At 48.3% G+C, this 72,089-nt stretch overlaps 1 protein-coding gene and 1 pseudogene across 1 annotated transcript; both read left to right on the forward strand.

The window, feature by feature from the left end:
- Window positions 1-30,359: 30,359 nt before the first annotated feature.
- LOC149344477 (neprilysin-1-like) lies at window positions 30,360-47,193 on the forward strand. The gene is made up of 3 exons (XM_089547235.1): window positions 30,360-30,417; window positions 33,359-33,644; window positions 45,753-47,193. Exons 1-3 carry the CDS (start codon window positions 30,360-30,362, stop codon window positions 47,191-47,193), a joined length of 1,785 nt encoding a protein of 594 aa, XP_089403361.1.
- A 17,296-nt stretch (window positions 47,194-64,489) lies between these two features.
- On the forward strand, window positions 64,490-66,985 carry LOC149344478 (uncharacterized; annotated as a pseudogene).
- Window positions 66,986-72,089: the final 5,104 nt, after the last annotated feature.

Below are 72,089 nucleotides of genomic sequence, written 5' to 3' on the forward strand. Positions count from 1 at the left end.
TGACATAAGCTTTGTGCTGCTTCACTCTTTCCGTCATATTGTCGGTGTCCCCAGCCTAAGCCTCGTTTACATGAACCGGAGTGCGGTAGATCGAATCGGGGGGTCAAGTTGTGTCAGGTCAGCCCTCTCGACGATTGCGTGTTTACATGAACTAGATTTTAGCGAGTCGAGACCGGTTCAACTGCAGCGACACCAAGCGTCGAGCAGCGCAGCGGGTGAGGGCAGTGGCAACCTCCAAGATTGCGGCACGGCACCGCTGTCTCGCAGGCGCGATGGCGCAAGCGTAAAAACAGGATCGTAATTTATGCTCTCCACTCCCGCTAACCCGACTCTTCGTCTCTATCCGGTTTACGTGCTATCTTCCGTTGGGATTGAGCGAGTCAACCCCCCCCCCCCCCCCCCCTGCAGCGGAGTTGACTGGACTCACTTCCTCGACTCCCGGAACCGACTGTGCGGTGTTTACATGAAACCAGTAACCGGTTTTCAACTGAATTCCTCAACTAAACCCCTTCAAGTAAAGGCCGCCGCGGTGGCTCAGTGCTATGGTGCTCGGCTGCTGGCCCGAAAGACGTGGGTTCGATCCCGGCCGCGGCGGCTAGAATTTCTTTGGAGGAGAAATTCTAGAGGCCCGTGTACTGTGCGATGTCAGTGCACGTTAAAGAACCCCAGGTGGTCGAAATTTCCGGAGCCCTTCACTACGGCGTCCCTCATAGGCTTAGTCGCTTTGGGACGTCAAACCCCATAAACCAAACCAAACCTTCAAGTAAACGCCGCTCTAGACACCATGCACTCGAGCAGGGTTTTTGCGTACCACGCCTTGCATCTTTTCTGTAGGACGACGGGTCTTCGGGACAGGGGAGAAGGCGCCTGATAATGATGTCCGGCTGGTACCCAGTTTCCACCGCTTCCTTTCCGCGAATGCTGGCCAAGGTTTTGCTGACGGCTTTTACGTACAGATTGCATACGCGTTTTTGCTCCTGGCGTGTACTTAGCCTACGCGTAGAATTGTTTTCGTTGCGTTTTTTCTCATAAGGATGTTTTCTTTTGTTGACAAGTTTTAATGGTGCAAGGGCCGCCTTGCACCAAAGAGCGCCATGGAACAGTGTTTTCTTCTACATAAGGTTAGGTGAAAGACATTTTTCGAGTCAATTCACCTCAGAGAAACCACGAAAAAATTTGTATGCATTGGAAAGCGATAGGTACCCGGGGGGCACTGGGAATCGAACAACCGAACCGCCCGCGAACCGCATGCTCAAAGCACTGCTATCGCTGATTTTAAAATAAATAAGGAAGAATTGGGCATCGCTTTCAACCTAAACTTGCTTGAATTTCACGCTACCCTTCCGACACAACTCTTTGACAATATGTTCCTCTCAGAAAGGCTATGACAACGCGACACAAAATTCGCAGAATTAAATGGATGACGAACACAGGGAGAAAAGGGCGTTATTTTCAAGAGGTACGTAGGTGACCGGTTGCGGGGGTAAGGGGGAGGAGAGAGCAAAGGGCAGTAGGGAGAGGGTGCTGTCTCCTGCTGTACCTTTGTGTGCGCCTTTCTCTTTTTCCCCTTTTACTTTTCCTCGAGCCGTGGACCGCAGGCCGAGCTTTCTTCTAAAGTGCGCTGTTTTTTTTACTTCCGACGCTGAAGAACGACAAAGCTGACGCGTCTGCCAAACCGGTCCTGAAAGGTCTCATGCATGAACGCACCTTGCGATCCTTGCCGGCTCAAGTAAAAAAAAAAAAACCCTTACAGCTGCTAATGTGCCACTCCTGACTGAAGCGGTCAAACATTTCCCAAAAATCCCATCAGAGTTTTTGGAGAGAATCAATTGCATTCTCTGACGTCCTGGTTACGCAGGACAGCCACCAGCTTTGTGAAGAGAGCAGTGCAAGGCACAAAGAGTGGCACAAAAATAAATTTTGGTCGATTTGTCGTGGCTACGGCAAATGCGAATTAGGTGTTTTAGCACTGCGGTTTCGATATTCGAATCCACTGATCACGGCTGCAAGTTGATGCACAAGATACCCAAAGCACAGCGCGAGAGACGGGTAGTTTAGGACACGGGATGTTCGGCTGCGGTGATGTAAGAGCGAGTGCTGTGCTGCTGAGGTGTGTCGTATTACGTGTCATGTCGATCTGCTACTCTTTTCCATATAGTTTGAACATGGTTCATGTACATAGAACAAAAGGCAGTGATGTAGTGGTCTGATGCAGTGGCCAGCAAAACTAATCTAATCGCGCCGTCCGGATTCGCAACCCACTCAGTCCGTAAGGTATTTTCTTTTAGTTAATTTTATTTAAGGTCAAGAAAACTCCAGACATACAGACGGACCTAGGCGAACACTAAGAAGCTTCACCACCGGGTAAAAAAAAAAACTTTGATCGCATCAGGTCGCTGTTGTTCCACTGCCATGTGGAGCAAGACCTTTCTGCGGCCACGTAATTGGTGGAAGCTTCGGAAACCACGTGTCCTCAGCCTGTGTGTCAAGAAATCAGCCGTATTGCGTTTATTTTTTCTTTTCTCACCCAGCGTGTTCAAGGCGGGCTGGCTGTGCGGCTGCCCTCCGTGCTCCCTTTGTTGGCGTGCAAGAAAAGGAAAAGTCGGGTCGCGGCTAACAGGGCTCTGTGCCTTCTTCGTGCGACTTCGAGCGATGATTTGTAAAAAATTACTGCAAGTATACACGTCACATAAGACATGACTAAACGTCCCATAAGCGGCACAGAACTTTTTCGAGACAACGGGACAAGATTTTGCTGCGATAATCAGAGAGCGGAGCCCTAAAAGCCTGACAGTTGCTATCATTAACAACATGGTCGGGAAGGTATCTAAACTGTGAAGGATGAGGTAAATGGGCATAGATAGGACGAGATAAGCTCACGAGCCTGGACAGTGGTTAGATGGAGAGTGAACTGAACAAATAATGGAACTTAAGAAGTTTGACTGCCACGAAAAAATACATTTGCGTTGAGGAGCCAGAAATTGAGGTAGCCTCGTTATTGCGTTTAGTAAACGTCCTACATAACGCTAATTGTTTTTTGTGTTTACGAAAGTAATTTTTAGCTCAAATTTTTTTGTCTGAAACTAATTTCTGCACGCCAGAAACGGTTTCAGAATCAGCCGGGGCATTGTCATATCGGCTAACAAGAAACATGTGTCATAAGCTTCAATCTAAGTTACAGCACGAACACCTTAAGACACAAGCCTAGTGTACATGAGCATAAAGCGTGGAATAGGAGACTTTAGCGCTGCACCCAGCTTCTCCCCCTGGGACGGTCCTCCTTGCCATGGTAAAGGGGCTTTTGCTCTGAAGAAAAGCTGACGCACAGAGTTTTGCTTAGGGCCTATAGCCATCATGCAGTATACTTACGAGCTTACTTCATTTTTTGGTTTGCCTGCGCGATGTCTCATAAAAGCCCTATCGCAATTGGCAGATCACGCCGTGCGCTTTCAATGCTGGAAGAATGTGCTGATCGCACTTTCAAGATTATGCTAAGAGCGGCGTCGACTGCTCACTTCCAGAAGGTGAGCGCACACGCTTCATTCAGAACGCGCTTGGCAGCGCTACAATGCAGTAGCGCAAGAGCGCAATGAAGTGTTTTTTCTTTTTCATATTTAGCGAGCATTCCATGAAAACTCGAAAAAAGGGCCACGTACGTTGCTACAAAAAACTGGATCGGTTCTTTCGTAACGCCCCTGTACAACTTAAGAAAATGCACGTTCCCTTACAGTAAACGTTAAAATTATGTATAATTGATCTTAAATAAGTAACTAATTAAGCGAAAATAAGAAATATTCTGAGGAGCGCCACACAGTGAGCAACAACATGTCGTTGGTTTCACCTAGCTACGCAGCAACCCTTTTTTTTAATCTTTGGTTCAAGTTCCGTGAAACACCCTGAATAGATTTGGCCTGCAATTGCGTCTATCTGGAATGAGGCAGGGGCCCTTGTGCTTGCCTCGTCCTCTGGAATAATGACGCACGCACCATATGGCGCCTCTTGGAAAGCGCTTGGGTGCTTTATTTCGTTGCTAAGGCGTTTCGCTAATAAACCTAGGATTCCGTGTTTTCAGTATTTCTTCTTTTTTTTCCATTTGGGGGTCATATGGTGTTTATTTTTTCTCTTTGGTTCGATGATTTTCGCTTTCTACTTTCAATGCCGGAGAGAAACCGGCGTTTATCGGGATAGGTGTTGTAAAGCGGTTGTATAATTACTGGAGAAAATATAACGCACCTGAATTTTTTTATTAAACACATATACCAAACACCCTACCCAATGAATTAATGCCCAAACGAGTAAAAATAAAAGAGAAATGCTATGACAGCAACGGAACGCTGTACGACGTAAGGTTATTCAAAATTTTGGCGCGAATGTAGTTGGGAATATTGCCACCGCATTGAGCCTTTGCCAGTGATGGCATCGCTTGGATTGTCTGTAGTGTATGTAGTACATACACACGCAAATACTTGGAACGACGAACGCACGGCGCCGGATTTTCTCGTAATGGAACTATAAGGCTTTAAAGAGTATAAAATGTTATATTTACACGTAGTGAAAACAAAATGGACACGTACATTGAGAGATTTGTCAGCCATCGGAGGAATGCGGTCAGAAAGCACACGTTTTACATTTGCGCTTGATGGGGGGATGGCAAGAAAATCAAGAGATGGTTTTAACACGACCGGCCATTCTTTACAGCGCGCTCTCCATAAGCTGTGAAAGCAAACGTCAGCAGATGTAATTTTGAACAGCGATTATTCTGAGATCCTTCTTTCAAAAACGGGTGGTCTGCAGAGCTCACAACAGGCTAAAATAATCCATTAAAGACTTCTTTGTCATCAATTCCTGCTCTATGGACGGGTCCACAACTTGCACTTGATGCCAGAAGTCATCGCTATCAAGTGAGTTTTCGCGGAAGCTGCGCATATATTTCTCGCGGACTTCATAGCTTATCGAGTAGCGAATATATCGGTCTTCGCACCAAACGCTGACCATTCAGGAAGGTATTGACCAGTGAAGGTGCAGGCTAGATGAACCAGGATTGAGTACACGCGGCAGACAAGTGCCTCCTCTGATTCCAATGATTTTATTGCTGTGTTTATTGCTTCGATGTTCTATACCACGTGATTACACTTCACAAAAACTATATATACAGTCATGTCTTCGGGGATAGCGAGTACTGCTAGCAGGCTCTCGAGTTTTTCACCTTTTGTTTGATTGCTCTCCAGAAACCAAGAACGTGAATGAACGCTAAAAAAAAAAAAAGTACCAGCTCTCAGAGGAACCACAGTGGCAAGTTGCCAAACTGGCAATGAGAGATACGTGCAGGCAATGTGAAAATCCCGCCGTATTCCCCTGGAGCCTGTAAGCACTGCTGAGCGGAAAGAGCAGAAGATTTTGTCGGGTGGGGAGCTTGTCCTGGGTACTCTCGTGTCCTGTTGCGTTCCTCGTTACAGGAAACTTATGCCTGACCTACACACTTCAAAACCGTCACGCTGGTAAAGAGAAGACAAAGGAACGCGACAACAGAATTTGGTTTCGATTGAAAGGAATGATACCAAGGACAGTTATAATTTTATGCTTTCTGCTTTTTAAATCCTTTCAGCATTCTATCATTGATTTTTTTTTTGGCCGTATGTATTTCTGTTATAGCATAGAATGTTATAGAATGTTCACTAATACTTTTTTTTCGTTTATCCATTATTGTATCTTTGCGTTCTCTTTATTGTGCATAGTGAAATTTCTGTAGGGGGTACAGACCCCGTCAAGACAAATCCATTTGGCTTTTTGTCAGCACTCCCGTCATCTGTACATGTATAGATGCAAATAAACTTGAATTGAAAAAAATTGAAAAGTTCAGTGCGGCTGTGTTCCGGGTGAACTAGAGAAGAAAAAGTAGAGTACATTTCTTCACTTGAAACTGGCATTCTTTTCTTCAAGGACGGCAGAAAATCAGTGTTTATTGGTTTTCCAGCATTCATATCAAAATGCCGCGGGGGTCATTTTTCGGAGTTTAACGGAGTTTAACGGATACCGAAAACACGGCATCTCTACTTGTAACAGGGTTAGTTGGTGCGATTGCAATGTTAGAACTACGCTCACTTCAATAAACCGGCCTGCACGGATTCGTGTACTACCAGTACGTGTGGGTCTTTGTTCTGTACAGTCCAGCCAGCTCAGCTCTAACGCAATATGTTTTCCTCTTTCCGACTTTCTCACGGGAGCCAGATCGTTTTCAGCTTAACTTCCACACTTTCACGCAGCTGCTGCGCGGCTTCTAGAACGGATATGATAAAACGTTCCGCTGACAAACCACTTGCCCGAGTGCCTGGCATACCGAAGTTTACCAAACATGAACCGATGCTGCAAGCAGTACAGCGACGGCGTACGCCGAACAGGCGCCGAAAAAGGGCATGCACTTCCATGTTCTTGGTGCTGGCTGGCTACCCCTCTGAAGCCGACGGAAGTAATTTCGAGCCGTGAAGAAAAGAGGTTGGGTGTTCTGAAGGGCAACTCGAACCGCGAAAAGTTCTGGGAACCTGATAGAGCTTCAAGCCATAAAGAAAAGAGGCGCCGAGAGCCCCGCTGTCCTCCGAATGTCGTAAACCGGACTCCGCTTCCTGTGCGTGCGCGAGCGCCCGTGCGTTCCGGTGGTGGTCCGGTGACGTCTCCAATAGTGCGCATGCTTATACCGGTTCTGTGGTATTCCAAGAGCGCCCACCTTGAGCGCGTACGCCAAAGAAGGGCCCTTGGAGCACACTTTCAGCATATCGAGTGCCCTCAACAATTTTTCAACCGAACATTCTCGTTCGAAAAATGAGGGGGGAGATGTCCCTTTGTCAATATAAGACAGAAGTTGTGGAAAGGATGTCAGGAGCGGGTCGGGACAGGTACTTGTCATGAGAACGCATCATGGTAGCCTTTCGGCAACTTCTTTTTACACTATCTCGATGGCTGGAGGCGTGCGTCGAGGCTTCAGGTTCCGGCATATTAGGGAGCAGCCCTCTCACCTTCTTCCAAGAACGATACAATGGAGGGCTACTGACTCATCCCCCTTCGCGCTAACCCCTTGAGCCAGCCGAGCAGGAAGTGGAAACGCGGTCTGTGAACGAGGGTTCTTGGTTTGAAGAGACCTTCATGTAAATAAGCTTTCCTGGAATTCTGCAAGTTGTCCATTTACTTCAGACACAATGAATGCCGGCACGTCGAGAGTATGCTAGGGTGCGTCAGCGGACATCAAGGCCGCCAAGCGACCCACAGTGAAAGCGGGTATCTTCCACGGAGCTGCCTTCGTTGTCTGCATTCTCAGTGCACGCTCTGCGACGTATTAACATCGACAGCTGTTGAGGGCATGTTTCTTGGTTGTGCATCGTCGGTGTTGGCGTTGACGTCTGAGAGGTACGAGCACAGTTACATCACGAGTGAAAGAATAGTGAGGCCATGCGTATTGAAAGCAATATGAAAATAAATGCCAATAAGAAATACGACTTTCATCACCTGAAATCTCGCGTTCTACAGTGGTAATCACGTCCTGTGATTTTTGTGTTCTCCTCTGAGCGTTTTCTTTTTGTTTTTGATATAGTAACATTGGAGCCTCGACGCTTTGTCGTCGCCAGATGATCTCTGGAGAAACGGAAAGTTTGCTACATTCGACTGGTTTCTAGCCACACAAGGCGAGAACACGCGGTTTTTGAAGCTTTCACCAATTACGTGGCCGCTGAAAGGTCTCGTCCGTTCACAATGGTTTGTTTTATTTGATACTGCACACAAGCCATAATAACACAGTGCACGCACGTTTAATGAGGAGGAACGAAGTAAAGGCTCTAGGAAAAGCCTTTCAGCATGCCGTATTTTTCAGTAAGTGAGCAGACGAGAACCACGGCCACTCGGTGTTGCGGTTCCATCGAGCGGCCGTTTTTTTATCAACCGCCACCTCCACAAACTGGCAAAACAACAGCCAGCTGACGTGGCCGCATTTTTTGGTGCGGCACTAAGGCTTGAATTCTCGATTTCGACGTGGTCTCTCTGTATGTCTGAAGCCTGCTTCACCTGAAATAAAATAATCGAAAATGTTTTACGGCCGCGAGTGGGTTTCGAACCCGGGCCAGCGCGAACAGATCAATTTTAGACAGCTACATCGCCGCAACCGAGCATCCCGCATCCTAAACTACCAGTCTCTTGCGCTGTGTTTTGGATATCATTTCTTCAACAGCATCCGTGCGCAATGGATCCGAACACCGCAACCGCAGTGAAAACCGGAGCGCGGGCGCACCTGCGCATGTGGAGTAACCGCGCTAAATCGTCCGAAATTTATTTTTGTGCAACTCTTCGTACCACGCCATGACCACGCGCTCTGCTTTTAACAAAGCTGGTGGAAGTCCTTAAGCTGGTGGAAGGCATTAAAGAATGTAACTGATCCTCTGCAAAAGCTCTGATGTCATTTTTGGGAGATTTCTTTCGCGCATGGAGTGACCCTTCGCCAGGACTGACACAATACGGGTTGTAAGTTTTTTTTTTTTTTATGACAGCCTAGAGACAAGAGTGCGTTCATGTATGAGACCTTTCCGGGCCGTTTTCGCAGAGGCGCCGACTCCGTCCTGTTTCACTGTAGGGAGCAGAAAAACAGCGCACTCCAGAAGCAACCACGGTCTGCGCTCTACGACTCGAGGAAAAGTAAAAGGGGGAAAAAAGAAAGGCAGGCAAAGGCACAACAGGAGGCCCCCCCTACTGTCATTTTCTCTCCCGTCCCCTTACCACCCACGACCGATCCCCCGTTGCAAAATAACCGCTCTTAAAAAATAACACCAATTTCTCCCTACCTATGCAACAGCTCATATGAGTCACATCATCCTTCGCCCTTCATGATACAACACCTCCCCCTTCTTCATCAGTTCCCTGCTGGAAAAAGTTGTATGATGCAATAAACTCATACAGTTTGTCATACAAATATCATATACTTATCATACAAATCATAGAAAATTATCATAGAAATGTCATACATTTCTGCAAAATCACACAGTCATCATAGAGATGTCACAGAATATCATACAAATTGTATGATATGTCATAAAAATTGCACGATATTCTATGATGAAGCCTCTATGAGGTTATTGCATCATAGACCTTTTTTTCAGTAGGGTTTGATGTTGCCAACAGTGCGTCTTGTTCTTGTAGCCTTTGTGGGAAGAACACTGCCAAAAAGTCATGTCCGAAGGGTACAGTGAAATGTAAGCAAGTTTTGATTAAGACGAAGTCAGCGAAACCGTGGCCAGTATTCTCAAAAAGGAAGGGATGTAAACTACACACAAGCCGGCCACCATTATCGGACGCCTCCTCCACCGTCCCAAAGACAGTCATCCTAAAGAAAAGGCCTAAGGCGTGGTATGTAAAACCTTGCTTCAAGTGCTTGGTGTCGTAGGCTGTGAAATATGGGGGTAAGGTGAAGCAGCACAATGCTTACGTCAAACAAATGAACGTAGAGCGAAGCGCGGTGGCCTAGCCCTTCGAGGCGTCTGTCAACAGGACTGACTTCAACAGAACCATTGTGCTCGAGTCCGAGCCAGACTTGCGCAGAACGAAAATAGTCGGCCTAGTCGGTGACGCCGCAGTGCGATTTTCGCACAGTGCTTTCACATGCAACGCGTACCCAGCGAATTCGGTCGGAGGGACACGCAAGGTTGGTCGATGTCTGCATAGGCAACCCACGATTAAACTCGACAGAAAGGCTGCACGGAATGTGTTGACGATGTTATGGCCAGCGTGTTTTTAGATGCAAGGCAATACAGTCGATCCCGGATATATAGAACCCGGATATATCGAATTATTGCCTATATCGAACAGATGTAGAATTCCCTTGGGAATCTCATGCAAAAGTATAGCAAATTTGTTTACGTTTATCGAACTCCCGTGCACCCTATATTTGATATATCGAACTCCGTGCCATGCCGCGCCCCTGGAAGTGGGCTTCTCCCACTAGCGCACGCTCCTGCAAATGGGCTTCTCCTAATAAGAGTTCACACGGCACTGGCCTTGGACTGTGCGCTCTATGTCACGTGATGGGAACTTTGTGGGGGGTGTGAAAGGAAATGGGAATGGCCAGAGGGCCATGTTAAGGAGCTGCATGCAAGAGGGAAACCGTGCTGGCCGCAGGCCCGCAGACGCCTAATTTCTGCATGCTGGTTGGCTGACTCCGCTGGCGTCGCCGAAGCAAGCGATGTCAGCTAGCCGGCGCCAACGTTTAAGCCATTTTGGCTGTTACTGCTGACGGTGTTGATTCGCACGTGACTGGTGTGGTTCTGATTGCTGTGCGGTCGTCGTTCTTTTCGCTTTGTTCGCGAAGCCAGTGTGAGTTCGCTTGTGACTTGTGCGGAGTCGTGCGTTTTCTTTTCGCTTTGGTTCGTGTTCGGGAGCCATGAACGCGAAAAAACGCAAGAATTTGGACTTGGCAACAAAGGCGGATATCATTCGACGGGTGGAGGCCGGCGAGAAAAAGTCGTTGGTCGCCGATGCGTTTGGAATTCCTCGCAACACGCTGAGTACAATCCTGAAGAACAAAGCCGGCGTGAAGTTGAAGGCAGCGCAATCCAGTCGTCCTGGAGCGTGTCGTATGCGTGCTCCGAACTACGACAAGGTCGAGAAAGCTTTGTACGCCTGGTTCTTAGAGACACGTGCCAGAAACATCCCTGTCGACGGCCCGATGCTCATGGAAAAAGCGAAATGGTTCGCTGTAGCCCTCGGAGAAGAGAGCTTCACTGGTGGCACGGGTTGGCAGCAGCGTTTTAAGAATCGCTACAGCATCGTCGGAAAGACACTCTCGGGTGAAAGCGAGGCTACCAGCAGCATTGTCACGGAGAAGTGGCTGTCCGAAGAGTGGCCAGAAATTTGCGAGAGCTTTTCGCCGTCGCAAATATTCAACGCAGACGAGACAGCATTGTTTTGGCAAATGCTGCCAAATAAGACTCTCCACCTGAAGGGCAGCGCATGCCATGGCGGGAAGAACAGCAAAGTGCGCGTGTCGATTTTGCTCGCGGCAAATATGGATGGTTCATGCAAACTGCGGCCACTGGTTATCGGCAAAAGCAGGTCACCACGCTGTTTTAAAAACACGAAAGGCCTCCCGGTTCGGTACGCATTTAATAAGAAGGCTTGGATGACACGCGATCTTTTCACCGAGTGGCTTCAAACGTGGGATTCCGAGCTGCAGAAGTCGGGCCGCAAGGTTTGTCTTCTTCTTGACAACTGCTCTGCCCATCATGTCGTCTGCCAGTTGAAGCAGATCACCATCAAATTTCTGCCGCCAAATACAACTGCGAAACTTCAACCTCTCGATCAGGGCATAGTGAAGGCATTTAAGGTTGGGTACAGACGGCGACTGGTGCGAAGGCTCCTAATCAACCTTCGGTTGAATATCGATCTCAAGTTTGACCTCCTAGCAGCCATACAGATGCTGGCTGGCGCTTGGAATGACGTGAAGCAAAACACGATTGTTAACTGCTTCCGCAAAGCCGGGTTTGTGGTGGCTTCAGACGACAGATGTCTAGACACAGAAGACGACGGCGCTGGATGCCTGGATAGCGAATTTCGTGAGCTGTCGGCGTTTGCAGGTGCCGTCCCAGACGGCGTAACAGCACAAGATTTTGTCAGTGTTGACGCCGACGTGCAAGCCGTTGCGGATCTTGCTGATGCTGACATCGTGGCTGACATCATCGATACCGAGGAAGCGGACCCGAGCAGTGACGAAGATTGTGGCGAAGAGGCCCAGCCGCCATGCACTGCGGCTGAACTTGCATCCGCATTTAGCGTAATTCGTCGTTGTTGTGGTGCAATAGAAGGCACTGGACTTTCTCATTTGGATACTCTCGACAAGCTTGAGGACAGCTTAATGAACTGCATGGTGCAGAGGAAGAGGCAAGCAAAGCTCACTGACTTTTTTCTTGCGAAATAAAGCCCGCTGGTCGCGGAGTTGTGCTTTCGTTTTTATGGACTTTAGAGGGGTAAATCGGTAAGTTCCCACTTGCTACATCCGCGGGAAATTGTCCGAGATTTGCGCAATTTTAAAATAAGCGTCTAGTAGGCATATTTTATATTTCGAATTATTGATATATCGAACTTTTTCGCGATCCCCTTCGAGTTCGATATATCCGGGATCGACTGTATTTCGTATGTTGTGATTAGAATAAACAGTTTTGATTACGCCGCGGGAACAGCTCCCACGTGACCCCATGCCGAGACGGCGCGTGACGTGATGTCACGTGGGAGCTGTTGCCGCGGCGGTCTCGACACGCGCGCCTCGAGGCCGGCCGTGGCCGCGGCAACAGCTCCCACGTGACACGCGCCGTCTCGGCGCTGCCCATTGGTCAGTCGCAGAGCGAACACACGGACGCTGCGACTGAATTCCAACCGGACGGAACTTGGTCGCAGGCCGTCTGCGGCTGGACCGACGGCCCTCCCCAGTCACAGCGTCGCAGGCGAGAATCGCATGCATGTGAAACGGCCCTAAGTCATGGCACAATTAATTTTTTTTTTGTGTGTGTGTGATGGAACAGAGTAAAACACCGGGACACCGGTTTTTGCGCTGTTCCATCACAAATGCAAATGAGTAACCAACATGCCCAACCTGCTGCCCTGGCTGATTTAAAAGTCGCGGGGGAATGTTAATCGTTCCCTGGAAATGGCTCCCTCTTCTTAACCCGCGTTTGTGGGCTTAAAAAGAACCTGCAACTCCCCTGCAGTCCCTCCTTGAAGAAGTAGTAGTAGTAGTAGTGGTTTGCCAGAGGCAACAACAACTGACAAAAATACAATAACGAAATTAAAAATGTTGCCGGCCGCGGTGATTGCTATCTAATACTTTTGCCCTGCAGTGGGTGTAGTCAGGCTGATGATGATGATGACGATGGTGACCTCAAACATTGGAGCTGCGCCGGTGGAATTAAAGGCAAAGTGAGAGGATAGCGAGAAGTACGTAGCGAAGCGACAGAGAAAAAAGACAGGGGTAGCTTTGCACAACATATGCAAAATGAAAAAAAAAAATTATATGTTCGCGCCACTCGCGTGCGCGCGCCTAGGTATTGTTGCACGTATTCGCATCCGTGACGGGTAAATTCCCTGCATATTCAGGGCCGCGCGCACGTAGCGTCCTCTCGCTAATGAATCGCGCGAGCGGCCCACTGCACAAGCGGTCGGGGTGGAGCGCCAAGCCGCCGCGCTTGAGAAACCCAGTCAGCTTTTAAACGTCGTGTTATCTAAAAATAACTTCTCTTCATTTCTCAAGAAATTTAAATCATAATCAACAACATTTAACTAAGGTTTGACTCCTGAGTGCTGCTCTGGGTAAAGGCGTAGTTTCTTGCCGAACAGACGGGAAACGCTTCGGAATAGTTCCCAGCATGCCGTTCTATGAAGTCTTCTTTAGCTCTTCATAGTTTGCGTACACCACTGGAATATTTTCCAAAACTAGGATCGCTTGCAGCAGTGGTAAAGCCCTTATCGACGGTGAAGGAATAATCATCGGAGGCACTTTACCAACCTAGAAAAAATGTGAACTACCACACTACTAATTGTTACATTGGATAAATCACGTACCGCGCACAATGAGTCAGTGAAACAAGCATGAAGCGCAGCATCAGGTGTTGCCGCTTATTATATTGCAGCACTTGCTCACTCAACGCATTCGTACTGCATTTTCACCACATCGACAGAAGTTTCGAAGAGCTGACTGCTATCGAGGCCAATAACATGAGTGTTGAAATGCAGTGATTAATACACGATTTTAATATGTTTAATGCACAGAGTAAGAGCCGCATACAAGTATTCGTGAGTGAGCTCTAAGTATGAGCGTCGGGAATTACGCATTTCACTGCTTGAACGAGTGTCCCTGGAAGTTTCATTGCTTTTGTATTGTTAATGCGTACGCAATATCAGTGTCACTTATGCATATGTGGTCACTGTACGCGCTTAATAAAAAATGTACCTATCACGCAAAATAGTCCTTGTAATCTCCTCTATCCACCCCGGGCGCGCTTTCTTGTCGCACTTTATGCAGCAGCCCACTGCGATGGGAGCACTTTTGATTAAAGTACGCATTCATGTGGCACGACTCAACCTCTCAAAGCAAACAACCAAAGCATAGCACGGCCGGTCTCGACGCGCTCGCTCACGAGCGAGCGCGTCGGGACCACATAAAAAACTTGCTTTCGAAAATATTTCGTAGTTAGCAGGGCTAAACCGCCCCCAAATTTTTTGACCAAGTTGGCATGCCTACACCGCACTAGCCACGGTCCGGCTTCTTTTCTTTCACCCCAGCAAAGAAGGGGGCGAGTAGGGGAGCGACACAATCAGCCCGCCTTGAATACGCTGGGTGACAAAAGAATAAAGAGAATCTCTGCCGGGGCCCCGAAAATCTGGGTTCACGTGAGGGGAGCGCACAAAAAGTGGAGAATGGGGGAAGGTGAAGGCATCTCTCCCCCAACCCAGGAAGGAGGAATGTAAGAGGAGAAGGAGGAGCTCAACTTCATGCGGCGCGTGGTGGCGGATTTGTGAACTAGGGGCGCATGAACCAGAATCCTGGCCATGAGAATCTTGATGTCAATGAAATAAATGAAAAGTTCACAACTTGTATTCTCGCTGCCGCACACTTAGCTATACCTCAGTCATCAGGAATAGTACTACAGAAACATAAAGTGTGGTGGACTCAAGATTGCAAAGGCAAAAAAACTGCGAAACAAAGCTTGGGGTACATTTCGCAGATACCGGACGCAAGAAAACCTCATTAACTTTAAAAAACCAAGAGCTAGGGCTCGATATGTACGTCGAAATGCCGAAAAAACATCATGGCAGAATTATGTTTCTTCAATACACAGCCAAATCACATAAAAAAAATGTGGGAGCAGGTGCTTAAATTCACAGGAAATTTTACTCCTTTTATATTTCCAATGCTAACAACACCCGGTACTCAAACAACATTAGAGGAGCAGGCCAACATATTGGGTGATCATTTTTCCACAGTTTCAAGCTCATCCAACTACACACACACATTCCAAAAGCACAAAACAATAGTAGAAAAACAAAAACTTCCCTTCACAACATGCATACATGAAGACTACAATGCAGGAACTAAACACAGTACTAACATCTGGTAAAAAGACAGCACCAGGCCCAGACAATATACATTATGCCATGCTTGCCCACCTCTCTGAGAATGCCATAGAGGCTCTCCTAAAATTTTTCAATAAAATAAGGATAGTGGAGAAATCCCCCAAGCATGGAAAGAAGCAATTATAGTACCCTTCCTAAATCCTGGCAAACCACCGACTAGTCCCACCAGTTACAGGCCAATAGCACTCACTAGCTCTATAGCGAAATCATTCGAAAGCATTCTAAACACCAGATTAACCTTCATTCTTCAGTCCCGGCAACTTTTAGATATACACGAATGCGGGTTTAAAAAGACATGTTCCACAACCGATCACCTTGTTCGCTTTGAAAATACAGTACGGGAAGCGTTCATCCACAACCAACACTGCATCGGGGTCTTCTTCGACCTTGAGAAGGCTTACGATACCACATGGAGGTTCGGTGTCCTCCGTGACCTAGCGGACCTAGGCATCCACGGCAGGATGCTGAGCTGTTTGAGCGACTTCCTAACCAACCGCACGTTCAGAGTTCGCCTAGGCGCAACCTCTCCAACACTTTTATTCAAGAAACTGGCGTACCCTAGGGGTGCATCCTCAGCACGACCTTATTCATCATCAAAATGAACTCCCTAGGAAAAGTAATCCCAAAATCCATAATGTACTCAGCTTACGTAGACGACCTCCAAATTGCATGCACGTCTTCCAGCATACCTACCTGTGAGCGACAGATACAAATAACAATAAACAAACTGGCTACCTGGGCAGATAGAAACGGATTTAGATTTTCCCCTCAGAAAACAGTAGCGGTTCTGTTCTCTTTGAGACGAGGCCTACAGGCCGACCCCACACTATATTTAAACCAAACCCCATTACCTGTCAAACAAGAGCATAAATTTCTAGGGATAACTTTCGATAAAAAACTCACTTTCTTACCACATATAAATAGCTTAAAGAAAAAAGCTTCCCAGGCCCTCAATGTGCTGAAATTACTGTCAAGAAAACGCTGGGGGTCTGATAGGGCATGCCTCTTACATATATATCGTTCTCTGGTTCGCTCTAAGTTAGACTATGGGTACATAGTATATGGCTCAGCAAGACCGTCCTACATAATACCACTGGATCCTGTCCACAATCTTGGTTTAAGGTTGTCTTCCGGTGCTTACAGAACTTCCCCAATAGCAAGTCTGTATGTGGAAACTAATGAACCTGCCTTAGAAGATCGAATAACTGCACTAACTTGTACATACATCCTCAAAATCCTTTCTCAGCCCAAACATCTGTTACCCAATTGTCACGAAATGCCCATCCCGAATACTCTTCAACAACAAGCCTCATGCGATTAAGCCGTTGCTCTTGCGCTTCGAAGAAAAATGCCAAGCTCTGAACATACTAAACGAAATCAAAAATATTGCCCCAAGAACACGAAGCGCTACCACCGTGGTACACTCTCCCCACAGTGTGTGACGTCACACTAATACGCCTCAGGAAAACCTGTACATCACACGACCATATAGTACAAGAATATCTAGCACTACAACAAAAATACAGAAATTATACTGCATTTTATACTGATGGGTCAAAAACTCATGCTCATGTAGGAAGCGCAGTAATACAAGGAAAAAATAAAAATGCAGTACGACTGCCCTCATACGCTACAGTTTTCACCGCTGAGTGTTATGCCATTTCTGTTGCCGTACAGAAAATAGCAAATGAAAACATCAATAACAGCATCATTTATACAGATTCACTGAGCGTCCTTACAGCATTAAACTCCAAAAATGCCACAGAGCCACTGATAGGAACCATCATACACAATATAGTAAAGGTCACAACACAAAAACATGTTATAAAATTCTGCTGGGTTCCCAGTCACGTTGGCATTAGGGACAATGAGAGAGCTGACATGTGTGCTGCACAAACCAGAACCATGGAAATAAAACATGTGAATTTGCCTCCTAGGGATTACATGAAGTTAGTACATAGCAAACTAAGAGCCAAGTGGCAAGCTTCTTGGGAAAATGAAGGAAACAACAAGCTGCATACCATAAAGCCCATTTTAAAAGAATGGAAAGCATGCCGCCATAAAGAGCGTTTTATCGAATTAACTTTATGTCGTTTACGCATAGGCCACACACACATCACCCATAACTTCTTATTAACAAAAAAAGACAAACCTGTGTGTGAAATGTGTGGTGAAGACCTCACAGTAAATCACATTTTAATTTCTTGTTCGCATCTCGAAGAACTTAGGAAAAACTTTTTTACGGTATTTTACAATGAACACATTCCATTTCATCCCGCGTTGCTTTTAGGCGAGCAAACACTTGTAGAGTTTTCACTTGCTTGTGAGTTTCTGAAGAAAGCCAGTGTTTTAAATCTATCATAATGTAACCTCTATACACTTGACATAACATCATCTAACCTTGTGTTTGGCGCATGATAGCCATAGTTGCTTATGCGCCATAAAGCTCTATATAACTAACATAGGGTTCTAATAGGTAATTTACAAGCTCCAATAGATCATTGGGAGGTTGATTAAAACGAGCTTAATCATTGCAGAGGTGACACGGTCAGGACCACGGACAGCAGAAAGTAACCGATTTCTGTGAAAGCTCAGAAACAGATACATCAACAAAGCTATCGAACACCATCAGCCTGCAAAGGTGGTTCATGATTCAGTGGAGAGTTGACAGGTTCAACGGAGTGTCGAGAACTCGCCGAAGTGAGTTCGCTCTAACGTGAGCTCAATGGCACTGCTCCACAGCAAAAGCTGCACCTCAACATAGCAAAAAAGGGCCGCAAGTCGAGCTTCTACCGCACAAGGCGGATTTAAGGTTGCTTGGCAGGGGAACTTATCACTCATCCGTAAAGGCAACTGTTTGGTCGAAGACCCTTTTCCCAAGCATCTAACCCTAGAAGAGCCGAGCACCAGGCCAGGGGAAATCTTGTACCCATTAAAGAAACCGGTGGGTACCCGGCGGCACTGGGGATCGAACCCAGCACCTCCCGAATGCGAGGCGGATGCTCTACCACATCCTCACGGCACAAGCTTTACACTGGAGTTCCGCAAGGATCCGTACTTGGTCCATTATTGTTTTTCTTATACGTTAATGACTTACCTTCATTTATCGGCTGTTCAAAACTTCTGATGTAGGCTGATGGTACATGTCTAATTATAACGGCAGATAAAATGAAAGAGCTAGAGCGAATCAAGAAGTCCATAAAATAGCACAATGGTTCTCAGCTAATAAGCTAATAAACACGAAAAAACTAAATACCTGATATTCCATTCAAGAAGAAAAGTAATCGACCCAACTGATGTCAGAATCCTTGCAAATAATGCACTAATAAAACACACGTTTTCATTTAAATATCTAGGTGTCACATTTGACAGCCACTTACACTGGCAAGACCAAATTGAGGCAGTCTGCGGGAAGTTGGCATCTGGATGTCATGATCTTCATCAGGTTAAGGAATTATTTGACATGTCTAGATTACGAATGCTTTATTTTGCCTTCATCGAAAGCCATCTATCATACTGTGTGGAAGCATGGGGTGGAACTTACCATACGTATTTAAATGCTATTATCCGTCTTCAAAAACGTGCATTAAGAATAATAAACAAGTCTAACCGTTATGAGCACAGCAAACCGTTATTCCGCAAGTCAATGATCCTTCCATTTGATTCATTGTACGATTAAAAATCTCTCTATGTATTCACAACATAGTAAGACACAACCGCCCTTTTCGCGCATCAATACTTCATCTCCCGCTTCGGTCCACTAGAAACCTCTCTTTCGGCAATTTCAACCTCCCTCCCATCCGCAATGTATATGGTGAGCGTTTAGTGCAGTCTGCTGGGGTAAAAATTTGGAACGCGATACCCATTTCTCTTAAAAACTCACAAAATTTTGCTGCTATGTTTAAAAAACACTTAATTGAAATAATTGATTTAACCTGAAATTCTTTTTTCGTCACAGTTTTCTGTTATTATGTACTTTGTATGTAACACGATAGTTTTTACTAACACTTGATGTCCTAAAGTTCTTTTTGCATGGCATGTTTTCAAAGCTATTTTCTTTCTTTTGCCGCGCCGAATGTTATCTACCAGTGTTATTTAGACTGCTTCGCTTTTAATCTTGTACTACGCTTACGCTTTTCTGTATATGTCTGCCGTTTTTGAATTTGCTTTTACGTATTTCGTGTACTTGGACCCGAACTAGCCGCTGGCTATGGGTCCGAAAAGTGTTTATATTTCCTGTAAAAGAAATTCGAAAATAAATTGAAATTGAAATTGATCACCCTCTCTTGGATGACGGGGAAGAGCAGACGGAAAGCGATGTTCTCGGCCTATACCAATTTACTCTCAAGGCTCTGCAAGTTCTGCAGGAGTCAGCACAGATGAGGAAATGTTGTGAGCCGGCGGCAGTCTGTTCCTAGATCTCAGGAAACAGAACAATTAAGTTTTCCGTTTTAGATAGATACTCACAATGTTGTCCATCATATGCATCCTTTGCATGAGCGACTGTGCGCTTGGAAGTAGCTGCGAAAACTTTGTAATCGATCCAAGTGCGGGAGCATTGGCTGTGAAGTAGTTTTTTCAAGGCTGCCTTGCGCCGCCTATAATCCCTTGTACATTCGGCCTTTCACCAAGGAGTCGAAGAAATTCCTCTACAAGTCCGCACTGTAAATTCTTTTGCTTCCGTACTCGAACTATAGGGGAGCAAATTCCCACCACCCTGCACTCACTAGACACATTCGGCATGGTTTTTTAGTTCCGTAGTTAGTGAGCTTTTTAAATTCGTAAAATTGATTAGGGGGCACCTGAGTGCGCCGATCAAAGTCATCGGACGCACAACTACGAAAGTGATTGGAAACGGATCACTATTTGTTGCAGAGCCAGCAGGAGTACAGGAGGAAACTGTTACCGTAGGGGTGGAGAACGTTAAATCTAATACTGAGCGCGATTGGCCTCGGAGAAAAGTCGGAAAACTCGAGTTCGTACAGAGTAGGTTGTTTGCATGGGCCCAGTCCCATAATCAAGAGCCACACTGATTCGTTCGAAAGCCCCCCAGTGGAATGGTCTGTACTGAAGTCACAGACCGGAAAAACATGCGATCTGCTGAGAGAGAGTAAACAATCCAGAGGACTGATGTCGTGTATTTAAGATCGGAAATAAACATTAGCAACTGTAATGGGATGAAATCCAGGGATGGAAAGATCGACATCCTGAATTCGGCAATGGACATCAGTACACAGAAACACTAAACTTATCCTGTGACAAAATCTGGATGATACTAATAATAGTAAAGCACTCCATCGATGGGTGATCAATCCTGTAAATTCGATAAGTTTCCCTACTAAACTTCATTTCTTTTGATAACCACGTTTCTTGAACAGCTAAAACGTCGGGTAAAATCCGATTTCAAAGACAGATTAATTCTGTGTAAGCTGATTGAATGGAACAGCAGTTACACTGCAGAACTACTAGAGACTCGATTCTGCTGAGAAATCTGCAGCAGCAACTACCTTTTCCGAAATGCTATAGTTAAAATTTGTGCTTGAATTCTTCTTTTTTGTTTTAGATTGAGGGCTAGACAATCTGGCAACCGCCAAAGGAGACCGGCTATATTTTTGGGAATGAAATGAACGAAAAGAAAAATCAGAGGAAGAAGAAGGAAAACCGAAACAGTTAGAAGAAGAAGAAAAGGTGCATTCCCAGGCTTAAGGTAAGTACCCTTTGTTCTTGGCAGCTGACATGGAAGGGTATTTTTCGCGAACTCGTTGATGCAATTTTAACCACAGCGATCAGTGCGAACTGTGAGTTCAGAACGCTACTAAGAGGGGATATTAGGCTCCTTGGTGGGATGTGATAGGCATTCATACGCGCACACTCGTGCATTAGGTAATAGTCATAAGCCTAAGGTCGCCACTTCACTATCAGAGAGGTTTGAAGTGTGTAGCAATCGACGTGTAATAAAAACGAATGCTGAGTAATAAACAGGGTAATCAGGCACCCTTGACATGGAAATTGATTGAATTAAACAATTGATTTGAGCAGTTTAGCTTCGCCTTTGTATAAGCATTGCCCTGAAATTCTTTTGCGATGTCACTTCCATGGAGAGAGCCTCTCGATGAAAGTGCTTGCTTCGATTTGGTGCGTCTGATTTTCCACAAATGCACAAATTGGTCTTTTCTGCCTTTCCGCCCAAAGGGAACCGTCGTGTGTAACGGAGGGTGCTGAAGAGCGTGAACAGTGCTAAAGGGAAGCTCATGACAATCTCTCGTTGGATGTTCCATTCCCAACGTGTATTGTCGGCAGCTATCCGGTGCTAGTTATTAGGTTTCGGCACTGGCTGCAGTTACTTACGCTGCGAGGTAGCCCACCGTTCGGGCGTGACCTTTCGAGAAAACATACATGTAACGTTATACGATCCGCCGGAGTTTACTGTCAACACCGTCCCTTTGCGCTTATGCTGGCCGTACATGCCTTGCTGACTAATACTTTCCATGTAGTAAGCTCGACTCATGTGAGATACTATTTCTTGTGGACTTCATACGGCACCACTTCGCGCGTACGTGCTATCTAGACACGCATTTGCTCTCTCTCCCTCTTAAACGAGAGTTAAATTCTAAGTGATCTCGTAACGCCTACTTTTGCCCATGACCTCTTCAGGCTCCGGCGGCTAACGCTAGGACGCACATGCAGCCGCAATTAGCCGGTTGGACACAGGGGCCAGGACTGCCGACTTCAACAGGCTCCCTCTTGGCTGACGGGGCTGCCAAGACTCCGCCGGAAAGAGAGGCCTGTACTGCGCGACCCCGCTGGAGTCTCCTTCTGTCGGGGGCTGTGGCGGCTACTGCCTGCACCGTGGTCTGCTGCTGGGCCATGGCTGCCGGTGTGAGGTAGAACATTGTAGAACAATTGCTATAGTAGAACATGAGTAGAACATTTGCTATAGCGCCGGCAAATTCTAAAGCGTCTTCTGCTGTGGCTTCGATGCAAAACAAACTATGCCTAGCGACGACTAGGGAGTACTACATCTGCCAGAGAGCCATCGTCCGCCGTGCTCACTGGTGGTACCATTGCGGTAACCTCGATACATCCCGTGCTGTGAGCGTCTTGAATTTATCGCTTACTGCCATGAATCGGTAGGGAGCGGATCTTTTTTGATATGGCGCTAGAATTCAGCCCCGTTTCTGCTATGCCGTCAGACGGAAGTCGAAGGCTGTATAATAGCGCCGTCTGACGGTACTCTGGCACTGGCGATGTTAATGTACTGCTCTTTAAACGCTATTGTTATTGTTATTGCGTATGATATATGTACTGTCAGCAATAAATGAAACGCGAACAAGACAATCGAAACACGGACGTCAAATTGAGAACATCTTAGACGGGGGTAGCTTAGTATTTGCACTAGTTAATTTCACTTCGAAGGCGCAAAGACTACACTTTAGAAGTGTTAATTCAAGTCGCCTGTATCCTAGAGCCAGTTTGCCTTTTTGCGATAGGATTTCCGTTCTCTTGTTCGCGTTTATTTGTCGCTGACTGTTCGTAGTTGAAGCTGGTCAGCACGTGCTCGTTGCGCACTCGTACGCCGACGGGCAGAGTTCGTCCACACACACCGCCATTTTTTTCAGTTAATGACGCTGACTGCCGACTGAGGTTGACAAGCTCGGATAGCGATAACCGTGGTTAGAGACTTGAATTAGGTTTGGTCCGCCGTGTAACACTGCCTCACCGCGGTTACATATACCGCGGTTTACGCTGCCTGTGTAACGGGGGTATTAGAGCGCGCAAAATAAACCAGGACAGAAGTGGGCACCTTATCATCTGCGAGTGAGACTGCACACGGAAAGCATGCGGAAAGCATGCGTGAGTACAGTCATGAACGACTGCTTTCCAGCAGCTACCGCTCATAGGCATCGAATGTTGAAAAGGAGGAGAAAGTACGCCGGTCTCTAATTTGGAGAGTGTTGGGGGCGAAAGTTGAAACTTGATGAACGGATGTTTGAGATGATGGTGCTATTTCCCGAGTGGTGCATCTCTAAAGAGGGTATGCCCTGAGTAGCGATAGCTTGATTATTGGCGAGATCCGTCGCAGCAGGTATCGTATGCATGCTGTAGGGACTGGGTTAGCGACATCGGTGCCTCTGTCCTATCCAAAAAAACGGAGATGCAAAGTTTCGGGAAGACTTAGAGTTTTATGTAGAAAAGGTTACATCTTGCGGGTTGTGGACAGGAGAGAGCTCGTACAGTCGTCCACGCACCTGTCTAGCGAGTTCGAACGGCTCACCTGTGTGTACACTTGCGTCATTTAACGACTGATATACGACTCGAAACAAGGCAAGCATGCATGCATATTCACATGGATCGTGTTTCACTCCCTATGTCTTTACAAGCTCTGGTTGGCGCGCCCCAGGAGCTGGCAGTTGGCCTAAGTGCACTGCTGAACTCGCCGCTCGAGGTCTCCAGACAGGCTGCAGACAGGATGTTAGCGTGCTCTCTTTAAGCAGAGAAAGCGTTCCCGAGGTCCCCAGACATTGTACACATGCTATCACTACATAATTACGTAGCCGTGGGAGTGGTTCACGGCATCGCCCAGGTTCCAAGGGCAGCTTGGTGCCGTTTTGTTGACCAGTCTCGCACACGCCGGCTCTTCGGAGGTGGCATCCGAGCTCCTGGCAACAGGCCGCAGCACATGTCTCGTTCTTTCCGCCGCTGAGAATATTGCCCCTGGATGCGGCTTGACCGTGGCGCGAACAAAACACAAAACAGCAGTGCGAACTCACGGCGTGAACAATGTCTTGTGCAGCCGTCGCGCAGTGCTCTGTTCCTCTTTCAGGTCGAGATTGCGCAGACAGCCATAAACCCACGAAATCTGGGCTCGACCCAATCCGCTGTGCATGCGGCTGTTTAATGCAGCTTCGAGGGAAACACTTTAGGCGAGATGTTAGTTTGAAACGGGCACAACAACGCCCTCCTGCGTACATATCCCAAGTTGATGCGCAGTAAAACTTAGTATGGGCTCTATAACACTTCAAATGACCTCAGGAAACAGATTACAAATTTTGCTTTCTTCACACTGCTTTGAAGTGCATAATGCGAAAAACGAAATTTTGAATGAAAGCCTGTAATACGCGACGCCACCATATTTCTTGCGAAAGGCTTCTAAATCAGGGCAGAGAGAAATATAGACGCCGAAATAATTATCTGCACGTGAATGGGAAGTATTACTTTTATTCAGCATTCCCAGTGTATGCGAAACCTGAATGTATTCGAAACGTGTTTCCGATCGCGAGTCGAGTGGCCTTGCAGTAGCACTAAGATTTTTGGCGCTGCTTTGGTGCGGCTGCGCCTGCTAAGAAAAGCACTCGTTCATGACGACTCAACCCTTTTCACATATAATAAAAGTATTGCAGGCAAGCGCGACGCTCCTTTGTTTGTTATCGACACGTGGTCTGCCATGCAGTGTTCGCTTAACGAAAGCACTTAACGGCAGATGCCGACGATTTCCTTATTTTCGATTGCAAGGGGCTCTGCAGTTTTTACAAACGATCGCTGCGACGCCTCTTCGGCAGCGGAATCTTGTCAGTGTGCCGAAATGCTCCATCCGCCTCGAAGCCACAATTGGTTGGTCTCTAGAATACCTTTGTTCCTGGCTTCCATTCAGTCATAAAGACGCCATGTTCAGTGACTAGTACCGGCGATCATCCGACTTCGTTTCGAACGAAAGATTGTGCCTTTGACTCGACTGATTGGGGTACAGCTACCACCATGATATGCGTGCAAGAGAGTGGGAGTGGAAAACCAGTTAATGTTTTCTGTTCGGAAGGGACTTTTCATCTTTCCCTCAGCGAAACTTTGTGCGCGAGTGCAGCATCGGCCTTTCGCTCCCACGGAACACTGTGCAGGTGTCTGACCTCTGACCTTCGATGCCGACTGGGACTCCATCCGGGCTTGCCATCACTGCTGCGGGAATAGAATCTTTGCGGAAATGGCGAGAGTGTGTCGGGGGAAGTCCAGGTCGGCGGTTCACGAGGGCTGGAAAAGTGACCGATATCAAAGTGATTGGACACTTTTGAATGAACGAAATTCCTCAACGAGGGACCTGGGAATAGGAGACCCCTATTTAAGCAGCCATTTGGCATAGGTGCGACCACGTACGGATTCACGCTTGTCTCCGTACTTGTCTTTCAAACGCTGTAAAAATACAAATAAACCATTATAGTCTTCCCTCCACCTCGAAGCCCATCTATTCTCATCGTCACTCCGTAGCAGCAGCCTTCCGGGCCGAGACACGTGGACCTCGGCCTGGCAAGCGACAGGCGAACCAAGGACCCCCGCAGACAGTATGGTTTGCTGTCGACGCACGCGAAGGGTTCGGGCGCCGAAATGATGGTAGAAAAAGGCGGCCCTCGCTAAGTTAACCCGGGTCACGAAGCACCGCAACAGATTTCAAAGTTAACGGAAGCCTGCCGTTAAGTGTGGCTGTTTTAATACCTTTCGGATTTTTTTTTTTGCAATGAATTGACGGCGTATAAAGTGGTTTTTGGACCATGTGATGACCAGCTTCGCTAAGATGCCCACTGCCAAAATCGAATCCAGTCGGAGCGTCCCTGCTTTCCATTTGCAGGAGAGCCGTGGGCTGCTGGCAGCCGGAGTGCAACGACTGGTCCGCTGAGATGTCCGCTGCCATGGACCTGACCAAGGACCCGTGCGACGACTTCTACGGATACGTGTGCGGGAACAAGAGAGGCGTGAGTGAAGATGTGTGCACTGGGCGTGCTGTACTTGGCCCCGTAGGCTGGCGGCTTCGCGTAAGGTTCTAGGATGGGGGGACGTCCCAGCGAAGCAACTTAAAGAAGAATGTTTGCAGTTCAGTGCCGTATAAAGGCCTCGTTTATACAGCCATTACGCTTTCAGAGGCGCATGTTAATATCGGTTTTTTACTTTTACCCGTTAATATCTGTTTTTTAACCTTTCATTATGTCGGGTGGCTGTGATTGTTCGGAGCTTTTTTAAAGGAAAAGCCATGGTTTCCAGGGGCAGAGTGGGATGCATCGCCAAGTTCAGACCGCTCTGTGTAGATTAAAGACACTAACACACCTCAACTGGTTACAAACACACCCACTTGTTTACTAGGACAGGAACGCTAACATTATGTCCTGCTCTCGCCTGAGCCCCACAGAAGTTTTCAGCATGTTGATGTATTGCACGTACAGGAAGCACCACGCCACCCACGCTAATCTAAGACAGCGGAAATATGCATTCCTTATTGTTTTGTCAATGCTGTTGAAATGTGCTTGCACGTGACGTCAATGGTCAACATGTTATCGCGATAAAAAGCGGCTGCGTTTCTCCTGCACTGTTCTCTCTGTTATAACCAATGGCTGAATAAGTCGCGGAAAGGCGTACTATCGCTTGCCGGGTACTACAACTTGCGCATATCGAACGCAGGCGTTGCAGCCTTATAGGTTTGGTTTATTAGGGTTTAACGTCCCAAAGCAACTCAGGCTATGAGGGACGCCGTAGTTTAGGGCTCCGGAAACTTCAACCACCTGGGGTTCTTTAACACGCACTGACATCGCACAGTACACGGACCTCTAGAATTTCGCCTCTATCGAAATTCGACCGCCACAGCCGGGATCGAACCCGCGTCTTTCGGGTCAGCAGCCGAGCGCCGTAACCACTGAGCCACCGCGGCGGGTTGTTGTAGTTTTATAACCCTGTGTCCTAACAAGGTAGTGAACATATCTTTTGCTTCCTTCCGATAGCTGGAGGTAAATACTGAACGATTGACCTTAGATGTTCTGCATTTTTTCAAAATAGGCTTTGTGCGTTAGAAGAACGCTTTTTTTAGACAGCATTGTGAACGATGTAGCGCGTCAGAATACACCTAAGACGTGCAAAGTAGTAGGCTGGTTAGCTAATAATAAGCAGCTAAAGTTTAACTATTACTTTTAATCTCTTTATTTATCGAGAGCCATCTAGCCCACCTTCAGTAATACCATTATCCGTTTTCAGAACCTTGAAAACGCAGTTACTCTCGGCGCTGTGGCGCAACGAATTCTGCCTAGATTGCGGCAAAATACATGGGCTTTCGAGAAGATTGCAGGCAAAGTAATCCCTCCAGTGCGCGTAAGCTGCCTAAAAAGCGAATATTTGTATGGCTACACTGCGAAGGTAACTGCGTTTTGAGGTTATAAAGCTTGATACGGATATTACTTATAATGGGCTATCTGAAAGGATAATAAGACTAACAGTAATAGTTAAAGTTAACTACTAAATGTTAGTCAACCAGCGTACTAGCTAGCACGTCTTATGTGTATTTTGATGCGCTAAACAGCAAAGAATTCTATGCCGAAAAAAAGCGCTCTTCTTACTAAAAGCCCTTTTTTAAATTGCGGAACATCTTAGGTGACACACTCGGTAGAGAAGCGTGGTTCCAGCCTAAAATAAATACGTTGGTCCAAAGCATAGGCTGTCACAGCTGAAACGGATCGAGATTCAAATAAAAAAACAGCTTAATCCGGATTGAAATAAGGCATATGTTTGGAGTGATGTAAAGTACCGGCTAGTATTTTTTCATTTGGCCTACTTTCTTAATTGGTTAACATTAATTAATTGACTCTTTAAATACACCTTTAAGCACACAGGTGAGAACAGGAAAGTTGTTGAGCGCCTCAAAAATGGGCCCACCAAGGTGCTTCCGGTGAGGTAGCCCTAGCGTAGCTCTTTTTATTCGAAAAAAAAAAATGAAATCTCATGATATTTAAAAAAAACACCTCACCATTTCGAAAAATCGCGCCGTCAGCAGCCCTGGTGCTTATGTCGGAACCAACAGCGAAGCGAATCTCTGTCGCGGACTGCGCAGAAGGCGCGGAGCCGGAAGCACTTTACCAAGTCGCTGATGTGACCGCTGTAATCGTGGCGCATTGGAGAGCACGCTGCACAGTGTCACCTGGTATTCTTTGAACGTTTTCTTGCCGAATAAAAAAAGGCTGCGCTAAGGCCACTTCGTTGGAAGCACCTGGTCGGATCACTTTAGTGGCGCTCCAGAACTTTGCTATTCACACGAGGGCATTGAAATCCATGTTTAAAAGTTGTGAATTAATGTTGACTAATTATTAAACAAATAAAACGCTAGGAATTACTTTAAATAACTCCTAACAACGCACACTTGATTTCAGTTCACAAGAACTGCTTTTTCTTCTGATCTTGGTCTAATTAAATAGGACATCGTGTACACTGATGAACATAGCCTGTGGTCGCTTCACCTCCGAGTCATTGGTCTTCTTTTTTTTCCACCACGGCGTCTCGGCACATCGATCCGGTGTCGTTTTCAGCGCTAAACAATTTGTTGCGCAACATGTTGCAGACGAGGAGCGCTACATATCTGATCACCCGACGTAGCGTCCAAGCGTGGTGACATTGTCCTTCGCAGATGTACTCGTTCCACGAGCTCGCGACGAGCGTCCGCCTGTCCTTCTTCAAGCGGCTGCTCGTCCTAGACCCCGAAGACGCGGCGGCGACGCCCAGCCGCGCCCACAGGCAGGTGGCCCACCTGGTGCAGCGGTGCTTCCAGCACGCACTCAACGGGCCAGACCACCTGGGTGAGCTAGTGTGCCCTCAAGGCTCTTGCCGGGACTCTAGCACTGTCGAGGAATAATGATAGCACACATAGCACAAACCCTGCCCACAGGGAGGTGTCCCACCTGGTGCAGCGGTGCTTCCAGCACGCGCTCTACTGGCCAGACCACCTGGGTGAGCCAGTGTGCCCTCAAGGCTCTTGCCGGGCCTCTAGCCTTGTCGAGGAATAATGACAGCACACAACACAAATCCTGCCCGCAGGCAGGTGTCCCACCTGGTGCAGCGGTGCTTCCCGCACGCGTTCTACGGGCCAGACCAGCTGGATGAGCCAGTGTGCCCTCGAGGCGCTTGCCGAGACTCTGGTACCATATGACAGACCTATTTATTGCACTGTTGAGGACTAATGACAGCACGCAGAGGGCAAACCGCGCCCACAGGCAGGTGGCCCACCTGGTGGAGCGGTGCTTCCAGCACGCACTCAATGGGCCAGACCACCTGGGTGAACAAGTGTGCCCTCAAGGCTCTTGCCGGGACTCTAGCACTGTCGAGGAATACTGATAGCACACATAGCACAAACCCCGCCCACAGGCAGGTGGCCCACCTGGTGTAGCGGTATTCCAACACGCGCTCAATGGGCCAGACCACCTGGGTGAACAAGTGTGCCCTCAAGGCTCTTGCCGGGACTCTAGCACTGTCGAGGAATACTGATAGCACACATAGCACAAACCCCGCCCACAGGCAAGAGGCCCACCTGGTGCAGCGGAGCTTCCAGCACGCGCTCAATGGGCCAGACCACCTGGGTGAGCAAGTGTGCCCTCAAGGCTCTTGCCGGAACTCTGGTACCACATGACAGACCTATTTATAGCACTGTCGAGGAATAATGATGGCACACATTGTACAAACCCCGCCCATAAACAGGTGGCCCACCTGGTGCAGCGGTGCTTCCAGCACGCACTCAACGGGTCAGACCACCTGCGTGAGCAAGTGTGCCCTCAAGACTCTTGCCGGGACTCTGGTACCACATGACAGACCTATTTATAGCACTATTGTGAGACATTCCAGCGGCTAAAGAGACAGGGACGAAGGTAGACGAGACAGGACGAACGCCGGACCGGCGTTCGTCCTGTCTCGTCTACCTTCGTCCCTGTCTCTTTAGCCGCTGGAATGTCTCACAATAGTTCTTCCAACCAACTAGCCGCCAATTTCCTACGCTTAATGACTATTTATAGCACTATCGAGGAATAATGATAGCACACGTAGTACAAACCGCGACCACAGGCAGGTGGCCCACGTGGTGCAGCAGTGCTTCCAGCACGCGCTCAACGGGCCAGACCACCTGGGTGAGCCAGTGTACCCTCAAGGCGCTTGCCAAGACTGTGGTACCACATGACAGACCTATTTATAGCACTGTCGAGGAATAATGATAGCACACATAGTACAAACCCCGCCCACAGGCAGGTGGCCCACGTGTTGCAGCAGTGCTTCCAGCACGCGTTCAACGGGTTAGACCACCTGGGTGAGCCAGTGTGCCCTCAAGGCGCTTGCCAGGACTCTGGTACCACATGGCAGACCTATTTATAGCACTGTCGAGGAATAATGATAGCACACATACTACAAAACGCGCCCACAGGCAGATGCCCCACCTGGTGCAGCGGTGGTTCCAGCACGCGCTCAAGGGGTCAGACCACCTGGGTGAGCCAGTGTGCCCTCTAGGCGCTTGCCAGGACTCTGGTACCACATGACAGACCTATTTATAGCACTGTCGAGGAATAATGATAGCACACATAGTACAAACTGCGCCCACAGGCAGGTGGCCCACCTGGTGCAGCGGTGGTTCCAGCACGCGCTCAAGGGGTCAGACCACCTGGGTGAGCCAGTGTGCCCTCTAGGCGCTTGCCAGGACTCTGGTACCACCTGACAGACCTATTTATAGCACTGTCGAGGAATAATGATAGCACACATAATACAAACCGCGCCCACAGGCAGGTGGCCCACCTGGTGCAGCGGTGCTTCCAGCACGCCCTCAACGGGCCAGACCACCTGGGTGAGCCAGTGTGCCCTCGAGGCGCTCGCTGGGAGGCTGGTACCACAAAGAGACCTAAATACAGTACAATCGAGGAATAATGACAGCACATAGAAGACAAACAGCGAAACTGATTCAGCCTGTGGTCGAAAATTCGAGAGACGCGCAAAGTTCTTACCATCCTTGTCCAACATTCTCGGAAAGATATTTTTAAAATTAGAAAATTGCAAGATGCCATCATGGATATATTGTTGGCAATTGTCCATTCTTCTGATAGGAAGAAAAACCTTTATTTTAAAGTGTTTTCATCGATCGCATCGAACAGTTAAGACTGGCATAGAGAACCAATGGGGAACGCTCTTGCTATCATCAAAAGAGTTAATAGAGCAAAAAATGCAAGACCACGGTTTGTTGATCTGTGATTATATTGATTGTTATAGTTGAACTCTGCTTTATGTCAAAAACTGCGTTCATAAACGGTTTCTCGCTCAAAGACGCTTTTGTTCAGAATTGCCTGATATGCAAGCGACCGCTTTTCGCAAAATACTACGTTTACTAGAAGAAAAAAATAGCCGACGAATACGCACCTCGGCAATGTGGCTCTGCGTGCTTGGCATACGGAACACGCCCTGCCGAACGAAGGCGGGTCTTGGTTTCGAATTGACCAGCGTGCGCTGGGTGCTGCCGCCGATGAGCCTCGCCTCGTACTAAAAAACATCAAGGGGCTTTACCTGGTACGCTACTCTGACGCCACCTCTTGCGAGCGACGCGTACATTACTGATGATGTTTCCGGAGAATGAACGACGGCGCGTGCTACTTTGATGCCGCGAGTCGCCGCCGCACAACCTTCGTTAACGCTGCAAGCGTACCCTCCTCCTCCAGTTTCCTCCTCCTGCTCTCTTCGTTATTGTCTTCTTTCATCCTCTGCTGCACTCCGCAATCGGTTACGCCGAGGCACGCTGCTCAACCAAAGCCACCTGAAAGAGAGAGGCTTCGGGCTCAACACGGGAACGGGCTCCTAAGAGCTGCGCTTTAAGACGAGCGGAGAAGAGGGGAGTCATTGTAGTAAACCTGAGCTTTATCGTACTACTTCAAAACTGACAGTGACAAGTTATTTCGTAAAATATTTCAGCGTGAAAACACATCCACTTGTGTGGCTAGGGGTGGCCAACAAATTCTTCGAATTTCACCCCACGGCGTACAGCCACAGACTATGAATAATGTCATCCTAATAGCCGTGCGAAGTTCTCTTCTGCATGCAGCACGTCGCGAAACGATCCGTGTAGAAGTGCAGACCAGCGAAATGTTGTAAGGAAAGCAAAGCTTCATTATATCCCTCCGGATGATCAGGTGAACCCCGCAACGAGGCAATGGATGAAAATAATCAGAATGGTAGCTGAAAAAGAAAGCGCAAGTACACCCCCGCATGGTCAAGGGCGTTAGTAGGCGAGTCGAATTGACTTGAGCTCGAGATCGTGGTGTCGGAGCTGGCCACGCATCTGGATACGAGAGACACCACTACGCATAAATAACAAGGAGCAAGAGACGGCTAATGGCAGCGCTGTTTGCGCCGAGAAAATGCGGCTCTAACTTGCCCAACAGCACATTTTGGGCGCTGATAGCAGGCATTCGGGTAGACATGTGAGTCTGGGGGAAATCCTAGTGCCTTGTAAGAAACAACTGGTGGTTTTAACCCACATTCCCTGAAACAACGAAGGTGATTCCCGAACTGGCGGCCAGACAACCCACCTCTTCCCTGTCATCAGATCCATGTGTCTAAACTTGTATCAACCAACTCACCTAAGTTTTCGCCCTCAGCCACCTCATGCTCACTGCGCAGGCTGAGGCTGCTGCTGCGTTATATTTTATTCGTAGAAATGTCCCACTGGTTTGGTTTATGGTTTGGTTTATGGGGTTTAAAGTCCCAAAGCGACTTAGGCTATGAGGGACGTCGTAGTGAAGGGCTCCGGAAATTTCGACCGCCTGGGGTTCTTTAACGTGCACTGACATCGCACAGTACACGGGCCTCTAGAATTTCGCCTCCATCGAAATTCGGCTGCCGCGGCCGGGATCGAACCCGCGCCTTTCGGGCCAGCAGCCGAGCGCCGTAACCACTGAGCCACCGCGGCGGGTAGAAATGTCCCACTGGAACGACAGTCCTAACACAACTAGACACCTTTTGCCAGGACTACTAAAGCTTGAGCAGCGTAGAAAGCATGAGGTTTTCACAGTTATTCAGGCTACAGCGTGCAATCTAGCGCCATATGAAGGTGAGGATTTTGTGAACGCCGTGATGGAAGTGAGAAGGGCTTACCTGTAAGATCAGCTGCCGAGCACTTGCACCTTCGACTATGTTGTGGGCTCGTACTTCAGATTTGTGGTCTGCTCATAGCGTTCTACTCTCGATACGGGTGCTTATTCTCGCATTCGGGAGTCGGAAGAGAATAAAGAGACTGACTGGTGGGGAGTGGCGCTGTGTCCATGGCCTGCAGGCTGACTCTACAATCTAACGCATCCCATCCGCGTTCTTGCGTTAAATAGGGCTCAGCTTGACGTCAAAATCTGAGGCAGAAATGCGCCCAGAGTGACGAGAGTTCGTGCTCTCGCAGACTTTGTGCGGGGCGTGATGGCCGAGCACGGCCTATCTTGGCCGCCGGAGCAGCGTCCTCACCGCTCGGTGCTCGAGAGCCTGGTCGATCTGAGCCTGACGCGCGGTCTGCACCCGCTGCTGCGGCTCGAGCCGGGTCCTTTCCTCAAGCGGCCGGGGTTCTACGTGCTCCTCCTGGACATCGGCCTGGTCGCCCTGAACGGATGGAACTCGCTGCGCTCGCGCCTCGTCCGCGACGGCGCACTGGGCGACTTCTTTGCCGAAATGGCGCTGCTCCTCAGCCCGCAGTGAGTCCTGCACGTACCGCTCGCGGATGCTCCGACCACGAAACTCGAACGAAGCCCACAACCACACACTCAGGCGCATGTAAACTCAGAAGACTAGTTATTTACTTCTGGTTGTTTCAGCTCCACACTTATTTATGCTTCGTTTCGTCTTTAATGTGGATCTGCAACTAGTACAGCAGTCGGCTTCCGAATTCAAGACAATTTGATGTCCTCAAACGGTGTTTATTCATACGAAATAGAGCCTCAGGAAGAGCTGGAATAATAGCACTCCAAGCTCTGAGCGTCTCCTTATGGGTCTGGCGCCGTGCGCTGATGGTTCTGCTGCCACGGTGCCCTTATTCCTTTTTGCGATCACATCAGTTTGAAAACGAAGCCATCCGGGCAAGTCAGTGACATAAGAACAAACAAGCCAAAGTACAGAAGGCAAAACGCTTGTCTAGAACAAGCGATATCTCGCCATAACATCTGGTTAAAAATGTTCTAGCTGTAAGCATGTGCAGTTTAAACTCAGAATTTCCTCGTCATTTTTAACTTCGTGGCCGCAGTAGCTTTGGGAGCTGCGGAACGCACAGTTCAGTCATTCTATACATGTGCTTTGCGCTTGTACGACTTCAGGCGCCGCGCATGTACAGGTACGGACCGAAGTAAATAGAATACAATATTTAATTCTAAGTGCAACCAAGGCTTCCCTGTCGAAAATGAAGAAACATTGTTTGTTCATTACAAAGCGCACTAGCGCCCAACATCTGCAGGCATACAGAGCAATGTTTTTAACTTTTACATAATTTTGTTTTGAAAACTGAGACATACGTCGGTGCGCTGTGTTGAGCATTATTGTACAGCACGGCGGATATTACTTAACTGATACGGATCAATAATAATGGATTGCCGTCGGCATCGAAGGTGAGGAGTGTTTATAGATTTTCATGATCGGCAGTGTGATTGGAATTAGCAAACATCAAAAATATGAATTTCAACACTCGTTAAGTTGGCTTTCCCTTCTTGCTTATTTATAAATTGGCGCCTCTTTCACTCCCTACGCCCCAAAGGCGCTGTCGGTGTATTTGGTGAAGTCGAAGAAATTAACTTGGTTTCGGCGATGATGTCACACGCAGCGACGTCATTTTATAATTATGTAATGCGGACAGTTCTATTCAACTATCTTTCAAATGCGTATTGTTAACGTTCGATATTTTGCACCACATTGCCGAGTAAGCAAATATAAAAACTCGGTTCAGCTTCGACGTTGCCTATCAATTTATCAATACAACCCTGCCCTAAAATCAAGAAGTTTATTAGTTAATTTAAGGTAAACAATAGCCTTACTATTCACTTCAGTTAACTTCATTACCTAAAAGACCCCGTGAGGGGTATTGCATTACGGGTTGGCAAAAGGTAAAATAAACGTTCTCTCTGTACTTATGCTTTATGAAAAAATGTTGACACTGACAAACGGTTGACGTACGCTGGGCAGGTTTACTTTGACGTGCTGGCACGCGCAAGGCAGCAGGAAGACGACAGTCCTTTAGTCCTAGAATGCCCAAGGTTTGCCAAGTGCCAGATAATACAGTTCTGCTGCGGTACGGCGCCACTGGAGGGCTTAGCAGTGAGGTGGCAATTACCACCACCCCGTTTCAAAGCGGGCGCTCCTATCCATCCATCCATCCATCCATCCATCCATACTGCCCCCTCTCTGGAGGCCACCGAGTGGGTACCGCAGCGCTGCGAAGAAGGAGAAGAATGGACGTCGCATGTGTCTGGCATGCGGTGTAGACACGCGTGAGGGGCCAGCGGGCGTGGTACGGCTGTATCCGGGTGACGTGGACAACTTCTGCAACTTCGGTGCACAAGGTCGGCGTGAGAGGCGTGTATCCTAGCGTAAGTTATATTAATATGAATTTTTAGAACTTCGAAAACATGGTTACCCTCGGCGTTGTGGCCCACCAAATTTTGGCTACGCCGAGCCAAAATACATGCGCTTTTGAAAAGATTGCAGGCAACGCAAGCTGTTCAGTGCACGTAACTCTTCGAAAGAGCAAAAAATTGTTGGGCCACAGCGCCGAGGGTAACCGGGGTTTAGAAATTCTAAAAACTGATATAGATATTACTTGCGGTGGGCTACACGCCTCTCACAATTAAGGAGACTAATAACAATAGTAAAAAGTGAATAATTAAGTACTAGGTAACCAAAGTGATAGCTAGTACGTCTTAGTTGCATTCCGATCTACTACACAACCGACAATGGTATGCAGAAAATTGTGCTCTTCTAACTAAAAAAGTCTGTATTCAAAAGTTCTGGAAAATCTTGGGTCGAACACCCTCTATAAGCGATACTGACAAAAAAAATGAACGCACTGCGAGAACACGGCCATATCGGGTGCGCTGAAATACAAGCGTGGTGAAAACAATGCGTTAAAAAGAAGCTAACATCTTTGCTCTTCTTCGGTGGTCGGTTTTTATCTTTTTAAGAACAGAACATCAGTTGAAATCTGTTCACTGAAACTCAACATCGCACGCATGGTACAGAGAAATAGCCATTTTACTACTTTCCAGCCCGCCCTTATAAAAATTTCTATAGACAGTCCATAGACTGTCTATAGACTTTAGTCTATGAAGTCTATAGACTGTCTATAGACAAATCCTTTAGACTGGTCTATAGACAGTCTATAGATTTATGGCCATGCACTTTTAGTAGACTTTTGTCTATAGACAGTCTATAGACAAATGTCTACTGAAAGTCTAAAGGTCTATAGGAAGTCTATAGACACAGGTCTATAGACAGTCTATAGACGATCTATAGACTTATGGTCATACATTTCCTATAGTTGTCTATAGACCGTCTATAGACACTTGTCTATAGACGGACTATAGACGACCTATAGACTTATGGCCATCCCTATTGAAAAATCCGGTATCGCGGCGAACTGGATTTTACCGGAACATATCGGTTTCATACCGGTCCGGTATCACTCTCATACCGGCGAGACCCGTCCGGTTTGATGGCTATACCGGTTCATACTGGTCCGGTATCGATCACAAACCGGACAGACCGCTCCGGTACGGGGCTCATACCGGGCAGTCCATTCCCGGTTCGAAGCTCAAATCGGACAGACCAGTCCGGTACGGAGCTCAAACCGGACAGACTAGTCCGTTACGGAGCTCAAACCGGACATACCAGCCTGTATTCAGAGCGATATGTGCTGCGGTTCTGGTGCTTGGTCTGCAGATTGACTGTTGTACGCCAGCAGATATTTTTAGGGGAAGGGGGGGGGGGGGGGGGCAGCGTGCGCATAAGTGCGATAATCAACACATACACGGTTTTGTTGAAAGGTGTAGAAAAAGAAAAAGGCTAAGCGCGAGCTTCGCAGTGGCAAAACATGCAGTTTGTGCATGAAAGGCGGGGGATGCTTCCCGTGCAGCACCCTGACAAAGCCAGGGCGGCTGTGTGCGGGCAACCGGCTAGTATATATCCGCCAGCAGCCTTCGTAAGTCCTTCGAAGATTACTCTGGATTTCACAATGCAGAAATTCAAGACTGGCTGATAAACATGGCGAGCCTCCGGTGACAGCGCCAGAGGCTCAAAAACGTTTGTTACTGTCGCGTTCATTGCAGCAGCTTTCTTAATGTTCGCTAGCGGCAGCCTCTAGCGACGCATCGATGAAGAAAGAAAATTCTTGGTTTCGTGCAGGAATTCTTTGCACTTCTTCTTCAAGTGATCGCCCATTGATAACGCAACTTGTCCAAGCGTCATCGCGAGCGGCCCCACCCTTCACTCTATCAGGAACACATAGTAATCACAAATCGCCCAGAACATTTCTATCGACAAACAAGAAAAGGTTAATTCAACGGAGCCGGCAGCTTGGGGTGTTCCCTTAAGGGCGACTCTTCGTGCTAGCTAAAAGATACAGCGCTCGAGAGAACAAAATAAAAACAAAAAACACCTGTAGAAACCTTACACGAGTAAAGGCCGTTGCACATGATGCGGCGCGCACGAAAAACTTCGGTCCAGTCGCAGTGTCGCAGCGGCGCCAGTCGCGACAGCCCTTTCACATGCTTGCGGCGCCTGCGATTTCTGTTGGTGCGGCACGAGCGGCATCGGCCTAATTTACCAATAATAAACGTAGAACACGCTTAAGTTTTACTTTTTTTATTGAATTAATGTATTTTTATTAAAATATCAAGTACTTTATGCAAAGAAGGTATTCTTAAGTTTTTGCTTTTGCACGTGCTCGTGACATGTTGAGAAATCAACAGACCCGGCAGCGCTAAAGTGAAAATACCTCTGGTGCAGTTTCGACGGCTTCCGCTACGTTTTTCCTGTGATGTCACACCTCTGAGTTCTATTGGCTGACGGCCGCTTCGTTCGCAACGATCGCTGCGACTATGCGGCGTGCGACCAACTGGTTGGAAGCCTGCCGCAACCGCTCTGCGACGGGAGCGGCGTGCCCTTCTGTCGCAGTGCGGCTGAAATCGCAGTGCGCTGTCGCAAGAATCGCATCATGTGAAATGGGCATAACCCGTCTTTGCACAATTTTTTTTAAAGCTTTTTTCTTTTCTCGCCTCACCGCCTTAGCTTTTCCTGGGTCCGGTCGCAAAAAAAAACCTGCGCATTCCTGGCTTTTCTGTCCTGTCCCTTCCAGTGCCGTTCCCCGAAGCGGCGCGGAGGCGCTCACTCTACAACCCACGACCGAGCATTTTAAGCCGCCCTCCCGACCACGCTACCCACGAGGCTTCCATGAAGTGGCGAGGAGGTTCCGATTCTGCTTGTTCACTGTGCCCGGTCGCAGAGCGGTGACTTTATGCAGAAGTCCTCCCCCGCCTTTCCTGCGTTTGTTTGGAACAGGTTTTTCTCTCCTGCGGCTGGGAAATTGAGTGTCAAGCGATGAAGGTAGCTGCGAAAACACGCTGGCACTCGTTCGTTGGCGTTGAATTTGTGTTATACAATTTTTTGCGCCTTTCTTCGTGTTGCCTTGATCAATCCATGATCAAAGATGACATCGCCTTTCATGCGTACGTCCAGTGCAAATATGGTGGAACCCTATCATCCTTGTCTCAGTGATGAATGACTTCGCTCTGAAAGACGTGAGTGGTGAACATTTGACCGGTGGAGGCCACGGCGGTGAAGGCGGATTTTATGACGGCGACGTCGTGCTGCTAGGACGTAAGTACGCATTTTAAATGACTCTGTTCTTTAAGTACTGCCTCCGTCTCGGGTATATGCTCGGCGTCAACAGAAACGTTCTAACTGTCCAGTGTCTTTTAACTAAAACTTTGTAGATTGCACAGCGTAGAGGGACGGAATAGCGCAAAATTTTCTTTCAGTTACATACCGAAATTGCTTCTCCTTCATGATAACACGACTAAAATTAGTTTTATAGTTTGTATTCTTTCTTTACAGAGGCATGTGGTGTACACGTGCGAGAACAATCATCGATAAGCGTCCTGAGGGGGAGCGGCTCAAGCCCTTGAACAAACATCAAGCATCGCATCGATGCTGCGGTATGTGCCGTAAATCCTGGAGGATGACCACGCAAGCATCGGAATCGTCCGAGCAACCTGTTTACACACCAACAATGTTACGACGCAGATTTTCAATACATTATTAATTCAAATATGGAAGGCGTGGGGTGCATTCACGATACTGAGCATTGCCAATGCTCAGGGCCTATCGTCTTGAGACGCCTTGCTTGTCTGGGCCCACGAGGGCCCGGAATTCAGAGCCCCGTTTGTGCTACTGGGGTATGCATTTGTAATTATTGCATACAGGTCCACCTCGGGAATGGAATTTTTATTCCTTCGGAAACGTGGGCAGCAGTTATGGTGGCACCCAAAGATTCGCGTTTCTGCAAGGACGCAGCCTTTGGACGACTCCACAACTCCTGGAAAGGAACGTTACAGGGCAAGCTTGCCATCGGAACCTGAAGTCAGGAGCCTCGACAGTGGGCAGGAAGCCAATGACCCCTGAAAAGCTACAAGCCATTGGCCGTAAGTTGCATGTCACAGTGCTCAATGCATTATGTTGTGTGTCAGTGCCCAATTAAATGATAAGGTGGGGGCATTATGTACTATCAATCATATTTTCTTTTCTGCAGGTGCTTTTCACTACTTCATTGGCCAGCACCCTGTAGAGACCCCAGCGCCGGTAGTTCGTCGCGAAGAGTTAAATTATTACCTCAGTGAGCTGGTTCAAGACATGCGAAAAAAATAAACATCTTTTGGAGTTTTTGATGCATTATAATACTCACCAAGCTACCAATACTTGGTAAAAGCTGGGAGCAAATACCACAATTGCACATCGACTGCAATACGAGTCGCTGATAATCGCAGATTACCAGTTTCTGAGGCTCTGTATATTGCAGCATTTGGCATGTACACTTATGGCCCCAGTTTTTGGGCAGATTTAGTCCAAGTGGAATATATTTGAAGCATTTTATTCCTGCCTTTCTCCTGTGATACAGGGCCCTCCTGTATAATACGGGCTTAGCCTGTAGAATACAGGACTGTCCTGTAATCCGGTATGAATTTTAAACCGGAACCGCATACCGGGTTATTGTACAGGATTTGCGATACCGGATTACCGGAATATCCTGTATAAAACAGGACAGTCCTGTATAATACAGGACTCTCCTGTTTTGTACAGGATACTCCGGTAATCCGGTATCGCAAATCCTGTACAATAACCCGGTATGCGGTTCCGGTTTAAAATTCATACCGGATTTTTCAGTAGGGATAGACTTCCTGTAGATTACTGTCTATAGACAGTCTACAGACAAAAGTCTACTGGTCCAGTAGACATATGTCTATAGATTGTCTTAGACTTTTCATAGGTGTGTGGCCTGGCAGTGCTATAGACCTTTGTCAATAGACAGTCTATAGACCTCTGTCTACTAAACTATTTGTAGACCATTATCTATAGACTGCCTATAGACAGTCGACAACCGTTGAAAAAGATCACCAGACAGAGTTCACACATGACACAATCAATATACTTACAAATTTAGTTTATTTCCAGGCTATCCAGGCTGGGAATATGCAATACATGCACCATAAGAATGCACGATAGTAACATAAATGCTGAAAGTAACAGTCCGGCTAGCTTCCACAGAAGCATTCTTGCGGCCTGTTGTCTGCAGTCAATCACCCGGACATGTTCACCTGTACAGCACAAAGGAAAAAAATAATATAAGAGGAAGTGAAAAAAAATTCCCATTCCATCTCTACACATGTGCTTTACAATGCAAGGTATATCCTTGCTATGCCATTCCAGAAAGGCAATCTTGATCTTTTGGTTTGGTTTTATGGGGTTCAAAGACCCAAGGCGACAGGCTGCGTGAAAGGCTGCGGAATAATTTCGGCCACCTGTGCAGAGTACACAGGCCTTTAGCATTTTACCTCTATTAAAATGCGACCGCCTAGACCAGAATCGAACCTGCATCTTTCAGGTCGCCAGACGAACGTGATAGCCACTGAGCTATAACGCCGGCTCAATCATTTCAGTAAATAAACGACAGATTATAAGTGTCGTCATAAAACATTTTAACAAAGACCCATAATCCTTGGAGCACTCTACTCTGAATCCAGTACTGATACTGATTTTTTTGTGGCAATACTGTTACAGCCAATACTGATCTCTGTATGGCAATCCTTTTACATTATTTGTAACAGAAGACTTCTAACAATTGTGCCACATATCTGCATTAACTCGCAAGGAGCTGTTAAGAATGCTACCTCCATAAAATACACATTCAGTGCACCTTACACAGGGATGCAAAAAGGAGAATATTGCAGCATTTATTCTTATAACCGCTATAGAAGAAGCGCTTCAAAATACCCTGCGTGAAGCCTGGTACACCCGGCTAAATTTTTAACTGGCTCGGGTGTTGCATAGCTAAATGCACCTTGTAAAAAAGGTCCCTTTCGGCTACACTGCTGACATATTCATGCTGTAATTTGACGAGTGAAATGCCATTTCATGGTTCCTTTTTGTTCATATAATGTTTGAGTGCAGTACTTGCGTGTATAGATCAACGTTATCAGAAAAATTCGTCTGCCACTACGAACAGCTGAAACAAGCGGCATATGGATCTGGTCCACATAGCCTCATCCTCTGGGTAAAGTACCATGGCGGACAAGTCGTTCACCCAGATTAAGTGCAAATGAGCCACCAGAACCACTGCTGCGTATTCCGCTTGTTTCGGCTCTTCGTAGTGGCAGACGATGAATATTTCTGATAACTTTGATCTAAACAAGCATGTACTCCACTCAAATATTATATTAACAAAAAGAAACTAGGAAATGCCATCTCACGCGTCAAATTACGACATGAATATGCCAGCAGTGTAGCCAAAAGGCACCTTTTCACAGTGTGCACTTAGCGATGCAACACCAGAGCCAATTAAAGACTCGGCCGGGTGTACGTAAGCCGATACTCGAACGGGCACAAGCTATACAAAACCGGCAGGCAGAAGCAACCAGTTCACCACAAATTTGTGCCTATAACTTGAAGCACAAAGACGTAACAGCATACTCATACATCTGCGCGCGCTCTTCGAAACAAGTGGGTTGCAGCGCTTCCATGCCGCGCTCATTATTCAAAAAACCCATACAGCACACAGAGGCTGCAGCTGCGCCGTTTCAAAAGTAGTCGCGAGGTTAAGACAACAAATTATTGTCACGATAAAATACCGATTGAAATTCACTTAGTTTTTCCTTGAAGTGCAGCGCCAACAGCGCAGTAAAGAGGTGTGTTTCTTGTATGGAGGTAGCATAACCCAACGCTGCTAGAAAAATCAGCGAAAGCATTGAACGTGCTCAAAGTAGGAAGTATTTAAATGAAACAATTTACGCCTTCAACAGGCGCAGCTATAATAACACGAGAGCTTAATTTAATTTTAGGCGCAAATAAGCGGCGAGTCACATCGGCGCTTTCGTAACGTAGCAGTCTGAAATCAGAAACACATACTTTGCCTCTCGCGCAAATGGTATTCGAGAAATCTGTGCACGCGTGAGCGGGATTCATGACCGAACCACTCGGAACGATATGTAAGCGACCTCTTGTCGAGCCGACGTTTACCCAGCTTTCAAAATGAAGTGCCCGCAAGCCAGCGGCGGCGGCCAACGGCTCTGATGACAGACACGGACGAATCCATACGGGTGCAACGAAGGTGAGATGGGATGGAACTCGTCGGTTCTTCGCGGTGTTTGAGCACGCCGGCCATTCGCGCCGGCAACGAATTTTATGTACCCATCACACTATAAGCATTCCTCCAGCGCCGCTTGACTACAACTTTGACAAACGTCTCGCGCCCCAGTCTATAGCGTTACAAGACACCTTTGCTGAAACGTCGGCGTCCCCGACGCACACCGAGCGAGCGTCCATACGTAGCAAGCAATGCACACCTCAAAAAACAGCACTCCATGGTCCAGACAGGCGATAACACAAAGATTAGGAAATAAATGTAATCCACCACAGAACGAGAGTGTATGTAAGTACGGAATCGGAGGTGCAAAGTAAATTGAGCTCACACGGCGCTAACTAACGCACAGTTCCATTTCGGCCGTCATTCACAGGCTAAACGATATTTCTGGCCGCGCATCTACCTTGAAACACGAAAAATCTAGTAGACAGCTCGCGAGGAGCGGCTTATCATCAAGGGCATCGCACAGACTGCCTTTCCGCGCGTTAGTAAATATAGCGGCACAGAGATAAGCGACATTAGTGGAGAACCCGATGGCTTCCGCCTTAGAAACGAAGATAGGACGTTTGTCACTGCGCACATAATCTGTTCCACACACACAGCTCTGCTTAGAGTGGTTTAGGAGACCAAATGAATAAAATATAAACGTGTAGACTTACCGTAAGCGAATGATGAAGCTGGATTTTGAAGAAAACGTAATCCATGAGAAACACACCAACGCCATTGATGCAGCCACGCACAGGGTTGTTTGCAGCCCGAATGATTTTCCGCCGTCTCGCGGTAAAATGGGTAAAACGTGAAACAGAAATCCATTTCACGGTCGTATCTTTATCGCTCGCACTCTTGCCGTGTGCACCTTTATCTGATATCCAAGAGCACAGAAGGCAATTGGTTTATAAGCTTAAAATTTTCGCTTACCCTCTAAAAATCTTATTGTTTTCGTGAAAACAGAACCGAAATCTAACTTCTTGTCCGTATACGCGCCGCATCTCCCACCGAATAGTATGTGGTACAATTCTCAAACAATGATTGTAATGTTGCACAACATAACGTCTTTTTTGAGTGTGTTAGAAAACTGATATGCGCGACATCAGCGTGTCATGGGCGCCGAAGCAACAGGTGCAAGGATAGGAACGAAAAAATACTGGCTTTGTGATTGTTGCGTCGCAGCACTTATTCACGTGAATACAAACTGCAAAGGTATAAATGGCAGATGTTAATCGCACAGAGGACCAGGCTCCTTGAGGCTATTCTAAGGTGTTTCTAAGGGATGGGCGCTGCCTTGAATTCTCATACCCGTCTTTCATCCTTTATTTTCAGGACGTTTTAAAGAGAAATCTAGAACCATTGATTAAATGTTTCTGATTTCAGCGCGTTGGACAGTAACGATCGAAAGATGGAATGGAATTGTGTCGAGCGATTCCTTTAAGGGACAGCGTATTCGTTCGATGTAGTACAGTTCGCGGGCGCCCTTACTTCAAGAACGGCTGCCTTTCCTCGGCTTACTGGTTAGGTTTGGTTTGGTTTGGTTTCTGGGGTTTAACGTCCCAAAGCGACTAAGGCTATGAGAGACGCCGTAGTGGAGGGCTCCGGAAATTTGGACCACCTGGGGTTCTTTAAAGTGCACTGACATCGCACAGTACACTGGCCTCTAGAATTTCTTCTCCAAAGAAATTCTAGCCGCCGCGGCCGGTATCGAACCCGCGTCTTTCGGGACAGCAGCCGAGCACCGTAACCGCTGAGCCACCGCGGCGGCGCTTACTGTTTAGCATTAATTATTTATTGTATTGACAATATACGTCACGGTATAACGAAAAGGAGCTTGTCAAGGCTCCTGAAAAGAATATACAGGAGGGTGTTGTAATGTGCTCACGTGATACTTTTTAATTTCCGTAATAGCGAAGGAGGTGGAGGACTCCCGACATAGTTGCGGTCCCCAGATGCAGGTCCCCTCAGGATGCAGTGCAAAAAGAAATTGACATTGTTCTGTACTTAGTCGAAAATAAGTGTATCGAACATTGTTAGATAAAATTAGGATTGTTATAGACTGGTCTATAGACAGTAGACTATCTATAGTGTACAGTCTGTAAACGAAAGGAAATTTAGGTAGTTGTAGACTGTAGTCTATAGAGAGTCTAAAGACCGTCTATAGACGAAAGCAAATTGAGGCAGCTATAGACCTTAGTCAATAGACAGTCTATAAACGAAAAGAAATTGAAGCAGCTATAGACTGTGGTCTATAGAGGGTCTATAGACAGTTATAGACTTCAGTCTATAGAGAGTCCATAGACCATCTATAGACGAAAGGAAATTGAGACAGCTATAGACCTTAGCCTATAGAGAGTCTATAGATCGTCTAAAGACAAAAGGAAAATGAGCCAGCTATAGACTCTAGTCTATAAAGTGCCTATAGACTGTCTATAGACGAAAGGAAATGAAGGCAGTTATAGACTTCAGTCTATAGAGAGTCTATAGACCGTCTATAGAAAAAAAGGAAATTGAGACAGCTATATATACCTTAGTCTATAGTCTATAGACCGTCTATAGACAGAAGGAAATTGAAGCAGCTATAGTCTTTAGTCTATAGATTTTCCATAGACTGTCTATAGACAAAAGGAAAAGTGTATAGGATGGCTATAGAGTTTATAAAAAGTCTATAGAAAGTCTATAGACCAGTTTTATAAGGGTGCTCCGTTTCTTAATTTTCTGCACTCACACACCCTTTTCTACCGTCCATTTCTTCCTCGTCCTTCTCTCCTACTTCTCCTACAATGTACCCCTTTCACACCCCCTGTGACTCCCCTTGCTTTCCCGCCGTCAACACCAATCTCGTGGGAGTGCACGCTCATGCCATTAACAGGTGTCCCTGTAGCGCACAATCATTACGCCGCACAATCTTGCTCTCGTGCAGAGAGCCCGATCCACAGCTGATCGAGCGCCTCACGGCTCTGGACAACATGGTGGTTACGGCAGTGCTGCCGGCTCTTGACAGAGACGCTGCGGCGCCCTTCAACTACGTGCACTTCGCCGGCCTGCAGGAGCTCGTGGGCGAGTTCTACTCCACTACGGATGTGCTGAGCGCCGTCAACCGCGTCTTGCAGACCGACCAGCGACTATCGGAGCAGGACGAGCTGGGCGTGACGCGAAGCGCACAGCTGCGCCCTCTGGGCCGCCTTCTTCTGGCGCACCAGGCGTCGCAGACCGTGCGAGGCTACGCGGCGATTATGCTGGCCCGCTACCTGGCTCCCTTTTCGTCGGCAGCACTCACGCGCGCTCAGTTCAGCGACCAAGGCAGACACATCTGGGCGGTCACTCTTGCGGCGAGCCAGTGCCTCGAGTTAGCCGTGGAGGAGCTGTCGTTTGCGACGGGCGATATGCTGAGCCGCTGGTTTTTTGCACCAGACAAGATGGCAGCGGTGCGAGAGATTGCCTCGCGTGTCCTCAGCGCCACCAAGAAGGGCTGGTTAGCACTGAGCTGGATCGACAGCGCCACGCGACCTCTGGGCTTGCAACGCGTCCGCAGCTTCGAAGTGCTTCTGGGCCGGCACAGCAACTTGTCGACCGTGGCACAGCTCGACGCGTACTACTCGTATTTCCCTGCCCTTCGCGGAAGTTTCCCCGAGATGCTGTCTGCCGTCGAGCGATCGTGGGCCAGGGCCTCCCTGAAGCTGCTCGGCGCATCGCGCCCCGTCTTTCCACCCGTTCGTTTCCGGGTTCCCATGGTCGCTGTAGACGCCTTCTACCTGCCCACATATCACGCGGTAGTCATTCCGCCTGCCATAATGTTTGCGCCTTTTTTCGACCAGCGCGCACCGGCACCCATGAACTACGGCGGCCTGGGACACATTATCGCCCACGAGGTGACGCACGGGCTTGACCCTCGGTTCAAAGACTACGATAGCCGCGGAGAGCGCCGCGACTGGTGGTCGAAGGAGACGCAGGTCAGGCTCAACTCCAGGCTGGCCTGCCTCCGGGAGCTGTACAACAACGCCAGCGTCGCTCTCACGGGAATCCGCTTCGGCGACACGGCCAGAGGGGAGAACCTGGCCGACGCCGGTGGGATGCGCAAGGCACTGGACGCGTTCAAGGCGCTCCCGCCTCAGGGCGCCCAGAGGCTCGGAGAGCGCTCCTATTTCCCTGAGCAGCTCTTCTTCATCAGCAGCTGCCACAAGTGGTGCAACCCCGAGCACAGATCACGCGAGAGCGTGCTGTCCGAAGACATTACGAAAAAGTATTCGCCGCCCCAGATGCGATGCAACGTGCCGCTCATGAACACTAAGGAGTTTTCGCAGGCCTTTGGATGCGAGGAGACGTCGTATATGAATCCGAAGAAAAAATGCGACTTCTTTTAGAATGCCCACTGCGGACATATAGGGTGCAGTCATGGCACTTCCTTTGTCCTCAGCCTGCCGATCTCTTTTAATGCCTGTGATGTTACTGTAGTAGCTCTCTATACATACTGCCAGTTTTCGAACGCTGAACCTAGGCTCCCCCACTGTTTCTAGCAAATCGGACAGTCTTGTTATCAATTACCCTATTTCCTCAATTCAGCCAGTTTGCTTTAGATTTTTCTAGATAATGCGAAATGTCAATAGTTTTGTGCAGCGTGGTGACCCTTTGGAGTATTTCATATTCGTTTCGCTCGTTTGTTTTTGATGTGTTGGAAAATGCGACGTCCACTGCAAAAAGAGTTCCTATGCTCAAATAACGCCGCGTACGTGAAGTTTATTATTATTTCAACCTGTGAACGCTGATTTTGAGTACTCCGAGAATCTGACGTTGCCGTATTGACATGCTGTGTGAATGGGCAGCCGCTTATAGCCATATGCGGGAGCAAACCCGGTCATATATGCCCGCAGCTTTTGAATGTTTACAAGATCTTAAAGAAATACAGCGAACGTACACAAAGCACCCGAGATTTATGACGCATTACGCATTCTTGAGAAAGGCAATTTTTGCGTCATCACCCCATCCTCTGCCACTCAATTTCATTCTTTCAACGATAGTCGCCCTACTTCCGGTTTCACCTGTGTGTATGTTGGTGAGTGAAGCCTCCGTCCTCCAGAGGAAGCAGTCTACGGTAAGTGCACCTCCGGGCACCTGACAGCAAAAGTGCACCTCCAAACTACGAGCCTCCACTCGCCATCCGCTCACCCAATACTGCTACCGTAGATTTATCACATCGCATTGTGTGAGCGGCTGTGCATTTCAAACCTTTAACCGCCAAATAAATTCCCGAAAAGCGTACCAAATTGCCATAGTTTTTTAGGCAGTCAATTTTTCTCATGTAATCTTCATTTCGAATATATTACTTCATTGGTTTCTGGTTAGAATTAGCATAAAAATAAAAAAAAGCTTTTCTGGAGGACGCCTTTCCCTCAGTGCATGCCATAGTATTGCTGATTTGCGCCTCATTTAATTTACCCGATACGCTGTAAAACAACACGAAGCGCATGGACGCTAACACAACGTTTCGTTAGTAAACGTACCCTATGAAGCGCTTCGCCGTCGCTTTCGTCATCTGAAGCCCTCTCCAGCTCTTAAATCAGGTTAAAGACACTGTCGGAAACAAATTCTAGATAATCAGCAATGCTGCTCTCTGAAGTGCTCAAAGCGGCAGCTCTTTCTTGCGACATAACCGCCACTGGCATTCACAACCTTCGTAAGAACGAACTATAGAGGAGAACGAAAAAAAAACAAGCACCGAAGAAAGAATGAACAGACGAAAGAGCGAAAGAAGGACCGTAAGAAAACATATGGACGCTGACGTGTCCTTAACTTCCGCAGTACCCTCGGTTATGGCATACGGTTTCCGGCTGCTGACCTAGTTTTATTTCGCAATAGCAGATGTACGCAGTCGATCAGACTTGTCTAGAGCTCTCGAGGGGTGCCATGGGCTGGAAATAAAGCGAAACCCTAAAGTAGGCATTGACTTTCACTGATAATACTTGCGCTGGAGAGCAGCCTCATAAACATGTGAACAACACAGGCACCAGCGCCTTACCCGGAGCAAAACAGCTGCAAAAAGATTTAACTTCATTTCCTCCGCAGCAAACCGCTCGAGCACTCTCATACTTTTATGAGTCTGTGCGCCACTACACACGGCACTTGCATCGAAACAGCTTAGCACCAACGGTAGCCGAACGTCACCTGGGATATTTACGCTTCATATCAGCTTCATCACTCGGAGTATAAATAAATGAGCTCAACATATGCCTAGAAAAGGACGGAAGACTATAAAGAGGAAAAAGAAAAATGCCATAAAGATAACAAACGGTGTGCTCGGGAGATATAATAGATAATGAAGTGCTTACCAATATCTTAAAAAGAGCGCTTATGCAATGCGCATACCATGAGAACTGATGTCGGGATTACAGGTCAACCAGATGCGTGTGGGGAGATTAGCGTTAGGCGATGAGTGTAAAACAAGGCGCGGCAGCACACGTGGGTATGAGGTGGACGTTATTTCAAGTGCGCAGAGTTAGAATTGCTGCACCGGTTGCGCCAACCTGCAACAAATGGCAAATCCCCCTGTATGTTAGTACAAAGTCAAATATATGCTACCTTTTGCGTGTTGCCTGCGCCAAAGGGTCATGAACAAAATTTGAGCAACGCTGTGCTCCGGCTCACGTGAACTCCCTGCCATGTTGCTTCCTATGAGCGCTTACAGCCTACTTCTGTCTAGGTCCGTTGCAACACAGCCCCAGTTTCTATGCCAAACGTGATGAGGCATGACGTCATCTAATAATATTGGGAAATACTTGCTGTGGCACCGAAGTGGAAGCTGTCATCCGCTGGCTTTTAGACGTGTTGCGTTGGCTCTCGCACTTGAAATGATTGGCTGCATGCATCTTCCATGCATCTTCCAATTTAGGGTATACAATTATTGGGAACTTCGGGTACCTCGTTAGTAGCAGTACGGCAAGGCAGCTTTCCAGCACGCGGCGAAAGCGATCGCGCAGCGCTCACTGGCCTTGCACAGAAACTCCGATGGCTTTACAGGTTGTCGCGGCAGGTTTTTTGGTGCGACCTCCGGCGAGCGCGCAGGCTAAGAAAGCGAACAAGCCGCTATTTTTATCTCTCTGCGGTAAGAGACGCAGCGCCCATGGAAAGGCGTTTCTTAGACGGAGGTTGGTGGGGGTGGTGAAAAACATTTATGGGCAATTGAATATTTTACAGAAAGGTGATTGGGGTAGGACCCTATTGGCCCTTTCCCCTCACAGTACTAGGTGGAGCCCCTATTCCGGGGCCCCATTGGCAAGCAACGCCGCCCGCGTCCGTCGAACCAAGGCCTTTTGGCTCTTTAGATCTTGACAGCCGAGCAGGGCCGCCTCCCAGTCCTCTCTGGTGGGGTTGGGGATGGGGGGGATAGATGGGTTAGATTGACACGCCCAAAGCATGTGGAAGGTGTCAGACACCTCCCCACAGAACTGGCACGCGCCATCAAAGGATGTATTGAAATGTTTAAGCACCGCCGGGCACAGTACAGTGTTAGTGAGAATTTTGATGAGGAGGCGCTCGTCAGCGCGATCCAGACCCTTACAAGGGGCCGGGTAGCGCCGGTGCTCCTCCTTGTAGTAATCGGTGATTTGTTTAAATGTAATGGCCAGATTGTCTGATTGGGAGTACCCTTCCAAGGACAGGGAGATAGCCCGGGGAGAGAGTGCGCGGGCGGCCTGATCGGCCTGTTCGTTTCCCTGGAGTCCCTGGTGACCGGGGGCCCAAATAAAGTTGCGTGGAGTTGGATCTTCAGATCGACAGCTATATTGCAGTATGCGCCAGGCAAGCGGGGGAGCCCAGCCCAACTCGTAGTTCCGACAGGCCCCTCGCGAGTCGGTGATGATGTGTTTTGACTTGGGATTCGTGAGAGCCAGAGCAATGGCAATCTCCTCCGCGTGTGTTGCGCTGTAGGCTTTGAAAGTGAGCCCGTTAACTGTGTTTGTGTTGTATACGACTGCGGCCGTGTACCACCCCCCGTGGTGTGGGCCGGCAACGTCTACGTAATACAGCAGAACTTTTTGCTGGGCTAGTTGGTCCATTCTGACATCGGTGAAAACAGCGCGAAAGAAGAAGCCCGAAGGCGAAACGAGGAAGTGACAGGAAAGAGCGCTGACTGACAACTGAATTTATTGAGCGAAACTCGCGCAATATATAGGAGGGCAGTGCCACAGATAGTCAGATGCAGTCAACGTCACATGGTGCAAAGAGCCATAAAAGCGATAAAAACAAAACAAGGTGAAAAACTAACAGTGAACTGAATATCAAAAGGGATGGTAACAAAATGAAAACTACCCTCAATGACTATACACAGTTAATGTCACATGGTGTAAAGAGCCATAAAAGCGATAAAAAACATAACAGGGTGAAAAGGCTAAAAGACAGCAGAATCTCAAGGGGATGGTAACAAAAAATACATGAAGACTTAAACAGTTAATGTCACAAGGTGTAAAGAGCCATAAAAACCAATGAAACATCCATAGCAGGTAACAAGGGTAAAACCGATAAAAACTGACGAAATGGAATTGTTGAAAGAATAAAAACTAACTGAATGTAACAACGTATGGCTAAAAACATGCACAGACCTTAACAAAAAAAAAAAAAAAAACGATGAAACAGTGACACTCAACGATTGTGTTATCCAAGCAAGACGCACCAGCTTACAGAGCCACTGTAAATGAAATTCTAGATGCGTTTAATGAACTGAGCCATGGTTTGGAATTCACTTGTGAATTTCCACAAAACAACAAGTTACAGTTTTTGGACTTGGAACTCTCCTTGGAACGAGATAGATTCTGCTGGATGTACAAGCCTCGAAGTCGAAAAGAGCTGTTGTCCTACGAGTCAGCTCACTCAAAAACAGTTAAAAGAGCCATTGCCACATCTGGATTAGGATCTGCACTAACAAAATCATGTGAGCATTGCATGCAAGAGAGCTTCCAACTGCAGACCGCACGGTTAATACAGGCAGGTTTTCCGCAGACTGTGATTTCGGCAGTGACTGAAGCTCTGCTTCAGAAAGTTAAAGGCAAGAAGAATAACGTCACTCAGGAAAGCAATAGGAGGGTGAGGCCAGCCGTTATCCCGTATTCCCACCGGGTAGCACATAATTTGAAAAAGGTTGCAAATAAATATGAGATTCCCGTAGTCTTTTCTGCCCCTTGCAAGCTAGCTACGTTGTGTAACAGGATAAATAACGACAAGCCAAGACAGCAAACCTGTGGCGTAAAGCATGCCAACATTTTCGTCAGGTGTAGGGAAGGGGTGATTTACCAGATTCCGCTTACATGCGACAAAGTTTATATTGGTCAAACCGGAAGGTGCTTGAACGAACGTTTAAGGGAACATGAGCGCTCACTTGAAAAAGGCACTGGCTCTAATCTAGCGCTTCATTGCAAAGAGTGTAAATGCATGCCTCGATTACGCGAAACTGTTGTTCTTGATAGGAGTAGAGACAGCGTAGCCCGGGAGTTGAAGGAGGCTTTCTTTATAAAAAGAAAGGGCTTGGAATGTGTCAGTGACACGTCAAAATTATTGTACAGGAGTGAACTTGCCTTTTTGGAACAACATTGTTAAATTTTTATTGTTGACTACGCGTGTTTCAATCGTTGAGTGTCACTGTTTCATCGTTTTTTTTTGTTAAGGTCTGTGCATGTTTTTAGCCATACGTTGTTACATTCAGTTAGTTTTTATTCTTTCAACAATTCCATTTCGTCAGTTTTTATCGGTTTTACCCTTGTTACCTGCTATGGATGTTTCATCGGTTTTTATGGCTCTTTACACCTTGTGACATTAACTGTTTAAGTCTTCATGTATTTTTTGTTACCATCCCCTTGAGATTCTGCTGTCTTTTAGCCTTTTCACCCTGTTATGTTTTTATCGCTTTTATGGCTCTTTACACCATGTGACATTAACTGTGTATAGTCATTGAGTGTAGTTTTCATTTTGTTACCATCCCTTTTGATATTCAGTTCACTGTTAGTTTTTCACCTTGTTTTGTTTTTATCGCTTTTATGGCTCTTTGCACCATGTGACGTTGACTGCATCTGACTATCTGTGGCACTGCCCTCCTATATATTGCGCGAGTTTCGCTCAATAAATTCAGTTGTCAGTCAGCGCTCTTTCCTGTCACTTCCTCGTTTCGCCTTCGGGCTTCTTCTTTCGCGCTGTTTTCACCGATGTCTACGTAATACACATGTTCTTGGTTACCATAGTATCGCGCCAACGCTTCCGCGCGCGCCTGGCGACGACCGCTATGGTCTTCTCTGGACATGTTGCGGGAAAGCGGTCGGACCCGGAGGGCGCGTCTCCAGGGTTCTGGCACTCTCTCCCTTTCCTCAATGTGGCAGTCGTGTTTGATGTGTAGCCGGTCCAAGAGGCGGCGACCGGACGTGGTCTGAGCAAGACGCGTGTATTGGTTGACTAAGTGGGCTTCTCGAAGCTCCCGAAATGTGTTCACCACGCCCAAGGCCAGAAGTCTCTGGTTGCATGTGGTGACCGGGAGATCGAGAGCCCACTTGATGACTTTCCGCAGGATGACCTCCAGTTGGTCATCATCGTGTTTGCGCAGGTGCAAGTAGGGAGTTGAGTAGAGGATTATACTCGTTACGAAAGCATGGGCAATCCGCAGTGCATCCTTGCTTCGTAATCCGCCCCGCTTGTTGGAGACCCGGCGGACCATTCGGCCCACCTGGTCTCCCACCGTGCGAAGTTTGGCTAGGGTGGTGTCGACTCTGCGTTGGTGGTGTATGAAGAGGCCAAGGACGCGGATCTCCTTGGCCTCCCGGATCGGTCCCGAGGGGAGACTGATGCGAAGCGGTGTTGTGTCCCGAGGGGAGGGACGTAAGTGCACAAATTCTGATTTAGCTGGGGCGCACTGGAGTCCGCAGTAGGCCGCGTAGTCGTCGACTAGGGTCGCCGCTGCTTGCAGGCAGGACTCCATGTGGCCCAGGTTACCTTGCGTGGCCCAGATTGTAATGTCATCCGCATAAAGAGCGTGATGTATCCCGGGCAGAGAAGACAATTTGGAGGGAAGATGAAGCATTGCCAAATTGAAGAGGAGGGGAGACAGGACCGCGCCTTGAGGTGTTCCCCTCGAGCCGATGATGTATGGCCCGTGTTCCGCATCTTGTATGCGTATGTAGGCTTGACGGTCTGTAAGAAATTGTTTTATGTAGTTGAATGTTTTGTGGCCACAGTTGGTGTTACTGAGGTGGTGCAGGATTACTTCGTGTTTGACGTTGTCGAATGCGCCTTTAAGATCCAAGGCCAGGACCACCTTGTCGTTGTGGGGAGATTCGACAGGATCTAAGATGTCGTGGTGAAGTTGCAGAAGTATATCCTGTGCTGACTTATGAGGGCGAAAACCGAACATGGTGTCTGCGGAAGTGTGCTGTGTTTCGAGAAAATCGGAGAGTCTGTCGCGCACCATCGTCTCCATCAGCTTGCCGACACAAGACGTGAGGGAGATGGGGCGAAGGTTCTCCACATCAATAGGTTTTCCGGCCTTCGGAATAAAGGTCACGAGAGCCGATTTCCAATCGACAGGGAGAGGAGTCTCTCCGTCCCAAATGCTATTGATGCATTTGAGGAGCGCGGCGTAGGCTGCGTCGGGAAGGTTGGCCAAGAGCTTGACCGTAACCTTGTCGCGCCCGGGTGCAGTGCCCCGCTTCATTTTGCTTAAGGCTGCCCGGAGGTCATGGAGTTGGAAAGGCTTGTCCAGCTCCGTGCTCTCTTCGCCTGCATACGAGAACGCCGCCTGCCGGGGGTCCTTAGTGGTGCACAGGTATCGAACCCTGAGCGTGTGCTCTAGCTGTTTTGTCGTTCCTGTAAAGTTGTGCAAGGCCCTATGTAATTGGCGTTGGGTTTCTGTGCGTGTTTGTGTAGCAGTGGTACATGTGCTCTGCAGCGATATTTGGTGACGGTCATCATCATCATCATCATTTATTATCCCTTAAGGGCCCTGGTTTGGGCATTACATAAGGGGGGGGGGACAAGAAAGTATGGCCATGGTCATATTTATAGAGACAAGAAAAACACAACGAGGCATGTTGATGTACGTGTATTTCTATGATCTGTACATTTTGAAATATAGGGAAAACAAACGGATGAAAATTACACAGGCAGTTATGGTCTGCATACTTTTAACAAACAACAAAACAGTATATTCACACACAAAAAGGAAAAGCAATCGGGTACTGAACAAAAAAAATGCAGTGTATTAGAGAAAAGTAAAGCAAAAGAAAAATGAAATCCTATTGCTGCTCATCAGTTTATTTAGAAAAATGAGCGGATGTTAACTGCCTTGATTTTGAGTTGTCACGCTCATGGACAATAGTTTCCGGAAGTGAATTCCATTCATCAATAGCCAAGGGCAAGAATGATTTATTAAATGCATTTGTGGAACCAGTAATGCGCTGCACGCTCAGGGAATTGAAGAGCAGACGGGACGTTCGTACAGGTAGTACCTGAAGGGAGGTTCGCAGGTCAGGGCGGTTGTAATATAGATTATGAAATAAACGCAGCCGTAATGTCTTCCTTTGATGAGTTAACGAGTCGAGATCAATGGATGATTTGATGGCACTAACGCTGATCCGTGTATCATATTTTGAGCAGATGAAGCGAGCTGCACGATTCTGGATGCTTTCTAGTAAGTCAATTAAGTATTTTTGATGAGGGCTCCATATTGCGCTGGCATATTCAAGTTTAGGTCTAATGTATACTTCATATGCGAGCTTACGAATGTTACTGGGGGATAAAGAGAGAGAACGCCTGATGAAGCCGAGTGTTTTAGATGTGTCGGCCACAAGTTTCGTGATATGCTCAGACCAGTTCAGTTTGTCTGTGATAATAACTCCCAGATATCGGTATGATTCTACACGTGAAATGATCATGGAGTTCAATGAGTATGAATAATCAAGGTTGGAGCGTTTTCGGGAGACTTGCATGCTCTTACACTTGGACACATTCAGTTTCATCAGCCAGGTGGCGCACCAGGTTTCTATTGTGTTGAGGTCTTTCTGCAGGAGCAACTGGTCAGATGTATTAGTGATGCGACGATAAAGTACACAATCGTCAGCGAAAAGGCGGATTGTGGATGAAATGCCTGTAGGGAGGTCGTTTATAAAGACTAAAAATAAAAGTGGACCGAGGACAGAGCCTTGGGGTACGCCTTAATTGGCATTGGAGTTTTTGGAGCGATGGTCGCCAATAACAGTGAACTGAGTGCGGTCTGAAAGGAAGGAGGAAATCCATGATAGTGTTGAGGGTTTGCGGGGTCGCAGCGGAGCACCAGAGAGAGACGACCAGCGTGGCAGGCTTCTAGTTCCGAACTGCCCGTGCCGGGCGTGCGCCCCGAGCACGCGCTGTCCATCTTTATTTTCCTCTAGCGCGGGCTGGTAACACCGACCCCAGCGCCTGCGCTTGGGCGCTACAGGGCCCCCCGCCTAGACGGAACGGCGAAACGTACGCGCCGGCGAGGCACAGATGGGGGTCACTCGATGGAGGGTCCGGTAAGTTCATGTCAGGGTCCGGGAAGAGCCGTCGGGTGGAGCGCGCGGGCTCAGGTGGACGAGCCTGGCTGCTGCGCAGCGGGCGAATGATGCAGAGTGCCGAGCTGACAATGAACATGGGGGCAGGGGAGGCCATGGTCGGGCCGTCACCGACTGTAGGGCTGCCCGCTGACACAAGTGTCATCAGTGTTGTAACGTTGCAGCTGATGTCGATGGGAATCTGGCGCACCGAATACGCGGTCACAAGCACAGGAGCGGCCGAAACGGCTCCATGGACTGACAGAAGCTTTGCTGCGACAGCAGCAGCTGTAACAATATTTGGCACAGGTGTGCCCGTCGACACAACGGTGAGAGCCGTGACGTAGCGGAGGAAGTTTCAGGGCTCATTGTCAGGTGCTTGGGTGAAGCGGGATCGACAGTCCGGAGCGCTTGGCCAGGGATGATGCGCGTGTGAGCATGGTCGGCGGTAGGTGGCTGCAAAAAGGTTGTTGCAGTGACAGGCCATGCAGCTGAGACTGCTACATCAGATTGCTCGCCGGGAGCAAAAGACACAGCTTTTGGATGGACAACTGCCGCACTACTCAGTGTGGGTAGCTCGACCATTCGGTGCCGAAGGTGGCTCAAGTCAGGCACCAAAGCAGACGCTTGCTGCGGCGGTGTCGAGCTGCCAGGGTCAGTATCCGAGAAGCGGTTGACCGTACTGAGGGCTTGGGGTGGGGCCTCTTGGGCAGGCGGTGTGGCCGCCGAGGTAGTGGGGCTGGTATGTGGCATATGCTGCGGTGGCGGCAAACTCACTTCGCCTTTAGCACGATCGCTCAGGTCAGTGACTGACGACTTTAGCGCAATGAGCGATGAGGCGGCAGGTAAGCGTTCGGCTGGCAGCGATGCTACGCAGTAGGGTACAGAAGTTGGCGGAGTGGGGCACTCGTCGAGGAAGAGCTCGACTGACGGCGGCACTTTTGCAGATAAGAGAAGTTGCTCACTGGGCTGTGCCGTAGATGCTGCATCGTCCGTATGGGAGACGGTATGGCCGGAGGCGCTGAACAGGGTGGCGCGAGGCGCATCTGTCGCTGAGTTCGCTGACGTGGCAAACCGCGGTGGGCCAGGAACCTCACCGAGCTGCTGAGGGAATGACTGCGGACTTCGGGCCGTGGAGTCGTCGCACAGTGCTGCTAGCGAAACCGGGGTAGCAGGATGTGCTGCCGGAAGCGATGCGGTAGCGTCTGGTGCGGTCGGTGCTAAAGAAGCCGGGCCGGAGGCGCTGGACTGGAGTGGCGGCGAGGCGGCGAGGGGCTGCTGAGGCGTGCCGGATTCTGATGAAGGCTGCGTGGGCGCGAGCGAGGCCGGTGCAGGGCCAGCGGCTGGCGGCGGCGAAAACGGGTCCGCTGCGTCGTAGAGCGGCGGCGGAACGTAGTAGGCGCCGAAGTCCGCCAAGACGGCCGCACGCAGCTCATCGTATGGCCGGCCGCCGAAGGCAGAGTAGGTGAGCCCACACAGGATGTCGGGCGGGAGGATGTCGCAAAGGACTGCGTGTTTGAACGGCTGGATGGTGATGCCGTTCAGGTACATCGCAGCCTCCAGTTGGGCGAACCACCCGCCGACGCCTGCAGGCCGGAACGCCGGGAGCGGCGGGTCGAAACTTGGGTGCTGCCAGTACGCCATGCTAGGACGCCGCTGGGTAGAAGGCACGGTTCGCCGGGTCACCACTGTTGAGGGTTTGCGGGGTCGCAGCGGAGCACCAGAGAGAGACGACCAGCGTGGCAGGCTTCTAGTTCCGAACTGCCCGTGCCGGGCGTGCGCCCCGAGCACGCGCTGTCCATCTTTATTTTCCTCTAGCGCGGGCTGGTAACACCGACTGCAGCGCCTGCGCTTGGGCGCTACAATAGTACGAAGGGGTCAAGAGGGAGGGATGAGAGTTTAAACATCAGACGTTGATGTCGGACACGGTCAAAGGCCTTAGAGAAATCCAGATAGATAATATCAGTTTGAAATGAAGAATCCAAATTGAGGTTAAGGTCCGTAGTAAATTCGTAAAGCTGGGTATCACACGAGAAACCAGAACGGAATCCATGCTGGTTGGCAAAGAAGAAGGAATTTTTGTCTAGATGAAGAGCAACCTGTGAGTATATGATATGTTCTAGCATTTTGCAAGCAATACATGTTAATGAAATAGGGCGATAGTTTGATGGATCAGAGCGATCACCTGACTTGAAAACCGGAACAACCCTACTTAACTTCCAGTCATTTGGAATCGAACTACTTGAAATTGATTGGCTAAAGATTATTTGTAATATCTGATATGAGATTTCTCTAGTGCCTTTTGGTATTTTGGGTGGTATCTCGTCAGGTCCAGGGGTGCTAGACGACTTCAAACTGTCGATAAGTTTACCTATGCCTTCGGCAGAAATGGAGATTGGGGGCATCTGGCTGAAATGAGAGCTGTTATGGTTGGGTACATGGAGGACGGGTTCAGGAGTGAAAACGGAAGAGAAGTAATTGTTCATAACATCTGCACAGCGATCTGCAGAGACGTGCGAGCCATCTTGCTCACGCAAGATAATACCCTGCGGCGAGTTATGGTTTGGCAACAGAATCTTCCAGAATTTCTGGGGGTTATATTTAATTATGTTTTGCAAATCACTATTAAAAAATGTCTTTTTGGAGCGTCTCGAAAGATTCGTATAATTACGGACACATTCTAAATATTTATCCCATTTTGAAACGGGATAAATACTTCACTGTCCGCCGTTCTCGTCTATTACAGTCTAGAAACTGCCTTTCTTGTATGTCCACAGCACAAGCCTGATAAAGGATACTCAAGCCTCGTAGCCAGCCTGCCCGACTGTATCTCGTACAGCGTTCCCTTCGCGCTGTCTCACCCCGTAGTCTCCTTTTTAGTGGAAAAACACTAATCCGGAGGTCAAGAGCCTAGCAAAATCGTATTTTGTGCGTGCACCTCAGAACCACATGAAAACAAGGCACAAAAGAAATCACATCAGTATTCACGACTGGGAGTCGAATCCATGGCGGCGCTAACAGATCAGCGTGAAGGCTGCCGCGCGAGACCACTAATCAATCGCCGCAGCTTTTTCTCCATTGCATGGAAGTACACCCACACTGATAGGCTTCAAGCCCGACTTAGCAAGGGCGCATCCCGCAACCCGCTATACGCAGTCACACCAGCATCCAGCTCTCACTGTTCCCGCACCAAAATTACAGGAGGCACGCATCGAGTAAAGGCAGTCCAGGCAGGGGGTCGATCCTGCGAAGCATATACCCCCCGCAACATAGCACACTGCTCTCGGAACAGAGACTATGACGAACGTGGCGGCTCTGCGTGGCGATCTGTCACGTGGCTCTTCCACAGGCTGCACAGCACGACGAGCGCTAAAAGCGGCTGTGGCTCAACTCAGCTGAGCCAGGATATACAGAGCTAAAATTCTGTTAAGCATAGTTAGACACCGTTTAGCTTTGGTTCATCTTTACTGTTTCAGGACTTCAGCGAAAGGAAATTGTTTCAGTGAGAGCAAATCACGTGATGCCTATCTCGTGCAAGAAGTGCAAGAGTGAGCGTCCAGAGCGCGGTCGACGCAGCGGCGGACGTGACTGCCAAGCGCGAGAGAGGGTCACGTGACACATCACATGCCACAACTGGCGATGAGGAGCGGCCGAGCAGCAGCCAGCGCAGCGGCGGACGAGACTGCCAAGCGCGAGAGAGGGTCACGTGACACACCACATGCCATTACTGGCGAGGAGGAGCGGCCGAGCAGCAGCCAGCGCAGCGGCGGACGCGACTGCCAAGCGCGAGAGAGGGTCACGTGACACACCACATGCCATTACTGGCGAGGAGGAGCGGCCGAGCGGCAGCCAGCGCAGCGGCGGACGCGACTGCCAAGCGCGAGGGAGGGTCACGTGACACACCATATGCCATTACTGGCGAGGAGGAGCGGCCGAGCAGCAGCCAGCGCAGCGGCGGACGCGAATGCCAAGCGCGAGAGAGGGTCACGTGACACACCACATGTCATTACTGGCGAGGAGGAGCGGCCGAGCAGCAGCCAGCGCAGCGGCGGACGCGACTACCAAGCGCGAGAGAGGGTCACGTGACACACCACATGCCATTACTGGCGAGGAGGAGCGGCCTAGCAGCAGCCAGCGCAGCGGCGGACGCGACTGCCAAGCGCGAGAGAGGGTCACGTGACACACCATATGCCATTACTGGCGAGGAGGAGCGGCTTAGCAGCAGCCAGCGCAGCGGCGGACGCGACTGCCAAGCGCGAGAGAGGGTCACGTGACACATCACATGCCACAACTGGCGAGGAGGAGCGGCCGAGCAGCAGCCAGCGCAGCGGCGAACGTGACTGCCAAGGGCAGCTGTGGCGGCGAAGGTGAAGGTGAAGATCGAGGCACCCGCCACGCGCGGCTTTACACACGAGGCGCGCCTCCCGTTAAAGGTCAAATCTAAGAGCCAGATGACCTTCAGGCTCAGCATGGGAGGAGTAGAGCTTTTCGCTCTAAAAGATCACATGGAACCTTAGAACCTTCCACTGTAGGAAAAAATGTTGTAATATAGGGTGTAATCTTAATGCTTTTTTTCTAGTTAGTCGGAAAATGTCCCGAAAAATACGTCATCTTGACAAAACACAAAGTAATGGTCAATAGTTCCCGGCTGCTGACACAAGCGGCAGTTCAGAGACCATGGCACAAAAGTCCCTTTTCACGAAGCCACGCTTTGACAGGTAAAGTTGACGTGTGAAGTTTGTAAAAAGCTAGCGCTAAGCGGGCTGTACTTGCCTTCAAGAGCGGTGTGTTGGCTGCAGCCGTCCAGCGCCTTAACCTCGGGCGGTAGTAACAATTGTGTTTATTTCAGTCCAGTACATGTACACGACTAAGGATCACCGAACAAAAAGCTCCAGCTGGTGCTTCAAGGAGCTCCCAAGTCCGCAGATACCTCGAGGGTTCCAAAGGGAAGTAAGACTGACGGTCCCGCTGACGTTGTAGCTCGAGCGGCGTCTTTCCTCCCGCTTAGCGAATCACGCCGGCGTTTCTTTTGATATGCCCCTCTCTGCGCGGTTACGACATCAACCTCAAACCTAATTCCACAGGACTGCACTGCTTGGAGTTCCTTTGCCTCAGGTAGAATAACTGAGAAAAAGACACGGAATAGTGCCACCAGACCTTAGGTTGAAGACAGGTTATCTTTATACCTTTATGATATGTCTCATAAATTTTTGAACTTAAATGAAAACCACATTTTGTTCTGCAGAAATTCTCGATCTTTCTTTCGCAAATAAACAGTGGTATACGCAGTGTTTCTTTTTAAGATTTTCATATTCCTCCATGCCCGTGATGAACATCTGAATCTACCGGCTCTAAAAGCACACATGACCCGCCGCGGCGGCTCAGTGGTTACGGCGCTCGGCTACTGGCCCGAAAGACGCGAATTCGATCCCTGCCGCGGCGGCTGAATTTCGATGGAGGCAAAATTTTAGAGGCCCTTGTACTGTGCGATGTCAGTGCACGTTAAAGAACCCCAGGTGGTCGAAATTTCCGGAGGGCTTCACAGCGGCGTCCCTCATAGCGTCAGTCGCTTTGGGGCGTTAAACCCGAATAAATCAATCGAATCTAAAAGCAGACGTTTGACTTCCAGGCCTGTTTAGCACTCGCAGGAGAGGAAAATTCACAACGAAGGCCATTTTTTCCTGCCACAAAAGCCAAAAACATCTCAAACAAACAGCTGTTTTTCCTGCTAAAAAATTCTGACAGTGGAAAGCGCTCAAAAAGACAAGGACGACAGCAAAAAGGGAGACATACAAGCGCTTTCTATGCCTCTCCTTTTTTTTCTGTCGTCCTTGTCTTTTTGAGCGCTTTCTGCTGCCAGAATGTAAAACCAACTCACCCACTTACTTCCATTATCCTGCTAAAAAAGCTGCTAGAAGAACACTGTTGCCAGTTTCACCAACGAGCGCAGAAAGCGGAGAGTAATATCTGGTATGAAGAGAGGCTGAGGAACACGGACGGAAACGTATGGGCAGCTAAGATACTCAAGGATCTGCATCAAAAGAGTGGTGGATAATATTGGCGGACGCGAAATAGTAAATTGACCAATAGGCATGTAGACAACCAGGACAAGGTAATAAAGAGCGCTAAATACAGGTTCGAAGAGGCAGAGGTTCTTATCAATTCTGCGCAAAAAAAAAACAGAATAAGGAGTGATTAAAAAGGAAAGAACAGTAAAAAAGAATAGTTTCGTGATTACTCAGTAGGCAGTGCCATTTTATTTGAAGTTGATGAAAGCAATTGCTGAAAACGAATAAAGAGAGTAGTTTTCAAAAATTTACTATTCATTGCCTTTTAATTTTAATGGAATGAGAGCGCCATCTGGAAAGAAGTAAGATAGGAGAGTTTGTTGTAATTCAATAGGCAGTGGAATTTTGTTTTAAGGGGATGAGAGTGCTTTCTGAAAATAAATAAAAAAGAGTAGTTTTGTGATAATTTAGTATCCAGCGTCGTTTAGTTTCAAGGGAATGAGAGCGTCATCTGAAAAGAAATAAGGAGCAGTTTTGTCATAGTTCAGTAGGCAGTGCGATATTCTTTTATGGGTGGCCCATTCACACGTCCATGCCTGTACAGTCAGCGTCCCGGATGCCCTAGGGTTATGGATGAAAGGAGGCAAAGTAAACGCATCTGCGGTAGACGTGAGCAAAAAACTACCACAGAATTCGTGGCGATAAAACAAGGAATTTATCAAAGGAGAGGATTTTTATTTTTCTGGAACGTACGTTTAAGTGCAGAAAGATGACACAAAGAGATGAAAACATCTTCTCAGTCTTGTGGCTACTGCTATCGCCCCATTTCGCAGCGATCTTGCCATTCTTGAATTCTTCCATCGATTGTAATCTCTTTGACGAATTAAATGTATAATTCTCAGTTCAACCGTTAATACTACGCTCGATTTCACAATTGCAACACAAGTTGCGTGAATTCTACCATGACGAAAAGCGCACTTCGGTCAAATGCACGTGCGTCTGCGTCAATGATCGTGCCTTCGCATTCACCCATAACGCTATGAAACTGCCTTCGGCATACAGGCGCAGTACGAAGCCGGCGTGGCAATAAATTATTAGAGAAACGCCATGACTGCTTTGTTTTTAAGCAATAATTTTCCATCACAAAAGCCTAGTTTTTGTTCGAAAAGTGATAACCGGTATAATTCCAATGAAAATGCCACGGAATGATTAATGTGGTTCTTCGAAGGCTTGCTTCAGCTTTAATGTGGACGTCTTTTACTGCACACCGATAGGAATGCACATCACTGTACTTTGTTGATAATAAGCCAAAAAACCAAAAAAAATTGGAGGCGTGTCAAGATTAAGCCCAGTGGATGCGAAGCATGTCCTTAGCGTTTGGAGGCATCTTGACCGCATACACGCCCGGCGCAAAGACGCTGGCGCGGTTGCGGGCACAGAGACTGACGCGACGGCGGGCGCGCCGCCTCATCCCTGGCGTGACGTCACATATCACGTGATGCAGCGATGGTGACGCCGCCGCCGCGTTGCGCGCGACGGCGCGAACCGCAGCGTGGAGGCCTCCGCCGGGCGACGTCCGACGGCGCGATATGAGGCCCCATCTGCAGCCGGTGTGACGTCATCACGTGACGTCACATCATGTGATCTCACTTCAAGGTCAATGGTGGGCACCGCCGGGAGGCGACCGACGGCGCAATATGAGGCCCCATCTGCAGCCGGTATGACGTCATCACGTGACGTCATGTCACGTGACCTACTTGAAGGTCACTTGAAGGTCAATGGTGGCCACCGCCGGGCGTCGCGCGAAGGCCCGAAACCTACGTTAATATGCTCCGCATAAAAAGCGCTTCCGTGTTTTGATACCGTCGCCGCATTTTTACCCCGCTTGAACGCTGGTTCGGGGCAGCCGTTCGCTTCAACAGAGAAACTACGCATGCGCCGAACCTTCTTATCATGTACTCACAACAAGCTTGGCGTCACTCCCATTCGCTGTAAGCACGAGGTGAACGCCCAGTTCACCCACCAGTAACCTGACTTCACCGGGCGCGTAACGCAGTAGGTTAGCCAGGGAAGATAGCAGCGCGAAAACCCCTCAAGCTTTGACGCTATTAGGCATGGCAACTTTCGAAGAAACCTGTCCCTTTATGTCGCTGCCTAGGGAAATGGTTGTCCACATTTTGAGGTTCCTGGGTCCCGAAGACCTGATGGCTGTCGAACGAACTTCGCCAGAGTTGTCAAGACTAGCTCGAGTCCAGTCCGTGCTGCATACCACGAGGTTCCTCATCAGCAGCTCGGCAGATTCCCTAAGCGCCTAACTAGACGCGAAGAGGGCGGCGGCGTTCTCTGAGCTCGACTTGAATGACTTCGTGGCCGCCGACTCGGAAACGGTGGAGATGTGCGTCCAGAGCTGCGTTAACTTGACCGCACTGCGTTGCGTGAACACCCGGCTGCGACCGACAGCGGTGGTTCGCCTCCTTCGAGACAGGCTCCGTTGTCTGCAGTTCCTGGAATGGTCGATCCTCGGAAGCGCACGTCACGACGAAGACATGTGCAACTTTTTGTGCGCACCGCTGGACGATGACAGGTCGCCAATTATCCCGGAAACCCTGCGCGGCATGTACGTTGAGATGATCCCAAGAGGACACAGCATCGATTTTTTCTGTTTTGTTCTCGAGTGTTGTTCCAGCCTTCGCATGTTGCATTACCACGAGCGAAGGTTTCAGACGGGAATTGAAACAGCCGCGTACAGTGTGCTCGATAGCTTCCAAAAGGGACCGGCTGGAATGCTAGAGATGTTCACTTTCACCTACGACTGCACCGCTGAAGCTCTGGAGACGGAAAGAACGGCGCCTGAAGACTCATGGAGTCCAGTGAGCGTGCCCGAAAGTCTGCTCGGCATGTTCGAGGAAAGCCTAAGGATGTCTTGGAGCGTGATCGTAAAGCAGACTCCAAGGACATCCACGAACTGCGTGGTATTAGACAGGAGAACGGCTCATCTCGTCCCGGAAAACTTTTCGAATCTCTTCGTCGTCATCAAAGATGACGCGTTCGCAACCCTCGAAGCAGCGGCTCGTCACCACTGGCGCCGAAACACGCGGGCGTTGACGCTGGTGTCATCCCCTGCGCAAACAGTGGCCCGCACATGTTCTGCAACCGCCACCGATGCCTTGTCCTTCCAAAACTTCCTCGGGGAATGCCACAACCTGACCGAGCTAAATCTCACTTCGTTCCATTTTGAGCCGAACGTCGACTGCTGCTCTGTTCTGGCCGACGCTGGCCATACCAGACTACGCGCGCTGGCACTGCCCACGTGCGCCCTAAGTCGACGAGAGGGCCTCGATCAACTCGCTAGGGCGCGATTCAGGCTGAACGAGTTAGACGTGCGCACTGAATTTAGTGCACTGCCACAGCTTTGCGCCGTTTGCAAAGCTCCTTCCACATGCACCGAACAGTTTTTCGAGCCGCTGCACCTGCTCTGCTTTCTGAGGCGACTCACGTTATGCAATCTGCCGAACATCCGCGACCTGCGCTTTCTCAGGGGCTGTGCGGTTCGTGAACTCAGACTCCAGAACCTTGGACAGCAAGGCTCTGACAGAGGTAAGCACCGGTCTGCTTCTTTTCTGTGTCCTGTTTCCTGCGTAGTTTTGTGTCTTCAGTATACCTTGTCTACGCCTGAAGTTATGTTCTATGATATCGGCTTAGTAAATTTAGCAAGCGCTTTTTGCCTGTCCTTATGTTCGTGCTGCTGCGTCTTATTTTGGCATCATCTAGGAGAGAAAGCTTGGTGGTTATACCTGTTTTATGTGTTAAACACCCTCAAGCTACAAGCACTTTTTGGTATATCTTTAAATGCTTTTAACGCATGTACCCACACTGTCTCGTTTCACCATACTTACGGTTACGTAGGCGGAATCAGGAAAAAACGAATTTATTCGGGCCACTCTAGGGGCACTGTATGTGAAGGGATGTTACTCAGAAATTTCAAATTGCATAACACCAACACACTTTCAGCTAACTCACGCATTCGAGTATCTTAAGCGTCATGTTAAACCAAAAGAATTTAAGGCTTTGCACCGCTATTTTTTTTCTGAATTGTTCGCCTTTTGATCCAGGAAATCGTCGTGAAGTCTCTTTACGGAGTAAATTACGCGTCATCCTGGGGCTGCGTGGCGTAATACCTGCCACAGGACTTTCTGCATTGTGTTTCACAGATGATGGAGCAGGTGCACAGCCTGAAGCTGGAGAGCACCTTCGTCCCCTTGGACCTGTCCTTTCTCAGGCTAGGGATGAGGCGAACTCCTCAGCTGCGCCGGCTGTGCGTGAAGTCGACCGGGATTACGCCGAGCGAAAGCCCAGAGTTGCTGACCACCCTGTGCGATCTCTTTCCAGCCGCCGAATTCATTCACGTGCACACATGGCTGCCCGACGAGGAACCGGAACTGGAGCCGGAGCCCATAGCATTCGTCGCGTACCGCTCCATCCCGCCAGATGGCGCCATCGGGGGATGGGACCTGGAACCTGTGCTTTTACCCGACGGAATTGTCCTCTGCGATATGTGCAACCTCGTTTCTGCCCAGAGGCCCCGCAACTGCGGACCGCGTCGGTTCTAAGGGCGGAGACCAACAGCTAAGGCCGCAAAACCTTGTCTTCAGTCCTATCCGCATCTACGCCGCCATGGAGGGTGAGCGCACAAGAATGAGCGAGTAGAATGCAACCATCTTGTGTCGTCCAATCGAAACCTGGAAGATACGCTCTTGATCTATTTATATAATGGCCACGCCATTCTTAGCCCTCTTTGAACGGCGAAGCTTCTACCACGCTTTGCTTGTAGAATTTTTACCTTCTTTTATGTGTACGACAACGAACGATAAAGGACTGCTCCGCTCCTTAGTTACTTCCTAATAACCTAGCTTTGACATTAAAATGCTTAGCATTTTTATGCTGATGGTTTGCAAGCTCATTATATATGCATTGTTTTTATAAAGCAGTAATCGTTTTACCATTATCATTTGACCACGATAAGCACATGGAACTTTAGCACCTAAACAGGAATAACGGAAATCGAGGCTTCCAGACTTCAGAAGTTAAGCTTTTGTGCTCCTTTTTGCAGGCGTTATTACACAATAGGTCTGGCTTTTCTAGCCCGACTCTTGCTTAGCCTCAACTGCTTGCCCACCGTGAACGAACGAACGTATTAATTTTCTTCCGTCTTTACTGACTGTCTTTGCAGTGAAACATTGTTCTCACTGAGAAGGTTTCAGTACACCTGCTTTTCCTATCATATACGCTCATTCGTGTTTGACAGGGTCATTGCCCGAACGTACCTTCCCGTTCTGCGAATCTAGATTTTTCGACGGCAGTGGCACGTGATTATGCAAACACTGTCAGCCGCAACACTCGCTAATAATGCATTTGTGACTCGCAGTAGGGTGCGCAAGTGTAACGAAAGCAGTAGAAATGCAAAGAACTTTTTGAGCTGGACCTGGCCTCAAGTTTTAAGTTAGTACAAGCGAAACACGTGTACTTGACGCTGTGTCATGACAAAATCCCAGAGTTTGGCCAAGTGTCCCGGAATGGGTGGTGTATAACGACCATTATATTCGAATGAATGCGGAGGTATCACAAGTAGGCACTGCGTACTCATGCGTAGCGCAATCAGAAACTACGCGACCTTTAATGCGTGCACAGCTGTTACCTGCTCTATATAGCCTTGACTGCAATAAAACAGTTTAGGAAGCATTTTTGTCATCTACGATTGCGGTTTACTGCACTGCGTTCTGCGATCACTCAACATTTAGCAACCATAAGCGGTAATTACTCAAACGGATTTTTTTAAACCTCTTCCCTAGAGAGTAAAGCAGCCGCGGTGGCTGTGTGGTTATGGTGCTCGGCTACTGACCCGAAGGATCCGGGTTCGATCCTGGCCGCGGTGGTTGCATTTCGATGGAGGCGCAATGCTAGATGTCCGTCTACCCTGCGATGTCAGTGCACGTTAAAGAGCCCCAGGTGGTCGAAATTTCTGGAGTCCTCCACACTCCCTCATAGCCTGGGTCGCTTCGGGACGTTAAACCCGATAAACTACTAATCCTATTCCTGACAAAAAGTTAGTCCTTTACGCCTACGCAAGCATCTGTCATCGCTGCTTTTTCCGACCCTTAACTCGAGACCAACTCTGAAGTCCGCAGTCCTGGCTGCGTGTGACAACGTTGACGTTTTGTCCCCTGCTCCGGACAGGCGCAGCTAGTCTTTGGTTTTAGTTGTTTTTTCTTATACCCAGCGTTTGAATAAACGACTCTTTCTACTGAGCGTTTGTCGAGTGTGCCTTGCTCAAGCGTGTTTTCTTTTTAGTGCGAAGCACAAATTCAAACCGGCTTATCGGTTTCAGTGAAGTCTGACATAAATAAATAAATTAATTAAATATGGGCGCAACCGAGATTCGAAACCGCGAATCTCGCGGAATACTGCGTTATCGCCGCAGCAGACCACGCCTTGTGTTAAACTGCAACATACACTCGCGCTGTACACTGCACATCCTCTTCTTCAAGAAGAAATATTACTGTCAAGCTGATATATGCGCTTTCAGATATGTGGCCATAGTGAGAGAGATGTGTACTGTATGCGCTGGCGTGGACAACGTTGCGGCAGAAACACGGTACTGAAGCAACATTTTCACTCCCACCTTCCTCGCTACCCTTGCGCCGCGGTTCGGGTGTCAACCGAGGCGTGAGACAATTACTGCGCCATTTCCTTTATTGAAAAACGAAACCAGAGCAATACGCGTTGGCGTTGCAAACATTGCTGCAGAGACGCGGTACAGGAGCATAGGCTGGTCACGTACTATCGGGCTCAAATGTGGTATACTCCACGCGGCAGGGAGCCGGAGCAACGGAAAACAGCAGCATTTTGGTGAGCTAAAGCACGAAACATTGAAACGAGCCAAGCGACATGCCTGCTGATACTAAAGGTCAAGCATTGGCGGTCTCAGTCCCAGATGCCGCCTGTAGATGGTGTTGCAACGCAGTCATATCATGCTAACGCATTAAATGGCTATTTAGACAGGGTCGTGTCACTAGAAGTGCTTCGACAGGATTACGTTTGAACGAAGCGAAATATAAGAAAAGGAATGGCCGTACTAGATAGAGGAGCGTGGCTTTTTGGGCTTGTTGGTACATACTTCAAAGACACTGTAGCGCAGCAAAAGACGAGGACTTGTTAAAAGAATGAAACCAGAAAATCAATGTAACCTAAACCCGGTTCCTCGCGAACGAAAAAACCTTGTTGTAGTACCTTATCTACACAAGATTTCCCACAATTTAAAAAGAATTGGTCAACGAGCGAATGCGACCGTCGTGTTCTCGGCGCCTAAAAAACTTGCAACGTTGTGCAAACTGGGAAAGACCAACACCAACAAAGCGCGCGGTTGCGCAACTAGGCACCAGAAGCCCTACGTCACGTGCGATGAAGGTGTTGTATATCAAATTCCCTTGTCATGCGGGAAACACTATATCGGCCAGACGGGGAGATGTCTGAACGAGCGCCTAATGGAACACGCTCGCAACGTCAGAAACGGGCAAGGCGGATCGCTGGTTGACCACATTCTCGCATGCAAGTCAAAAACCTGTACGCCTTACTTTGATAAAAGTCTGGTAATAGGAAAAAGTAGAGAAAGGTTAACGCGCGAAATCATTGAAGCCGAAAAGATAAATAGGTCAGGATGCTCGTGTGTAAGCACACCTTCCATTCTCCTCTCAGATAAAGAGCTCGTTTTTCTAAGAAATTGATACTGTTCGCACGTGTGATTACTGTTTTCTGGTGTATAAAAGTGTGATGCTTCAGGAGAATAAAGTTTGTTGGAAGTTAGCGCTCGTGGTGTTCGTCTCTCGTTTCTTGTGTCCTCGTCTTTTGCTGCGCTACAGTGTCTTTGTAGATAGAGGATGTAAAAATCTCTCTGAGGAAAAACTCGGTTCATGTGATGCAATTAGTTAACTAATTACAGGCAGTTAAGTGATTAACCAATGACGTGTGACGTAATGGACTGACGTCACAAACGAGAAGTCCCTTCTTTTTCCATGTCTCTTCTTCCTTCCACAAAGAATGCTTATGCATTCCTCTAGTGCGGCTGCCGCAGTGATCTCGAACGTTTTTTTCTTTTAATTACCATGCACCTCATGATTGAAATTCACATTTGGGCACACGGTCTTGCTGCAACTTCTGTCCACGGCACTCACAAGGCAAGAAAGGTTTTAGCCTTAATAAATGCTAAAAGCGGAGCGCGCAAGCACCGCGCTGTTCGCATGTTTTTTTTCGTGACGGTACGCGTGATGCATGTGCGAGCGAAAATTCAGGGGAGCACTTAAGTCAACTTACGTGCGGTAATGTGAAAGCATTTGTGCGTTCCTATGCGTTGATTGTGATTCAATAAGGCGGCCCAGGACAACAGTTTTTCTCCAAATTGGTCGAGATCAAATTTCAGGGGTGGGTGGGCCCAATTTGGGAGTAGTCCGGGGCAAATTTGGAAGTCTCCATAGTGTTAGCCGCAGTTGAATCAGGTTGGGCATCAGTTTTGGTTCAAATTAGGAAAGGTGAAATTTCAGTCGTGGGTGGGCCAAATATGGGAGTGATCCGGGCTAAATGTGGAGGTCATCATCGTGTTCGCCGCATTCGAATTAAGTTGGACACCGATTTTGGCCTATATCGGCTGAGGTCAAATTTCTCGCCTTATATGCCTTCTAATGTAGAGGCGCGGCCATAAGTATTTTCACCGGAACAGCGCGCACTAAGACACGGACACGAAGGGAGACACGACACACACGAGCGCTGACTTTCAACTGGTGTTTATTGTTTGGAACGAGGCATATATACAGTTCCAACAACACAAGGAAAACAAGCCATCTATTCATAGATTCATAGTAAATTCATGCATGTCGCACTGAACAAGGACGATAACAACATTATCATTTTCCCTTCGCTAAAAATGCCAATTCTTCAGAACTGATCGATAAAGAGGGGGTACTGACGGATGCGTCTTTAGACCAGGCGATGTGCGCTGCTTCGATTATTTCGCGTGTTAATTGGTCTCTGTGTTTACTTAAAATTTGTGTGTGAGTGAAGTCAGGGTGGCAAGTTTTGCTTTCACAGTCTCTGCAATGGATCCCGAGATGCCCTTTTACTGTGTTATGCACGTTATTATTGTGCTCCTTCAGGCGTTCATTGAGGCATCTCCCCGTCAGACCCACATACAGCTTGCCGCATGACAAGGGAATGGCATACACTACACCTTCTTCACATGACACGAATCGATTTCCATGCTTGATGTCGCATTCTCTGGGAACGAAATTTTCACGGAACACGCTATTGCGTTCGAAGTGCAATCACGCTTTCTCCCTTGGTAATGAAGAATCGATGTTTGTCTACAAGAAAGCCCACCAACATCCGCTACCAGCATGGGCGTACCACTGCTGGAAATTTCAATTAGGTGACGCGTGAAAAATATTCGAAGACAGTTGCGCGCTCCGTTCACTTTTGTCCGCGCCTGTACGAGTGACACATCCGGCCACCCAGCCGCGGACAGGTTTTCGTTTTATGAGCCTAGAAAGGCTTCGGGCTTAATAATTACAGCCTTTTTTCACCTAATTAGCAAGTGAACAACGGTATGCTTCACTTCTTGCTGCAAAAGCACGCACAATTCCGAAAAAGATAGTTCATTCTGTATAG

Source organism: Amblyomma mixtum, chromosome 5, assembly GCF_055824585.1.
Source record: "Amblyomma mixtum isolate Tamu chromosome 5, ASM5582458v1, whole genome shotgun sequence".
NCBI classification, from domain to species: domain Eukaryota; kingdom Metazoa; phylum Arthropoda; class Arachnida; order Ixodida; family Ixodidae; genus Amblyomma; species Amblyomma mixtum.

What these genes read in the sequence shown, in the direction of transcription:
- LOC149344477 (XM_089547235.1), top strand. Translation starts at nt 30,360, where the DNA reads ATGCCCCACCTGGTGCAGCGGTGGTTCCAGCACGCGCTCAAGGGGTCA. An exon ending in CAAGGGGTCAGACCACCTGG is followed by an intron (nt 30,418 to 33,358) that starts GTGAGCCAGTGT and finishes GTGCTCTCGCAG; the next exon opens with ACTTTGTGCGGGGCGTGATG. An exon ending in GCGCTGCTCCTCAGCCCGCA is followed by an intron (nt 33,645 to 45,752) that starts GTGAGTCCTGCA and finishes GCTCTCGTGCAG; the next exon opens with AGAGCCCGATCCACAGCTGA.